The sequence below is a fragment of the Lactuca serriola genome, chromosome 8 (assembly GCF_051521515.1).
Source record: "Lactuca serriola cultivar US96UC23 chromosome 8, Lser_US96UC23_V15, whole genome shotgun sequence".
NCBI lineage: Eukaryota > Viridiplantae > Streptophyta > Magnoliopsida > Asterales > Asteraceae > Lactuca > Lactuca serriola.
The window spans coordinates 166,042,503-166,114,591 of record NC_136415.1 but is presented as its reverse complement, the minus strand read 5'-3'; the positions used below and the strand labels follow the sequence as shown (position 1 = coordinate 166,114,591).

Below are 72,089 nucleotides of genomic sequence, written 5' to 3'. Positions count from 1 at the left end.
ATTCGCATTCGTATTCATTATTTGTATTTGTATTCATATTCGTATACCTATTCCTATTCGTATTCGTATTCGCATTCGTATTCGTTTCCGTATTTGTATTTACATTCGTATTCGTTATTTGTATTCGTATTCGTATACCTATTCGTATTTGTATTCGCATTCGTATTCGTTTTCGTATTCGTATTCACATTCGTATTCGTATTCGTCTTCGTATTCGTGGGCGTATTTTATTAGTATTAATCTTAGTTTTTGATTAGTATGATTTCTTTTGCAAAATGTAACATAGTTTATAACACTTTTTAAAGAAATCATCATTTGGTCTAACAGTTTACTCTGCAATTCGAAACATTGGTTAACACGATTTTCGATATTAAAAGCATACATAAAATGAAACATTTGAGCTGAAAATAAGTTTAAGTACAAGATTTCCTTGTACTTTTGCTTGTATTCCCCCCTGAAAACATTTGAAAAACACTGAAAAATGGTAGGGGTATGAACTCACCGGTTGAGGAACGCGTCGTATTCGTATTCGTTATTCCTATTTGTATTTGTATTCGCATTCGTATTCGTTTTCGTATTTGTATTCGCATTCGTATTCGTTTTCGTATTCGTGTTCACATTTGTATTCGTATTCGTTATTCGTATTTGTATTCGTTATTTGTATTCGTATACCTATTCCTATTCGTATTCGTATTCGCATTCGTATCCGTATTCGTTATTTGTATTCGTATTCGTATTCGTATTCGTATACCTATTCCTATTCGTATTCGTATTCGCATTCGTATTCGTTTTCGTATTCGTATTTACATTCGTATTCGTTATTTGTATTCGTATTCGTATACCTATTCATATTCATATTCGTATTCGCATTCGTATTCGTATTCGTTTTCGTATCCGTATTCACATTCGTATTCGTATTCGTATTCATGGGCGTATTTTATTAATATTAATCTTAGTTTTTGATTAGTATGATTTCTTTTGCAAAATGTAACATAGTTTATAACACTTTTTAAAGAAATCAACATTTGGTCTAACAGTTTACTCTGCAATTCGAAACATTGGTTAACACGATTTTCGATATTAAAAGCATACATAAAATGAAACATTTGAGCTGAAAATAAGTTTAAGTACAAGATTTCCTTGTACTTTTGCTTGTATTCCCCCTGAAAACATTTGAAAAACACGGAAAAATGGTAGGGGTATGAACTCACCGGTTGAGGAACGCGTCGGTTTGGATCCTAAACGTCAGTTCGGGGCTTGCAAACGCACAAGATTCCTATGTATTATGAAAAGATACACATTTGTATCTAATTAGGCTTTGAATTATTAATTAGTTGAGGACATACACTTCTAGTCGCGAAAACACTTCATTACAAGTGTTTGGAGGGACACGGGTGACATCTATGGACACATATAGCTTGGATATGGAGTTTACTCTTCAAGAGTAAACTCACACAAGAGTTTTAGGCCCTAAAGACCTGCTCCCCATGAGTTTACGGCTGTAAACTCATGGTGGGGTGTTCTAGAGTGCTAAATGGCCTTGAATCGTTTGAGGGGTAATTCTAGGTTTGGTTTCAAGGCATCGGAAAGTAGTTTGAGCATCTTAGGGACCATTTGAGGAGTTTACGGCAGTAAACTATGTGTTTACGGCCGTAAGCTCTTGTATACATATTCAAAATGTGTTTTGGTGGTCCTTAGTTAATCACATATGATTTCAAGCTATTTTACAAGCCAAGGGGTGAAGTTTGGGCACCATTTGATCATGATTTAGGAGTTTACTGCCCAAGAACCCATCCTTGGGGGGTTTAAGGCCGTGAACTCCTTAGGGAGTTGTTTTCATCAAGTTTTAGGCTTCTAATTCGTTTGTGGTTGCTTCTAGATTTTAGTCCAAGGCTATCGGTGTGTTTAAGTGGCATTTAAACACTTGGAAATGAGTTTACTCTCCATGATAATGAGTTTACGGCCCAAGCATGTTCTTGGGCAGTAAACTCATGTTTACTCCTCTAATGATGAGTTTAAGGTGTTCTAAGTCCAATCCCATAAGTCTATAAGCCATATCTAAGCTCCAATGGTGTTTTGGAAGGGTTTTAAGGCTCAAAAACCCCACTTTTATGTGTTCACGGCCCAAGAATGTTCCAGGGCCGTAAACACATGTTTATGGTCCTATTCCATGATTTGAACTCGAAATTGAAGGCTAAAGATGTTATACTAGGAGCTAGGATAGTTACCTTGATGATTTGAAGCCTTAATTTGGTGATTTTGGACCTTAAGTTTGGATTGAGGAGAGAGGTTAGAAAGAGAGTAGTGAGAGAGTGCAAAAGCTTCAAAATGAAGCTTAATCAACTTTATATATGGTTCGGGTTTGGGGCACGGTGGAATTCTACCCGATACCGACGTTAAATGGGGCTTTTGGTCGCACCTGATTAAGTTGTCGTAACCCGGCGGGACCGATTCTAAAATTTTTCAAATAAATAATTTGGGCCATTTACATGAGTTTAAAAAGGGTTTATACACTCATGATATTATAACGAACATATAAATTTAAATAACTTAGCCCAAAAACGAAATCGGAACGAATTGCTAAAGACGGGTTTTACGGACGAATTGGGTTACGGCGATGGACAAACTTCAGTTTGTCACATTATCCCCCCGTTAGAGGAAATTTCGTCCCGAAATTCAAAGATTAAGATATAGATCATGAATTGAAAAGAGATATGGATGAATCTAATGTTTCGGGTCTTCACGCTCCCAAGTGGAATCGGGTCTCCGCTTGACATTCCAGCGAACCCTCACTATCGGGATGCGGCTTTGTTTTCATACGCTTGATCTCTTGATCCATGATCTCAATTTGTTCTTCCATGGGGGTTCAGTCTTTCGTTGATTTCGGTATCATCAAAGGGATTACTAGGGTTTCGTTGGGCAGGCGCTTCTAAAGATTCGAGACGTGGAAGACAAAATGGATACCACTAAGTCCTTGAGATAGTCAAAGTTTGTAGTTCACGGTTCCGATTCTGGCGGGAATTTCGAAAAAAATCCGATGTACCACGGGTGAAGTATTTCGTGCTTCTCAAAGCATATTATGCCTTTCTAGGATAAGGCCTTCAACAGGACACAAGCTCCAACAAGAAGGTACATCTTCATGTGGTAGAATAGCTAAGGGTCTGATGGTTCTAAAAGAAATTTCTGGGTGATTCTGCGATAATAGTCGACGGGACCCAAGAATTGATAGGTTTCTATGGATATCTCCGGTGCTGACTAATTTCTTATCGCCTTAGTTTTTGGAAAGGTCCGCGGGTATGATTGCTTTGTTTACTACATGACCAGGGAAAGTGGTTTGACCGAAGGGCGCCACTACTAACTCGTAGTGACCATATCGAGTCCTGACCGCTGTCTTGGACACATCATGCTCACGGAGGTTTGGCTACAAGGTAGTTCCGGGGATTAGGTCGATGCGAGACTTGACTAGACGTTCGGAAGGAATTCTCAGAAAATCTTCGGGAAAGACATCAGGGAAAGAGTTGCAGACTTCCCGTTTCCTGATGATCACACAGACGAGGAATGCATGGCACTCCCTTCAGGGAAACTTTTTATGCTTTGATGCACGAAGTAATGCAAAGGTTGGATTTAGGTTTGTTGCCGAAAATCATGAGAATTGGGTCAGAGGAAAGATTTAGACGGACGACCTTTTCGAAACCAAGAATAACAGCATGAATGAGACCCGGTCATTACATGCCCATGATAGCATCAAATCATTTCATGAAAAGTTTGCCATTTGATCGAATGGAAAATAATAATCGTCCGGATTAAGGATACAACCTATGGGTATGACGTTAGCGTTCTCTTTCTCACTGGTTAGCCATCTTGACGGTACATGTTTCGGTTACTAACGAAGGATTAAGTTTAGAAAGGTGTTTGAATGGATAGTTAGCAAATTTCTTTTAGCATTAGAATCGAAAAGGGATCACAGGCATAAAATTCATTGAAGGAAAATATACTTGTGGCAACGGTGGGGTCGGTGGCTGCCCTTTCTTGTCCCATAGTTAGGACTCTCCCAGTGTTGCCAGATTTTACTGCCTTAGGGCAGTTTCGCTTGTAATGTCTGACTTCCCCACAACTGTAACAGGTCTGACCAATACTCGCTCCGGAAGCTTGACTAGTTGATTGGGTTGGTGCTCTGCAGCTTCGCGCAAGGTGACCTTCTTGGCCACAGTTCTTACAAAACTTTGCATGACAAGGGCCAGGGATACGATGGTGGTAACTGCACCAGTTACACCACGGGAGGATACCGGCATATCCGGTGATAGGTGCTTGAGCTGAGGAACCGACAACAGAAACAGCAGCAGGGGTAGTGGCATTGTGGACTGCCACTATCTATTGTTTCTTCGAGGACTTCGGGGAAGACTGACTCTTCTTCTTCTTCTTCCAAAACTTTCTTTTCTCATCATTCTTCTCTGTCGACTCAGGAGTGGTGGCCGCTTCCTCTGGGTGATCGCTATGGTCGATCAAGGTTTGCGCTAGGCATTTGGCGCTGTCATAGGTATCCGGCTTCGCAGCCAAAACGTTCCCTTTGGTCGGCTGGGTCAATCCCCAGATGAACCTCTCAATCTTTTTACTCTCCGGGGTAACCAATCCCGGACAGAGAAGCGCTAAGTCATCAAACCTGGATGTGTAGGCGGCGATATCGGAACCTTTCATCTTCAGGTTCCAGAGTTCATTCTCCAGCTTCTGTATTTCACCCCGAGGGCAGTATTCTACGAACAGAAGTTCCTTCATAACTTCCCAACCCATAGCATTTGCTACAGGTAAAGTTAAGGATTTGACTCGGTCGTTCCACCAAGTCAGAGCTTTATCGGTGAATGTGCAGGCGGCGAATTTCACCTTGTCGGATTCTGAACATGCACAGATCTCGAAGATAGATTCGATTTTCTCTAACCACCGAGTTAGAGCAATGACACCCCCTGTGCCATCGAAGAATGTGGGTTTTTCGTTCATAAAGTCCTTATAGGAACACTCCTTTCGGTGGCCCTGATTACCTTCCTGGTTTTGGGTTTAGGGACCACCTCCTGAACCACCGGGGTTCATGTGAGACATGGCGGCTGCTACTGCGGCAGCAACAGCCGCTTCGAATACGACAGGATCAAATTGAGGAGGAGGTGGTGGTGGCAGAGGGTTGTTATTCTTTGAGCTGGGTCTTTTTCTTGGAGGCATCTTGATCTAATAAGATCAGGAAAGAGAGGATGGTAAGTCCTCTGAATTGAATCAAGAGATATCACATGTATATATTCCGAATAAGCGATAAAGCAGGAAAAGGGTTATCAAAGCAGATAAATTATCGCTAAAGGAATGATCAAGGAACAACGCGTGAATGAAGATTTCCACAAAGGATTAGCTCGAGAAATACTCCCATAGTATTTCATGGTTCGCTACGACACTCGCTCGATGTTTGTGGTATTTGGGTAAGTTTTAGGCATGTTGCATACCACAGTCACTCCCAAGCACATGTTGGCCGTGTCTCGAATGAATATAGTTGGCCAGGCTATATTGATCCTAGACGCGACTACATAACTGCCCAGGTTTAACCGCATCGTACAACACCCATTTACTTATGTTTTGTTCTACTTGTAGTTACGGATCTCGACGGTTGGATATACTTGTATACTTTTGAAAATACTTGTATTTTAAAGTATACTTTTAGTTCAGAGCACTTAGGCCCCTTAGTGTTTATAGTCTTATACCATGTAAGCTTTGGTATACTACTTCACTATAAACAAGGGCTCTGATACCAATCTGTCACACCCCGAAACCCAGGGCGGAAACGTTCCGGGGCGGAGGTGACTTCATATTGAATATCATAACCAATGTGCATAGTAACACAGTAAACACAAAACATTACATTACATAGAATTGTTTACATCTGTTTGAAAGTAAAGTTATACGATTGTTATACACATATATGGTGACAAACCAAAGTTTATTCCGTTACATTACCCCGTTACCGTTAACGGAATATTCCATTTTATGAAAGTTCCGTTAATTAGAGGTCGCCAAATAAATAAATGTTTTATTTATTTATATTTTTATGTCGTTATAGTCGTAATAAAGTAAATAAAAACACTTAAATTACATTTCCATAGTAATTTGGAAAAAGTTAAATTTTATTACGACCACTAAATCGGGTGCGACCAAAAAGCCCCGTTTAACGACAGTATTGGGTAGACTCCCACTGAGCCCCAACTCAAGCCCCTATATAAGGGGGAGTGGACTTCATTCCACTCTTTTCCCACTCCCATATCACCATCTCTCTACACTCTCTCTCATACAAGCCCGATTTCGCCTCAAATCCGCAACCAAACGCCTCCAAATCGTAAGTCCCCTTACCCTAGCTTGTTCTAAACATCATGGATTGTGGTTTAACCCTAAAAATCGGACTTGGAAGCTGTTGAAAAGGAGTTTACGGCCTAAGAGCCTCCTTAGGCCGTAAACCCCTAAAAAGAGGCCAAAATGACCCAAATTTGTCCCTAAAAGCTTGGAAACTAATTGGGGATTTATCCTAAGAGTGTTTGCACCTTAAAACAATCAATTTTGGGGCATAAAAGAGGGTTTACGGCCCAAGAACATGCTTAGGCCGTAAACACCCTCTAAACTTGTAAAATCAAGTTCCAAACACTCCCAAACCACCCTTAGGCTTTATACATAAATTAGGGGCTTGCTATTTCGGGTTTGGAACATTTAAACACATAGATTTGAGGGGTGAAATGGAGTTTATGGCCCAAGCATATACTTAGGCCGTAAACACCTCCAAACCATGTCAAATGGTAGGGCTTAAAACTTCAAGAAAATCAAGGTATAGGAGTTCACGGCCGTGAGCTCCCATAGGGTTGGTTCATGGGTCGTAAACTCCCATTTGGTCCCTTTAAATGACTTAAACCCATTCATACCTTCTAGATTTGGACCTAGCAAAATTCCACGATCAATATAAAGCCTTTAAACACCCTAGAACACCCTCACCATGAGTCTACGGCCATAAAATCATGGGGAGTTGTCCCAGGGCCGTAAACTAAGTGTATAGAGTTTACTCTTGAAGAGTAAACTCCATTCCTAAGTCATTCAAGCCCTTAAATGTCACCCGGGACACCCCAAACACTTAACCAAAGTGTTTTCCACTCTTTAGGGTGCGTATACTTGTTTAATTAGTATTATATATACTAATTGTATGTGAACATATGTTATCATATGTTAAATATGTCACTAAGTGTGTCCAAGTCTTTACTTGACACCGAGCACCCAACCGGCACCTTCGTCGGATCCACTTACACCAGGTGAGTTCATACCCCTAAATGAACCTTTTAAATGTTTTTACATGTTTTATAAGGGGGAATACAAGTTAAACATGCCAGTTATCATATCAATCACATGCGATTGATGACCCGCATGCACAAGGATTTACCACACTGTAAACTGTTTTACCGAGTAGGATACTATAAATGTTTTCTGAAATGTTTTCACTTGTTCAAAACTCTTACTTATACTGTTTTATCAAAGTTCATTTTAAACTGGTTTATGAAAAGTTTCCAAAGAATTTCTAAAAGTTTTCAAACTTATTTTACCAAAGAACCCCAAGTTGTGATTTTCTCAAGTATAAAGGTTTTCTTCCATGTTTTGATACTCCCTCTTAGTTTAAACTCCTACTTGATAACGCTTTCACTTCGTGATGCATTTATACTTGTTATTGCCTCTATTTCGCTTATACTTGTAGTCGCTTATGCCTATTAGACGCTCTTACTTCACTTGTTGTCGCTTCTACTTCGTGATACACTTATACCTGGTAACGCTTATACTTCACGATTCGGTTATTCACACTGTTCGTTTACACTTCACGATTCGGTTATTCACACTGTTCGGTTACACTTCACGATTTGGGTTATTCCACACGATTCGGTTATACATCACGATTTGGTTATTCCACACTGTACGCTTATACTTCACGATTCGGTTATTCCACACTGTACGCTTATACTTCACGATTTGGTTATACTTCACGATATGTCTCCACTTGTTACACACTCAAGCGTAGTTGGATGTATGCCTATGCTTGTATAGATGCATATAAATAATGGTTGAAGGACTTAGGAAGGTTTGTTCGCCCTATTTCCTTTTCTTCGTTGAGATGTGGTCTGGTGGGATCGGATGTCCGTCCGAAGGTCGTTTGATTCATTAGTTATATATTATGTATACGAGCATAGACATATAGGTTTGCACTAGTCAGTTCAGTTATGAGTCTCTACCTCTAGTTCAACACTTATATTGGAAACACACTACCCACTATTTGGGATGCATCTTCGGGACACGGCCTTCTCCGTCGTCTAGTTGGTAACCAGAGTCTCCTGTAGGGAGAGCGGACATTGTGTGTATAAATCTATACGGGATTGACACCCACGCACCCTGATTGCTAGCTACAGTCCACGACCTACCAAGCCAAGGGATGACAAATGTCACATTTTATAGATGCTTGTAGGGCGTCAGGTACTCTAGTGTCGGTTAGTATGGTTACGAGTATCCCAGGTTACCTTATAATTCATGGCCTTAAGGTAATGGTATTTCACCAGCAATTTACACTGTATGCTGGAAACCCACTCTCAGCGTCACACTGTTTTTAGACCTTACTAACTGTATCTTTCATTTGATACTGTTTGGGGTCTGTATTCGTTGTTTTAGACCTTGCTAGCTGTATCTTTCATTTGATACTGTCTGGGGTCTGTATTCTCTGTTTTTAGACATTGCTAGCTGTACCTTTCATTTGGTACCGTCTGGGGTCATTGTCTCCCTCTGTTAGACTAAGCCAGGCATGTCGTTGTTCGATACTCTCCTAGAGTCTATGATTCCTTTTTGCCTTAGTCAGCAGTCTTCACTGCTGAGGCAGATGTTATTCCCTGATTTCTCTTGCTTTCTTTAAATAATCAAATTCTGTATTTTGATAATGATAGCGATTAAGGGAAAACTAGTTTTTACCACATAACTCCATCCAGTCTTGGTAGAAGACTGCTATTATTAAAGAAAATATAGGAATTTATAGAAAGGACTCTAACTTAATGGATACTCTAGAACTACCACTTTTATTAAAGTTATTTGAATAAAATGACACTAAATACTTATGAACTCACCAGCATTTGTAAAAATGTTGATACTCGCTTTTCAAATAACTTGTATTCTCAGGTCAGCATTAGACAGGTACATTCCCAGAGCTATTGATGAAGATAGCTTAGTACCAAACTGCACTTATATTATTACCTGTATTACTTTGTTGTATTGTAATGTAAACCATGTAAAACTATTACTATTAATGCAATGTTTTGTTGTACTTTGATTACTATAATGCATGTGTTGTGATACTTGACATGACGTCATCCACCCCAGAACGTTTCCGCCGTTCCGGTTTTGGGGTGTGACATATATCATATGAACAAAAGCAAGACAAGTCTTTTAAACGCTCCGTCTTCTCCAAAAGATAGCGATGTACCTGTCTAATGCTGACCTAAGAATACAAGCAGTTTGAAAATCAGCATAAAATTGGTGAGTTCATAAGCGGTTTAGTTTTGAAAAGATCGAGTTTCCTTTGGTTTTTCTGAAAAAGCCGTTATCCAAGAAAATCCCATAGTTTCTTATGAAAACAGTATAGTTATCTTTCGATACACAATTTCATTTATGAGTAGATATGTTCTTCCAGGAAAATCCCATATTTTCCTATTAGTTTAGTTTTCCATTCGTTACACCATTTGTTTACGAGTTGTTATGTTATCCCAGAAAAATCCCATATTTTCCTAAATGTTGCGGTTAGTTCTTAGTTCGGGTTTCGATGTACTAATATCTACCATACTTATAGTATTAATTAGGTGTTCTGATAACTTAGTTACCCTACATTTGAATAACGGTTATCTACTATACTTAGTTGTATTTTCGAATATTTGGATACACTCAGAAACGTACATTAACTGTATATTCGAAGTTTTGGTGATTTCCAAAAGAGTACATTAGACGTATCTTCGAAACTTTGTCGACATCCAAAGGCGTATGTTTTCGAAACTCAGTCAATGTCCAGAGGCGTACTTTCGAAATTATTTTCGAAACTCTGGTGACACTCAAGGCGTACATTAGTTGTATATTCGAAGTCTTGGCATCATCCAAAGGCATGCTTTCGTATTCGTATTCGTATTCCTATTCCTATTCGCATTCGTATTCGTATTCGTTATTTGTATTCGTATTCGTATTCGTATACCTATTCCTATTTGTATTTGTATTTGCATTCGTATTCGTTTTCGTATTTGTATTCGCATTCGTATTCGTTTTCGTATTCGTGTTCACATTTGTATTCGTATTCGTTATTCGTATTTGTATTCGTTATTTGTATTCGTATACCTATTCCTATTCGTATTCGTATTCGCATTCGTATTCGTATTCGTTATTTGTATTCGTATTCGTATTCGTATACCTATTCCTATTCGTATTCGTATTCGCATTCGTATTCGTTTTCGTATTCGTATTTACATTCGTATTCGTTATTTGTATTCGTATTCGTATACCTATTCATATTCATATTCGTATTCGCATTCGTATTCGTTTTCGTATCCGTATTCACATTCGTATTCGTATTCGTATTCGTGGGCGTATTTTATTAATATTAATCTTAGTTTTTGATTAGTATGATTTCTTTTGCAAAATGTAACATAGTTTATAACACTTTTTAAAGAAATCAACATTTGGTCTAACAGTTTACTCTGCAATTCGAAACATTGGTTAACACGATTTTCGATATTAAAAGCATACATAAAATGAAACATTTGAGCTGAAAATAAGTTTAAGTACAAGATTTCCTTGTACTTTTGCTTGTATTCCCCCTGAAAACATTTGAAAAACACGGAAAAATGGTAAGGGTATGAACTCACCGGTTGAGGAACGCGTCGGTTTGGATCCTAAACGTCAGTTCGGGGCTTGCAAACGCACAAGATTCCTATGTATTATGAAAAGGTACACATTTGTATCTAATTAGGCTTTGAATTATTAATTAGTTGAGGACATACACTTCTAGTCGCGAAAACACTTCATTACAAGTGTTTGGAGGGACCCGGGTGACATCTATAGACACATATAGCTTGGATATGGAGTTTACTCTTCAAGAGTAAACTCACACAAGAGTTTTCGTCCCTAAAGACCTGCTCCCCATGAGTTTATGGCCGTAAACTCATGGTGGGGTGTTCTAGAGTGCTAAATGGCCTTGAATCATTTGAGGGGTAATTCTAGGTTTGGTTTCAAGGCATGGGAAAGTAGTTTGAGCATCTTAGGGACCATTTGAGGAGTTTACGGCCGTAAGCTCTTGTATACATATTCAAAATGTGTTTTGGTGGTCCTTAGTCAATCACATATGATTTCAAGCTATTTTACAAGCCAAGGGGTGAAGTTTGGGCACCATTTGATCATGATTTAGGAGTTTACTGCCCAAGAACCCATCCTTGGGGGGTTTAAGGCCGTGAACTCCTTAGGGAGTTGTTTTCATCAAGTTTTAGGCTTCTAATTCGTTTGTGGTTGCTTCTAGATTTTAGTCCAAGGCTATTGGTGTGTTTAAGTGGCATTTAAACACTCGGAAATGAGTTTACTCTCCATGATAATGAGTTTACGGCCCAAGCATGTTCTTGGACAGTAAACTCATGTTTACTCCTCTAATGATGAGTTTAAGGTGTTCTAAGTCCAATCCCATAAGTCTATAAGCCATATCTAAGCTCCAATGGTGTTTTGGAAGGGTTTTAAGGCTCAAAAAACCCACTTTTATGTGTTCACGGCCCTAGAATGTTCCAGGGCCGTAAACACATGTTTATGGTCCTATTCCATGATTTGAACTCGAAATTGAAGGCTAAAAATGTTACACTAGGAGCTAGGATAGTTACCTTGATGATTTGAAGCCTTAATTTCGGGGGCGGGGATGGGGGATGCACGCCCCGTCCTGTTTGCCCCCGTTGACATCCCTACTTTGGGATGATATTGAAAATAAGAGAAAAAAATCATTGGGTAAATTGGAGTTTGGTGGCTAGACCAAAATAACAAAGGTGGCCTTGGAGTGAGTTGTCTTAGAATTATGAACATTGCTCTTTTAGATAAATGGTGGTGCAAATTGAAGGTTGAAAAGAACACTCTTTGGTTTTCTTGTATAAAGGCGATACACGATATCCCTTGTGTTGATGGGAAGCCTTTTGCAAAGCATGGTATTAAAAGGATGTGGCTTTCTATTTATAAGATAAAAGAGGACTTTGGAGAGTTGGGAATTTCACTAAGAGAAACAAAAATGTTGTAATACAGCTTAAGAAAGTAGTTGCGACGTAAATTGCATTGTGCTCATCAACATGTAAGTTGCACAATATTGAATGAGAGAATGATAATCCCTTTCAAATGAGATACTGTGTATGATAAGACAGATGAAGGTTCTTTTTATGTTGACAAAAAAAATTAAATTTAAAGAACTACTTCAAAATTATTGTTATGTTAACTATATTAAAGTCATCAAGTTAATTAGCCAGTAGTGTACCAAACATGTTTTTTTTTCTTCCAAAAACAGTACTAACAATTGTTCCAATATTTCAAACACTTAAAAAAAAACACGATTAACTCCTCAAAGCTTTCCATATAGTAAACATAAACCACAAAACCAAATTTTAAATTTTGTTAATAGCTTCGGCCCCAATATGTCCATTTCTTGGCAGGTTTCCCAGATGCAAAGCACAAGGTACCTGTCACAAATATTAAGTTTTACATAAATGCCCTTATTTTCAGTGCAAAAGACGAAAATGCCCTTATTGGATGGTAGAAAATATTGCAATTTAAAATTTATAAAAATTATACCTTCGGGCAGTTCAGGCTGTTCAAATGGAGAGCAAAGTGTCTTAGCCGCTCCTGTCTCTCCTTTTGTCTTAGTTTTCACATCCTTCTCCACTTCCTGAAATATATTATTAAATTTAAAACTTATCCGAAAAAAATAAATTAATAATAAATGGATAATCCTTTAAAGTTATATTTTGCCTTTTACTACACATCACAATTAGTCTCAAATTTTGTAATACCATGAGTTGCCAAGGAACAACAATAACTACTTTAATAGTAAATTACATTTTTCATCCCTATTTATAGCTTCTTTTGCAAATCTAGTCCCAAAAAGCTTTCTCTTGCAACTTTGGTCCTTACTTGAGCTTCTTGTAATGTTTTTGGCCCTTGTTCTAAGTTAAATGAGTACTTTTGGGCCCTGAGTTTAGTTGACATTTGCAATTTTGGTCCTTGTTTAAGCTTCTTGTAATGTTTTTGGTCCTTGTTCCAAATTAAATGAGTACTTTTGGTCCCTGAGTTCAGTTGACTTTTGCAACTTTGATCCCCAAAAATAGTCATTTTACTTCCCAAAAAGATACAAAAACCTCAAATAAGGACCAAAATTGCAAGGGCCAAAACTGAAAAACTCAGCTATCCTCAAGGACTAAAAATGTAATTTACTCGTACTTTAATCTACCTTCTGTAAGTTTTGAACATGAATTATCTCTTTTGTAACTCTAAAAAGAAAAAGATAAACAACTTTTTGTAATTAATTATGTTAATTAAATCAAAAGTATTACCTCTTCATCACACCATGGAGCCAAAATCAATTTCTTTTGACCTAAAGCTTTAATAAACTCATCCCATGTTTTTGTCACTTCAACACATGCATCACGTTTTTGTTTAGCAACATTAAACATGCTTTGTTGAACATCATCCAACAACTCCTTCACTTTCACCAAATCCGCCATTGGAATATCAATTTTCTCTCCATTGTCACGCCTAACAACACGCACCTGAAAAACAAACAGCTTATTTTTTTCTAATTCCAATGGAATCACCGATTCCACAGAACCAACAATTCCAGGGAATCAGTGATTCCATGGAATCACCAACTCCGGTGAATCAGTGATTCCATGGAATCACCAATTCTATTCCAATCGAATTCCAATTCCATTACCTGTTTATTGGTGACATCTCTAGGTCCAATTTCAATCCTTAAAGGAACACCTTTCATTTCCCAATGAGAATACTTCCAACCAGGGGAATAGTTTTCTCTCAAATCAGCTTCAGCACGAATACCTAAATCACTTAAGGTTTTCACAGTGTCCAAACATGCATCTTTTATTTTTTCAGTGTCTGCATCTTTATAAGGCACATTGACTACAATAACTTGAACAGCTGCAACTTTAGGAGGCAACACCAGGCCTTTATCATCACCATGAACCATCACCATCACCCCTATCTGTAAACAATAGCAATCTACTTTCAATTTTTAAAAAATATAATGATATAATTGGATAATTTTTTTTAAAAAGTACAATGGGTTGATGAGAAATTAGTCTTATTTAATAAATACCGTGCGTGTACTGTAAGCCCATGAGTTTTGCCACACCATAGCTTTTTCCCCCTTTTCATCCTCAAAGTTAATCTCAAACATTTTTGCAAAATTTTGTCCTAAACAGTGGGAGGTTGCACCTTGTACACCACGTCCTGTGTTTGGAATGAATGCCTACAAAATAGGTTATACTTTATAAATACTTTATGAAGGGCAAAAATGTCATTTAACATTTCTTGGTTTATACTTTATATACTATCTTATATAAGTTATAAGTACCTCAACACTTGTGGTGTAAAGTCCACCAGCAAACTTCTCCATTTCACTTTTCTTCCCTTTCACAACAGGGACAGCTAAATACTCCTCATATAGGCGTCTGTATAGTTCAAGAATCTCAAGAACCTAAAATAAATCATAATTCAATGAGATTGAGCATCTTATATACAAAAAGGGTATTTGTTTTATTAAAAAAAAAAGATATCAATTTTTCATGTTTCTTTTAATCTTTAAGTTTATTATGTTATACCTCAGTGTCTGCTTCTTCCTTTGTTGCAAAAGCAGTGTGTCCTTCTTGCCAAAGAAACTCACGACTCCTAAAATAACAGAAAGTTCAAGATTTCATGAGATGATTTAAGTTTAAGACAAAAGTGATCATCATGAGTTGATTTAAGTTTAAGACATAAGAAGATGATGTGATGAATAAGCACCTGATAAAAGGAGTGGGATTACTAAACTCCCAACGAACTACATTACACCATTGATTAAGTTTCAGAGGTAAATCACGGTGTCCTCTTATCCATTTAGAAAAGTAGGGATACATCACAGTTTCACTAGTAGGGCGAATTGCAATTGGAACTTCTAATTCAGAGTCCCCAGATCTTGTCACCCATGCAACCTAAAAGATTAAAAGAAAAAGAAAGAATTTAAAAGTAGAATACATTCACAATTCACAAAAACATTATAGGCATTCATGTCTTTTGCACAAATCAGATGAAAGCAAGAATATCATGTTTGTTAATATACCTCAGGAGCAAACCCCTCTATGTGATCCTTCTCCTTTTGTAGAACGGTATTAGATACAAAAAGTGGAAAGTAGCAAGTTTTAATCTTCATCTTTTTAATTTCTGCATCAAAGTATGTCTGCATAAAGATGTTAAAAAACGGTTTAATTATTGCTTAATTGCATCAGAACAAAAAGTGGATTGAGCTTAATGGTTTCTTGCTTACTTGCATTATCTCCCAAATGGACATTGTCCATGGGCGGAGGATATAACAGCCAGAGATTTCATAGTATTCTATCATTTCACCATTTGTAACAACCTATAGGAACAGAAAAGAACCAAGTTAAAGCATAAGAAATACACAGAAAGCTGGAAAAAAATGGATATGTCTTATGTTATATACCTCAGAATACCATTCCCCAAAGTTTCCATCTTTGGTATTGGTAAGGCCTAGACCAGTCTCCTTCTTCCTTCCCTCTGCAATCGCAAGTTTTATGACAATATAAGATAGGGAATATAGATAGTTAGATACATGCAACTGCTTTTATATATAACTTTCAAAAAATCTGCTTTTATATATAAACAAAAATTCAGCTACTTATGGAATGTCTAATCTAAACAAAAATTCAGCTACCCCATCGTGACTATCAGTTTTTTACTTGAAATCGGATGCCTCAACATCAATATTGAAGTTTAAAACTAAATCATTTGTTTTGCATCAAACTGTAATTCGTAATTTTATAAAGAAGGATGAGAACTTTCACAAATTCTGAAGTTGAACATCAAAACATTTCTTTTCTCTTGACTAATCAAGGCAAACAAATTCATATCCATTATACCCCAAAGTAGCGAGTATGTGTACGTGATTAAGAAAATGAGCACAAAGAGAGAATTCGGTAAAAACACTCACTACTAGACTGCGCAGCTGCATTAGATTTGTTTGCATTAGATTTGTTGGCATTAGCAGGCTTGTCTCCCTTTCCTCCAGCCATATCTTTTGACTTTCTGCTTAAATGAAAAATTAGACATTAGAAATCTATAACCAAGAGTAAACAGAGAGAATGACAATCGAGATAATGATATGAACTGCGTAAGTAGATGCCTGATTTCTAGTCAATGCAGAAGAAGGTTGTTAAGTTCTTACTTGTGGCGAAAATCAAGAATGATCGAAAGCCGTTAACAAACAAGTAGAAGCAGGAACTCTCCCCCGTCCGAAATCTGGTAGCTGTTTTCCGGTCAACCGCCGGCGTCGCAGCAATTTGTATCGAGGGAAACGAAAGCTATAGAGGGAGGCTTTATGTCCAGACTGTTATCCAAACCCTAAAATTGCACCTCACGTTACGACCCTTTGACTTGCAAATTTACAGTTACACCCTTTACTTTTCATATCATGTTAAATTGCACTCAATGTTATTTCGAAAACATGTTATTTGGAAAACACGAAATGATAAAACCCTTATAACAAGTTTTTTAAAGTAAATTTTTTAAAATAACCATGAAATAAAATGAGTAAAAAACTATATTATAATCCATTTCTTAAAAATAAATGAAAAGGAAAAATTTTAATAACTATATTATCTCCATTGATTTCAAAACTTGTAAATAAAATAATAGTAAGAGTTTTTAAAATTGTTTATTTGAAGTGTTTATTTGATTTATTCCTTTGCCACCCATAATAAAGAATTTTATATTAAGAATTTTAATGTTTGGATAAAAAGATTTCACAAGCACTTATTCTGACTTAAATAAATAGTTATATGATTTTTTGTTATTAATTGTTGATATAAAACTTCTAAGAACTTAATATATTTATATAAATTTATAGTTATATGATTTTGTTTTTCTTTTTGTAGTATTTACGGTGTTCAATATATCTACGGTTTATCATATAATAATAAGTTACATGCAAAATTGTTAAACGTTGCGGACTCATTATGGCATGTAAAAATGAAGTTGAAATTCTATGTGTACAACACTTATGTTATTTAGAAACTTGATAAATTACATATATATTATTTTTTTTCATAACAAAACTTTTCCATAAAAATACCTTTTACTTGTAAAGTTATTTTGATTTTTACCTTTTTCAAGTTTGTAAGATTTAAAATTAGATCCTTGTTAAAAAAAAAAAACAATTCATTTTATTAAAAAAGTATATTACGGTAAACGTTCGTTTAATATTCCATTCACAAATTAATCCGTGTGTCTTTGACTCGGATAAACTTTTTAACGAAATCTTTATACCATCTTCTACAAATATATTTCTTTGAAGCATGGAGACGGGAGGCAAGATCCGATCTTTGAGATCTTTATGTCATATCTTTGAAACTTAAATTAATTTGTTATATATAATCTTGCAATATCAATGGAAAATTCAATTGCTAAGTTGAATTTTCCGTTTGCTAATTATCAAAACCAACAGGACTGGCAACTGTATATTGCAACAATTAACAATTGAGAAATAGCACAGAAGAATGTTTCTCAAGATTATGACCTCAAATAGACAAATGAAAGAAAAAAATTTAGGCTAAACGACTTAAAAGACATGTTCGTGGTATAAACCAAAAAAGCATGAGATATATTGCAAATAGGAAACAAGAAACTTGTTTAAACTTAAAAATTGATTCAGGTTTTAATGAAGTTAACTCAACAATAACAGAAATTAAGAAATGATTTTTAGTAGAAGCTTCAAAACTAGAAAGAACCACCTAAGGTCGAAAAAGTAGTCAAAATTTGTAACATTACATGTTCTACTTCTAGAGACTTGATTGGCTTTAAACCTCAAAAAAAAAAAATCGTGTGGTGTTTCTACCACACCACCCTGAATGAAAAATAAGTATGCCTGCAAAACACGAATTGCATGCAAAGTAAGAACTGCATGTACAATCCAATCTCAAATAAAATAAAATAAAAATATCTACAACTGTACTCACTTCATATATTTTGTGCAATAAAATTATGTCAAAATTACATAAATAGTTCTTAGGGTTGACAAAATTGACCAACTTTTCGTCCTTATGATGAAGTAATTACGTAGATGGTCCTTGTGGTTTCAAAATCTTATTGAAATGGTAACGATGTTAACTTCTTTTACTTAAGTCCTATGTGAAATGATATATTTGTCCTTCCTGCCACAGGGACCATTTATGTAATTTGTTTCTGCCATAAGGACTATTTATATAAAGTTCTCTATTATTTATTATTGTTTGTATTTAATTTATTTATATATTTTAGGATTTAGATTTTTTTTTACGTTTGGTTTAAACATATTGTTTATTGTTTTTTTTTACATTGTTTCTCAATCATTTTTTTAAGGTTTTGTAACGTCTTGTTTCCAGATCATTTTTAATTGAATGTTACAACGATAATTAATCTAGTAAAGGTTTTGGGTCTTTAAAGATTGACTTTGAAACTTAATGAATGATTTTCTTGGGCTTAAGGTTAACACTTTGGGCTTAGAGTGTGGGCTTAAATCGGAATCTGGGCATGCTTGCCTAGGCATGCCACGGCGTGGTAAACTATTGACCACGACATGGCACCCTAATTAAATGAAGTACGTGTTTTGATTGGTAACCACGACATGGTGGTATGACCACCACGGCCTGGTGACTGTTTCAGCCCAAACCCATGAAAATTAAGGCTTCTTTCGTGTTTAAAGGCTTAAACTCATGGATTAGGTCGTCGTTTTCAACCTCCAATCTCCTAACACAAAACCCTATCCTCCATGCATGATTAAGAGCTTGTTTGCTTGATTGAGAACTTGTTCTTTTGGTTTTGGTGAAGTGTGAGGAAGATGGAACTTCATTTTGGTGTAAGGAAGCAAAGAGCTAGCTTATGTCCTTCATCTTCTTCAGATTTATGAGTCGTTTGAGGTACAAAGTTATGGGTTTTCTAGATTACTTCTACTCGCTTGCGGAATTTCACATAACAATTATGTGCACATGCAATCCTAGAAATCTATGGGTTTTCTCCTAGTAATAACATACTTTGAACTTCTAAATAACCCTAGTTGAATCGAAAATCATAAAGGTTTAAATCACATACCTTATTGCTATTATCGTAAATAGAAATGTACTTGTAAGAACCCTTCTTGGACTGCTATCCCCAATAGTGTGGAAGCCTTTAATATGTCACACCCAAACCCAAGGATCAAAATAAGATAGGGGGAAAGGGATTTCAAAAATTCCTTGTGTTGTGTAGGGTTCTTAAACATTCTAGAGGTCCTTATTTATAGTTGTAGGAAGCCCTGATTTGAATTCAAAATAATAATATCATATTACAATTCAGATGACTTTCCTTATTAACCAAGGAGGCTTCTAGGAACTGTAACGTCCCAAAAATTAAGACCGAAAATTTCTATTTTTATATTAATAAAACCATTATCGATAAAAATATTATAAAACCATAGTGAAATCATAGTATATCAAATAACATCAAAAAAACATTAGAGTCATGTAAAATGCGAAACAATATGGTGTGTGTAGTGTAGTCATCCCGAGGTCTTCCCCTTCGAACCACAAGTACCTAAAACATAAACTAAAAACCATAAGCACAAAGCTTAAGGAGTTCCCAAAAATACCACATATCATACATATCAAACATATAATGGGCCCCGCTCGTCATCAGGTCTCGCATGACATCGGGCCCCGCTCAGCATCGAGCCCCGCTCAGAACAGATCTGTCAGTCATCAGGCCCTACCTGACATTGGGCCTTGCCTGGTAAACATATCAGAAAACATACATGTAGATTCACGCAGACAACTAGCATCCTAATCATAATAAACCGTGGGCCAGCATTGGTGCCTTCGACTCACTAAACACAATGAGGAAACTCACCTCAAACTGTTGAATCTCTCAAATAAAATATTGGTTTGTTGATCTAGAAAATCCACATGTTAACACCATCAAATAATATCCAATTAATAATTGGATATTGACTCATAATCAATAATCTAAATTACTTGTCCAACATCAAGGGTAAAAAAACCATTTTACCCTTTTCTTACTTAGCTCACAACCAAGGCCCAACCCATTTGCTCAAAAGGCCTAAATTCCTAAACGACATCCCGAGGCCCAATATGGCCCAACTTCCTAATTGGGCCCAAAAATCATCATGGACCTAATTCCAAGAAAGTCCATAGTCTAGTAATGACCCAAAGTCAGAAGTCCAATAGCCTAACAAGGCCCAAACCCTAAAAGTCCAAATATGGCCCAAACCCGTGAAAGTCAATCGAAGTCAAACCACTGAGTATGTTGGGCGACTCAGACTTATGCTTAAGCACTCAATTGGTTATGCCATCAAGATAACTCTCAGATCTGATCCTAAACGGTGACTTAACACGTAAAGTTGGCAACTTTACTCCCATGCATGACTTAATGGGACCCAAAACTAAAAAAGAAGCACATTAAGAATCCTAACACATGCATGGACTAATATAACTCATAAATGTTGCATTTTTATGGACAAGGGACCTCAAAGGGGCTAAGATCTAACATCCATGGCTTCTTGAGTAGACCATAATCTCAAATATGGCTTAAAGGACCCAAAAATGCACAAATAACACCCTAAGTTGGATCTAGCATAAGGAACTACCAAGATGAAAGCTTTTCACCTCAAATGGCTTGCTAAGATGAAGATGGCTCTAGATCTACAAGCTCAATCCATTCCCAAGCAACCTCCAAGTGTCATTCTTCTTCTATTTCACCAAAAACACCACCAAAACTCACCTCCAATATCAAATCTCACAAATGACAATTAGGGTTTCGATCTTAGGGTATAAAGAGATGGAGGTTGTTCATTAGGAGGTCCAAGGGTGTCATAAGTTGTTTAAATAGGGGCACAAACCCTAAAAATTAGGGTTTGCCCTAGCATTGCATACGCTCTGCATACTCCCACGTACACCCATCGTACGTGGGTGCATCTGCAATCCATTGATGAGCTAGTACGCTAAGCGTACTCATAAAGAACACCCCACATACTAGATAGGGAATAAAATGAGAGAAATTTAACATTAAGGGTTAGAGAGAAACATACCAATAATCTCGAATGTTACGATTCTCCCCCACTTGAATCAGACTTCGTCCTCAAAGTCCGCTGGCCCAAATAACTATGGGTAGTGCTCCCTCATCTTGTCTTCTGGCTCCCACGTCCATTCTGAACCCTTGTGGTGCTGCCAATAAACTTTCACCAACTCAACAACATTGTTCATCAAGGTTTTCGTCTTTCTGTCAAGACCGAAATCGGTCTCTCGATATAGTTAATGTGATCATCCCCCTGAGTATCATCCAATGGAACCACCGCGGAATCATCTAATAAACATTTCCGCAACTGAGAGACGTGAAATGTGTTATGGATCTGACTAAGCTCCTCGGGAAGATCCAAGCGATAAGCAACCCGGCCTACGTAGGCCAAAACCTTGAAAGGACCGATGTACTTGGGCCCCAACTTGTCACTCTTCTTGAATCTGATGACACCTTTCAAAGGTAAAACCTTCATGAGAACCATATCCCCAACATGGAACTTTAGATCTAATCGGCACTTGTTGGCATAGCTCTTCTGCCGACTATGAGTTGTCTGGAGTCTACCCCGAACCTGCTTAATCATGTGTGTATTACTTATTACTGGTTGATTAAAACAATTATGAATTTTAATAACCAGTTAACTAGAATGATCTAATAACAATTAAAGTAGCCAACAAAAATTGAATCAAAATCAAACATTCATTAAAAAACAAAAGTGATCATAGAAATCACAACCAAAAATCAAGCTTAATGATTACTTTCACAAAATGTTGAGTCGGCGTGAAACTCATATGTAGGGTTTTTAGCTTGACATGCCTAAAACTGAATTACAAACACTAAAAAAATAAAGTCTAAACTATAAATCTTACTAAACTAGATGAATAAGTCAAACTACAATCTTCAGATCTGGAAAATCGCCAAAAAACTTCGGAGATTTGCCAAAAATTCGCCTGCAGCAGTCTAAGGTCCTACTGAGAAGATATCTCCTATTTTATAGAGCATACTTGATAGTAGATTACGGTTCTGAACCTAAGTATGACCCATTCTAGGGAAGCACGACCTATATTTAGAGGTGGGTCACGTCCAGGCATAATTAAATGAAGTACATTTCCAAAACAAGATTTTTTAGAGGTATGAGCATGTAGCATGTCACGTGCTTGACTAACCAGGTCATGTCCTTCATATGTTAAACAACATTCTCTTTTAAATCTTGAAAAATTAGGAAATTTGTCGTCGGGGAGTAAGCACGGCTTGTGCTTGGGAAGCACGACCCCCGCCTGGCCATTGCAGTAAGCATTCGTAAAATATCACTCATAATTTTGCCAACTCAAGTTCATGAAGGAAGCATGACTCCTGCCTGATGAGCACGACCCCTGATTTATGTCATTTTTTGCATTCCAGGGTCAGAACTTCAATACAAGTTGCTTTCTTCCATTCTCTAGCATTCTCAGGTACGTTTAGGTTTGTTTAAGCTCCAGTGCTCCACTTTCACATCCAAAGTCCAACTCCGCATCAAAGTCCCTGAAAAATACATTAAAATTTAAGCAGTATGGGCATTCTTATGGAAAACAGACATTGTTCAAATTATACTAAAAATGTGGCTATAAATGCCGTGATACATAATGAATTTAAATGTAACCAAAATGATGCATAAAATGCATCTAACACATAAATAATTAATTGTGATAAAGATAAATATTCGGTTATGTGACAATAGTCAAATTCGGGTCAAGTCTAAGTCGGACAAGGTCAACGAGTCAAACCGGTCAACTCAATTAAACCTTGTATAATAGGGTTTGTATTATGTAATTTCTGTATAACTCACTATCTTAATGAGAAAACATCACTTGGAAAGTTCGTGTGTTTAAATTTCTTTAACCTTAGTGCTAAACAATGAACAAGAACAATAAAACAATGTTGTATACTCATAGGGAGTGTGTAAGATCCTAAAACATGGCATAACGGGGTTTACAGACCTTGCATTGCGAAGCCGGACACTCACATTCGTCACACACGAAACCGCTCTCAATCGTTTTCACTCTATCTCTTCTTATCGAGAATCTCTCCCAAATCTCTCTAAGTATGTGAAATCTCTCCCTAATCTCTCTAAGTATGTGAAATCTCTCCCAAATATCTCTCTGTATGTGAAACCTCTCCAAGTATGTCAAATCTCTCCCAAATCTCTCTAAGAATATGAAATCTCTCCCAAATATCTCTTTGTATGTGAAATCTCTCCAAGAATGTCAAATCTCTCCCAAATCTCTCTAAGAATATGAAATCTCTCCCAAATATCTCTCTGTATGTGAAATCTCTCCAAGAATGTCAAATCTCTCCCAAATCTCTCTAAGAAAGTGAAATCTCTCCCAAATATCTCTCTGTATGTGAAATCTCTCCAAGTATGTCAAATCTCTCCCAAATCTCTCTAAGAATATGAAATCTCTCCCAAATATCTCTTTGTATGTGAAATCTCTCCAAGAATGTCAAATCTCTCCCAAATCTCTCTAAGAAAGTGAAATCTCTCCCAAATATCTCTCTGTATGTGAAATCTCTCCAAGTATGTCAAATCTCTCCCAAATCTCTCTAAGAATATGAAATATCTCCCAAATATCTCTTTGTATGTGAAATCTCTCCCAAATATCTCTTTGTATGTGAAATCTCTCCAAGTATGTCAAATCTCTCCCAAAACTCTCTAAGTATGTGAAATCTCTCCCAAATATCTCTCTGTATGTGAAATCTCTCCAAGTATGTCAAATCTCTCCCAAATCTCTCTAAGAATATGAAATCTCTCCCAAATATCTCTTTGTATGTGAAATCTCTCCAAGAATGTCAAATCTCTCCCAAATCTCTCTAAGAATATGAAATCTCTCCCAAATATCTCTCTGTATGTGAAATCTCTCCCAAATCTCTCTAAGAATATGAAATCTCTCCCAAATATCTCTCTGTATGTGAAATCTCCCCAAGAATGTCAAATCTCTCCCAAATCTCTCTAAGAATATGAAATCTCTCCCAAATATCTCTTTGTATGTGAAATCTCTCCAAGAATGTCAAATCTCTCCCAAATCTCTCTAAGAATATGAAATCTCTCCCAAATATCTCTCTGTATGTGAAATCTCTCCCAAATCTCTCTAAGAATATGAAATCTCTCCCAAATATCTCTCTGTATGTGAAATCTCCCCAAGAATGTCAAATCTCTCCCAAATCTCTCTAAGAATATGAAATCTCTCCCAAATATCTCTTTGTATGTGAAATCTCTCCAAGAATGTCAAATCTCTCCCAAATCTCTCTAAGAATATGAGATCTCTCCCAAATATCTCTCTGTATGTGAAATCTCTCCAAGAATGTCAAATCTCTCCCAAATCTCTCTAAGTATGTGGAATCTCTCTCAAATCTCTCTCAAAATCTCTCTCAACTTTCTATAATCACTCGGGGCATCCCGACCCTCGAATTTGGCGAAAACAGCCCAAAAAAGGAAGTCTATGCGAAAAACGGACTTAAGGAGCCGAAACCCCTCTTAGGAACCGAAACCCCTCTTAGGAACCGAACCCTTCTGAGTCGAAGGTTGCTGAACCGAACCCGAAAGGTCCTCTCGGGCCCGAACTTTGCATGCCTCAACCGAACCCGAACGTTCGGCACGTTTCGGATCTGACCTCTTCTCTTCTAATGGCTACCGAACCTTCCCTTCTGACCACCTTCGCTTCTGACCCTCGCTTCTGAGCTTCGGACCGAACCCTCGGCCTAGGACCCTTCGCATCTCGCCTCTGGTTCGCAACCCACTTCCGACTCGGCACCAGCAAGGACCGAACCTCGGCCTAGGACCGAGAGGTCTCGCTGGGAATGCTTTTTCTCCCGGTTTTCGACTAAATTCGCATTTTAGGCCCGTTTTTAATTGTTTTAACATGGGATTTTCACCCAAAACTTTATTTTAACATATAAGGACCCTTAACTATTAATTAATCACATTTTTAAGGATAAAACCTTATCCAAAAGAGAGTGGGTGAAGTACAAAGGTAGAGTGTTGACTTTACTTATGTCTATGACACAAGCAACCACTCCCATACCCACTCCATGTCACTATTCACCACCAGCCCATCCCTAGTCACTCCATAGGTCCTTTCTCACTATTTACAACTATTCCCACGTTCTTAGGGCTGAAACATCCATCCTCTCTCCTCACACTTTAATCATTCTCTCATTTTTACCAAGAATCACACTCCAAACTCTCTCATCTTTTTCTCTCTAATTCAAGAATTTCAAGGCATACTCCAAGACTCTTCTCCTACAATTAGTAAGTATCATCATCTTTCTTATGATTATTACACATCCTCCTACCCAAAATCAAAGATTTCTTATACAAACATCATCACATTCTTGTTAGATCTTCGAATCTTCAAGTGATTCTTCAAGTGTTCTTGGGTTGAACACTTCTCTTCTTCAACACTTACCTACTTAAATCACTCAAGGTGAGTTCATACCCCTACATTTTTATGTTTTCTTAAGTTTTTAGGGGGGGGGGGGGGGAATACAAGTTAAAACACCAAGAACATAACTAAATTTTTCTAACAACTTTCATCAGAAAAGTTGGACTCCATTCACGGACTGTTTTGGACAACTTAAACATTTTAGTTTTCAAAACTGTTTTAGGTGTAAGTAGTTCCAGTTCTTAGCTTTAAAATGACTACTTGCACATCTCCATACGATTTTTCTACAATTTATGGTGATTTTTACAAAACTGCCTATCATTTCAAACACCAATCCGGACCAGTCTGTGATTATGGACTTTTTCACCCAAGTTGGAGGTCATTAAAAATCATGATAAAAATTATGAGTAAACTAGACACATTTTGGGAACTCTCAGAATTTACGGATTTAGTTTTCAACTTCATATGATTTTTCTATGACTTTTCAAAAACAGTGTAGAAAGGTTGAAATTTTGTTAACAACTTATAACTTTCATAACACCTTGTATTATGTTGAGCAAAGTGTACAACGATAAGTTCTAAATATTGAATGTGTTTCCTTGTTAGTTTATCATCATAAACTGAAATATAGTCATTCATGATAAGATTAATCATTCATTTAGAACACGTATATTAAGCTATAATGAGCATAGTTTATGGATTCATAGCATTAAAGCATTCATAAAAGAATTCTTATACATTACAAACGTTTTGGATAAACTATAATAGGTATAGTTTATGTATCATTTACTTCTCAAACTTATTTACCAAAGGTTTTCAGTTTAGTTCACGTAAATCTGTTAATGAATAAATTTGTGAGTCATTCCCTTCGGGTTACTTCCAAAGTAACAAAGTCGACAAGTCCTGTAAATTGTAACCAGAGTCTCTTGTAGGGAAAACGTGATAGTTGTGTATAGATCTATATTGGGTTTGACAAACCCACACCAGAGCTGCTTGCAACAGCTAGACCGGCAGGTCTGTGGTGACAAGTGTCATTTAACGGCGACGCCTGAAGAACGTCGCATTACGAGGCCGTCTATGTCAAGTATGGTTATAATAACTCACAGAAAGTATTAACAAACTTAAGAATTTACGAGAATTTCACTAATATCATACGCGTTTATATTGAAATAAACTCACGTTATTTTTGTAAATAAGGAAGATTACTCATATGTTTCAGTCTTTGGATACAAGACTACAGTATTCATTTTAAGGAAAATATCGGATTTTTCTGGAATAACTATACAATTACGAGACAAACTTTTTTTTTTTTTCATAATTATATACAAAAACTTATGAACTCACCAACCATTGTGTTGACACTTTTTCAAACTACTTGTATTCTCAGGAAATCGCTAAACAAGTAACAAAGTACTTTTGAGGATGGGGCGTTGAGGCGTCAAACTTATCATATTTTGACAACATATTGTAATTGATTTTGAAACATGTAATTCATACAATGATGTAACTCTTTCAATTATATATATGTTGGTTGTGTTTACTTTCATCACTATTGCCATTGTTGTTATGATACTACACATGAAGTCCTCCACCCCCGGACGTTTTCGCCATCCTTGGTTTGGGGGTGTGACAGGTTACATATGGATTAAAACAACCATCAATAGGTCTATTATTTCCCATTTTGGTGGAGGGGGAACATGATGCACATTTTGGTATGTAGTGCCAAATAATCAACCCGATAATATATTTGAACAATATGGTCATATTCTGTGATGTTTGAATTACATGATACCACAATAACATGACTACATGTTATACCGAGACTACACCATTTCCCATATGAACATGTGTGCGATTTAGATCTACAATACACATTGTTTTAAATTTAAAAAACTTGAAAAATGACGGACATGAATGAAGACGGGATCTTTGTTTCCTATTATCAAACCGGATTTTGCATCCTCCTGTGAAGCATCATCTTTTCATACGAGGTGAGTACGCTAGTCAACCTCCCTAAAGAACATTATGATTTATGGTATTTTTACAACTAAATAACAATTTAATATTTTATAGCATTTTACCTTCCATGAGACTATGTTGAACAAAAATCCGTTGAATGTAATGAATTACCTCAATAAGTATTATTATCGGTACATTGCATTCATAAATCGATAAGACCAATAGGAATTATGGAATATCAATGTTGAGTACATTCTAACACATGTTAGGGTAATATGGTCTTGATCATTTCGCATGACCGATGTTGGCAAGAACCTCATGTGTGTCATGGTTTAACTGACAAATTGTGTGTTGAAAATAAGACATAGTATACGATTTGCATGTATGCCAGAACAAAGGTTCCAATATTCTGTTTCCACCAACTCTTGTGTGCATATACATTGATATACTCTTGCAATAATACCCATGATAGGAATCTGGGAATACCTAATCTATGCAAGAAGTAATTGCATCGCCCATATTGGTTATGAAGGATACTTCCCTAGCCTCCGTGAGACCTTCCATCAACCTCATCAGGAATTAAGTAAAAGAGTCGACATTATTTGCCATGCACAAACAAAATGCTATAGGGAGGGTCTAGTTGTTCCTATCCATAACAACGGCTACAAACATTGTATTTAGGTAGTTCCCTCTTAGACAAACACTACCTATAAAGATGACATGAAACAAGTAACCTATGAATGCATAGAGTTGTATTTTTTAGGAAAACAAAACAATTAGTTGTAAAAACGTTATAAGTTTTAAATAAACAATTTATATATGGAACAAAATTATTTTACTACACTTCTAACATCAACAAAACAAAGTTAGAAACGATCCATAACATCAATTTTGATGTTCGTGTAACTATGAGGGTTCGTATACCGAAGGTTGTGTAGGTAAATAGGCAGGTTGGCAAAGCATTCTTCATGCTAACTATCAAAGAAGCTCATCTTCAAGCAGTTATAATAGAGAATTATGGATGATATGAAGTAACTAACTAAAAAAATGGGATACCATTTTATATAGGTACGAAATATCTAAGTTTTTAGGGTTAGAAATGTGTGTCTGTGACTCCGTAATGTCAATTCTATGTATGGTATTGACTATCGTACTCCTGGAATATACTTTGTTAGTCCGGAATGTACGAAGTCAGATTCTGGACACGATACTAACAGATGTATTTTCACTTAACTTATGATTGATATTATTCATGTGTATATATAACAGATTACAAGATATGTGAAACTAACTAAGCTAATAAACAAGAGTTTAAATCCTATACAACAGTTATCTATCAGGATCATGGTTATCTTTAGTATCTAGAATATCACCAATACCCCCTCCCCCCGGCAAGCTGAACGGTGGTGGTCCAACGCGAAGCTTGGCACGAAACTGTTCAAACAATGGTCTTGGCAAGCTCTTGGTAAATATATTTGCAAGTTGGAGATGAGTGGGAATATATTTGGTTTGAAGCTTGCCAGACGAGACGAGTTCCCATACAAAATGATAATCAATGTCAATGTGCTTAGCACGTTTATGTGAAATAGGATTTTGGCTGAGGAATAATGCGCTTTTGTTGTCACAAAGTAAGGTTGGCACAGAAGGCGGAAGAGCATGAAGTTCACGAAGGAGATGTGTTACCTAAATGATCTTAGAAGTCGTGTTAGCCATTATCCGATACTCAGACTCACAACTTGAACGAGAGACTGTTGGTTGCTTTTTGGCACTCCACGACACCAAATTACCACCTAAAAAGATCGAATAACCATAGGTAGAACGAGGTCGAGTGAAATGTAACCCAAATGAGAGTGTGCCCTTAACATATCTTAAAATGCGTTCGACAGCTTGATAATGATCAATGGTAGGTGCTTGAAGAAACTAGCTAACTTGGTTTACCGCATAAGACAAATTAGGACGAGTGATGGTAAGGTATTGGAGTGCCCCAACAAGCGATCGGTACAAGGTAGGATCAGAGAACTGGGCCCCATCACTGAGCAACTGATCAGTGGCATGAAGTGGAGTGGACACTGGTTTGGATTCGAGAAGACCTGCACGTGTAAGAATATCATGGGCATACTTTGCTTGAGTGAGAAACAAGCCATTGTCAGTGCAAGATGCTTCTAGACCAAGAAAATAACTTAGCTGACCAAGGTCTTTAATAGCGAATTCGCCATTAATCTATTGATAAAGCTGCGAATAAGAGATGAGTTGTTGCCTGTAAGAATAATATTGTCCACGTAAATAAGTAAGTAAAGCAGTATGGAGCCTTGTTTGAAGACAAAAAGGGACGTATCGGCCCTGCTGCAATAGAAACCAAGTGAAACAAGGAAGACACTCAATCGTTGAAACCATGCTCTTGGAGCTTGTTTAAGGCCATAGAGAGCCTTCTTCAACCGACATACATGAAGAGGAAATTTTTCATCAAGAAAACCAGGTGGTTGTTCCATAAAAACTATATCCGAGAGACACCTATTCAAGAAAGAATTTTTGACATCTAATTGATGTAAAGGCCAACTTTTCATGACAATTATGGTCAAAACGATGCATATTGTTGATGCTTTTATAACAGGGCTGAATGTATGAGAATAATCAATTCCATGTACTTGAGTGAATCCCTGTGCCACAAGACGAGCCTTGTACCTCTCTATCGAGCCATCAGAACGAAACTTAGTTCGAAATATCCATTTGGAACCGACAACATTTGAATTTGAGGGTCGAGGAACCAAATCCCATATGTTGTTGGAACGTAATGCAACCATTTCTTCTTCCATTGCCATAAGCCACTGAGGATTTTTAGCTGCTGATTTGAACCCCTTTGGGACAGTTGTAGAGAACAAGGAGGTGATGAGCGGTGTGCTAGCCAATGAGGCCAAGTCAGCAAAAAGTTTTCGTTTAACAATACCATCTTTAAGACGAGTAACCATTGGGTGAACAGAGCTGATATGTTGCGGTATAGAAGAATCATGATGGGCAGGTGATCGTTTTGGAGGTGTTTCATCAGTAGCTGATTCGGCAGATGGCGAAGGTGATGACAATGTTATTGATGATGGTGTAGGAGAGGGTGAAGGTGAGGCGTGTATGATTGGTAGATTAGGGGTTGATGGTTGCTGAAGTGGCAGACAGAAAACACATGTTTGTGGTATCGAACTGGGTTGAAGAGGCTGTGGCAACAGTGGAAAGGGAACATCAGCCACTGTTGGTTGTGTTGGTTCATCAAATGTCGAAAAAACGGTTTGTGCAAGATTAGTAGCGGATAACACACCAGAAAATGGTAGAGTATTTTCGTCAAACTGGGCATGCCGAGATATGTAGACTCGTTTGATGTTTGGATCTAGACACTTGTAGCCTTTATATTGAGTACATTAACCAATGAAGATACATGGAGTGCTTCGTGGGGCAAGCTTATGAGGTGCATAATCCCTTAGATAAGGGAAAATGCGACAACCAAATACCTTGAAAACTTCATAATTTGTACTTGATGAAAAAGTACCTCAAATGGACTTTTATGGGAGAGAACTTTGGTAGGCAACCGATTAATGATGTAAACCGCAGAACTGAACGAGTCGAACCATAGAGAGGCAAGAGCATGGGCATTAAATAACATAGCTAGGCCAGTTTCTATGATGTGTCTATGTTTTCTTTCAGCACGTGCATTCTGTTAAGGTGTATATGGACACGAAATACGATGATGAGTGTTATTAGTGTCAAAGATATGGTGAACACGATTATTAATGAACTCAATTCCTCCATCACTTTGAAATTCTTTGATCTTGCAGTTAAATTGAGTTTGAACAAAAGTGATGAAGATAGGTAGTATGGCTGAGAAATTTGATTTCTTCTTGAGTGGATAGAACCAGGTGAAACGTGAGTGGTCATCAATAAAAATAACATAATAGAGATAGCCATTTGTAGATGGAATGGGTGCAGGACCCCATAGATCACAGTGAATAAGTTTTAAAACATGCGCGACTCGTTTCAAGTTGTCATTAAAAGGTAATCGATAGCTTTTGGATAATTGACACGAAGTACATAAACCAGGTTTAGGCAAGATAGATGAAACAGACAAAGAACCAACTTTGTGTAATAAAGAAACAATGTCAAAAGCTACATGCCCTAATCTACTATGCCAAAGTTCAAAAGATGCAATAATGCATTTAGTTTTTAAAGCTACAACGAAAGCCTTGGTTCCTTGCTCAAGCACATAGAGTCCATCCTCACATTTACCCTTGCTATTATGTCCTTGGTGCTGTGATTCTGAATAGCAAAAGATTTATTAGAGAACAATATGTCAACTAGTGAGTCATCGGTTAGTTTGCTAATGGAGAGAAGGTTCTTAGTAAGGTGAGGAACCACAAGAACATCCAACAGCTTAAGATTATCTGAAATAGTAGTGGTACCAATTCTAGAGATATTTAAACATTTACCATTTCCAAAAGTAACTTGGTGTTTACCCGAATAAGGAACGGAGCTGTCAAGAGTACTGGTGGAATTGGTCATGTGGGCTGATGCTCCAGAGTCAACATACCAATCCGGGCGGGATTGAGTTAAGGCGCATTGATTCTGAAAGGACTGAGCAAGGTTAGCATCAATTGGAGACTCATGTTTGGCATATGTAGACAGGTTTGGACACTCCGAGGCGTAGTGCCCATTGGTTCTGCAGAGTTGACAGTGTGGGGGGCTCTTGCCACGTTCCCGTCCTCCTGATAAATTTCCCCCGCCACGTCCTCCTAAAAAATTCCCTCGATTGGAGGTTCAGCCACGGGAATTGGATTGAGGAGCACGGTATTGTTGTACCTGGAAAGCAACAACAGGTGGTGTAGAATTGTTGTGGATTGAGTTTAAAAATAACTCATGACTTTTAGCTACTGAGGGAAGAGTGCGAAAGGCAGGAGCTGGCTTTAGAGCACGATGAGTGGTGGAAAAGGACTCATAGCCAGAACCCAATCCGCACAAAAACTAGTGGTTTTTGTCCAGGTCATCAATATGTTGCCCAATAGCCGCCAGTTGGTCACAGATGCCTTTAAACTTGCGACTGTATTCAGAAACAGTGGAAGTACCTTTGTGTAATTGTCGCAGGGAGTCACAAAAAGTATGCATTCGTTCCATTGAGTCATGGCTGTATGCAGCTTCAAGAGTATTCTATATAGCTTGAGCGGATTTGAGGCCTATGGTCTCTGCCATAGCTTCTTCAGAGAGAGATGATTGAATAATGAGAAAGGCTTGTTGATCGGCCTTGTGCCACGGTGGATACAGAGGGTTTTGTTGAGGTGGTTTGCCTTCAACCTCAACAGTGGTAGCGGGTGGAGGATCCGTCCCATTAATATGTCCCAAGAGATCCTGATAGGACAATAAGGGTGTGATTTGATTTTTCCACAGAAGGTAGTTTGTGGAAGAGAGTTTGATGGTGAGAAGATGTAAGATGGTGTTGAGAGAGATGGGAGTTTCGGATGTAGACATTGGAAAGGAATCGAGAAAAGAGAAGAAACAAAGGGGAGGTTGGCTAGGGTTAATGTCGTGCCCGCTCTGATACCATAACATACCATAACAGATGTATTTTCACTTAACTTATGATTGATATTATTCATGTGTATATATAACAGAGTACAAGATATGTGAAACTAACTAAGCTAATAAACAGGAGTTTAAATCCTATACAACAGTTATCTATCAGGATCATGGTTATCTTTAGTATCTAGAACTTTAGTATCTAGAATATCGCCAATAGATACCTACCAACCACCACTAACTCCGAAATGAACATAATTATTTTGGAATCAATATTCCAGAATACACTTTTTCTGTCCGGAGCGTACGAGTTTCAGATTCCAGAAACAATACCTACCGACCACCACCCACTCAGGAATGAACCCACTTACTCCAGAATACGATATTCATGAGTAAGTGATCATTTAAAAAAAAAAAATTATAAAAATTGGTTATTGCTATCAGATTGTTCATTTATAAGGGTTAGATTACTCAATTTCCCTAAAATGAAATAACCATGTATACATATTGTTATAATTACATTAGGTTGTACATACTCATTCATGGTTCTCTTAGGTATTTATTAAACACAAGGTAGATGAAAAAAATTTCCAAGTTAGTATGAGTAGCTATAAAAAAAGATGTTATTTTATATGAACAAAAGCAATATTTGTTTATCTTTTTTCGTAGTAAAACATTGTACTTCAAAAGAAAGTACGTTGCCTATATTAGTAGTGAGAGTAAAGTACATTATTGTTCTTTACAATTTTCCCATTATTAAATTTTGAAAGGGTAATATCATCGTTCCATTGATAATGCTTAGTCTTTTATATACCAAAAACATAAATGCATTGATATTATTGGTGGAAAAGAGAAATACATTGCTATTATAGGCTAAAAAGAGAAATATGTTGCTAAGTTTGATTCTTAAAATTTACCTTCTCACAAAGTATGATGCTATTTTTGAGTAGCTTAAATGATGTAAAAGTTAGTTACCTGATATTTTTTAGTATCTTAAATAACGTAAAATTTAACTACCTTATGCTTAAAATTACCAAATGATTTTTGGTCTGATATGTTATTTTTGTTAATTTAGTACCTAAAATTAAGCATTTAGCAAATGCTTATTTGCTTTAAAAGTACCTGATGCTTAATCTAGCTGCAACCATAATAAAACAAACAAACATAATATAAGAAAAAAGTTGCATTTAAACTTGCCCCGTCTACATTTTTAAGTACATAATGATTAATATAGTTTCAAGGGCGTTCCGGAAATCCGGGATCCTTTCTTCTTTCTCATGGATGTTGGTTACTAAAAGAACGCATGAACTCAAATATGAATGAACTGCAACCATTTGTACAAGTTCCTTAAAAGAATCAGAAATACCATCATGTTTCCACTTGTTAATAAGAAAAAGTAATTAAAAGTAGAATCCCATAACAAATATTTAAAGTAGGATGCTAAATTAAAAAAATAGCAGTACAATCTAATGACAGAGTCAGAAAGTACATTGGTATTTCTGTCCAAAAAATACCTAACTACTATGTCTAAAGCTGTTTGGAAGCTATATTACTATTTCTTTATTGATGTTTAAAGTATGTTTCAAAATATGGTGCCTTAATAAGCACAAAAAAAAGTAAAATGCTATAATGAAATAATTTTTTCAAAGTAACTAAACTGCTTTCTGGAAAAACCATGTTCAATTGTTAAATTCTGTGACTGTAGACCATTATGAATTTGGGACACAATCCTCCAAATCTAGTCAATTCCATTCCTCCATATCATACCAAAGAATCCACCATTACAGAATCCCTCATATGTCCCATCAATTCCTGTCCATGACAATTCGGACAGTCACCAATCGTGTAACCAATCTTATAAAGCCTCTTTCTTTCTTTATACATTCTTCTTCTTCTTCTTCTTCTTCTTCTTCACCTTCACCATTAATGAGACAAACTTCTTCATCGGTGCGTGTAACTAGTCATCAACCATCACTAAATGTATAAAGAAATGTTGGAATCCCTATGCTTCAACCATTAAAACAATTGCAGGAATAAAAAATGTCGATTTACAAGATACACTTAGGAAGTTTGTTTTGTATTTATATATTTAAGTTGTATTGTTGTATAATTCAATATGCAAATCACTATGTACTTTTCAATGCTTTATTATGCAACATCCCACAAACAGATTAAACAGTTAAATGGTGCACAAAACCATAAAGATTTCATTCAATTTGAAAAAATATGAAAAAAATGACACTTCATCATTCAACACTGCTGCACATACCTAGATTGAATCCATAGAATGCATTTGACACAACACCAACAATAGAGTTAGCCAATCTGAGTTGTGAGCATGAGACATGAAAAGAAAACATTTTAAATTGACATGGTTCAAATAAACAAAATTTTATGTGCAGTAATATTGCATTGACATTTCAAACAAAACATAAAACCATATGTAATTCTAGTTAAGTAAATGAAAATATTGTCTTCTACTTATTCCTTCTTTTCCTTTCTTTTTTCTTCGTGAGGGAGATCTTTTAAGAATGAAGCAAAGAGCCGAAGCCAATTTATCTGTACATTTTTCCGACATATGCATGTCAATGCCTAGAAAGTTATTAGACAGAGAAAACGCGCGTATACGAAAATTTTATCAGAAGAGAGAGAGAGAGAGAGAGAGAGAGAGAGAGAGAGAGAGAGAAGCGTAGGATATCCGATTCAAATATGGAAAAGATTGGGTTTCTGATTTCTTGCAATTAACTTCCTCATTTATTGAAGATTTATTGCCGATTTTATGTGATGCCTCCTAATCAGAAACAAAGAAATCGTAACAGTAAAACAATTGAGTTGCTATATATCCTATGATGCGTGTTCTCCAAGCATCCAAGCCTGTATATTTTCATAACTCACATTAATATCCATTGAGTCTTCTATAAGCCTGCGTCCTTCGTTTCAGTTCCTTTTGTTTTTAACTTTCTTCTACGTTTTTATTAGCTCGTGAAACGCACTGCATTCTTTTTCAGTTGACATCTTTAACCAGTGATCTAATGCTTCATGATTGAACTTTGACATTGACATCTGGCAGTGTTGACAGAGCCCCCATAGATAACAGAGGTAACATGTAGACTCCCATCTTAAGAAATTATTACCTTGAATTCACGAATCTTGACAAAAAGATATTACCCCATTGAGTTTTAACAATGAAACTTTAAATTGTGTACAATTTACTGGGTTTTCCTGCTCTTGCCATTGGTAGAGATCTAGTAATGATATGGCCGAAAGCTTTCTATGCTTTTTAACTAAATTGAAAACGTGTTGTAATATTTACCCGGTATAATTGTAAATTTGTAACTTTCTTTTCTTTTCCTTTCATCTTCTAACTTTTTCTTTCTTTTATTAAATTCGTGATCACATAGTTAGAATCTTGCATCATGATCATATAGGATAAAACAAGGTGTCCGAAAAGGTGTTCTTCTAAGGGTTTAGGGGTTTAAACCTTGTCGTTGGCAAACGAAGTAGTTTAGGAGTAGAATTCGGGGTGTGTATAGGGTTGTTCGGTTTGTTTTTTTTTTTTTGTCAAAACTGAACCATAACCATTATAAATGGTTAATGCATTTTAGTAGCCAGTGGGTATTGGTTAACGGTTTTTCTTGGTTAATACTTATGGTTAATAGTTAATATTGGTTAACCATAATGGTAGAAAATAGATAAAAATAAAAAATATTTTTCTATAAAAAGTGAAAAACATAAAGTACATTGTTATAAAAAGCGAATGATTCAGTGTTTATAACTATTAATGTGATTATAAGATTAGGTATCCTATTTAGTTCCAAATAATTACCTGTGAAAATTTCAAAATTCCTAATATAATTACATAAAATATATTTAATATTATACTATATTAAAAAAATTTAATAATATTATTGATTTGGTTCGGTTTTTAATGGTTCTACTTTGCCTTTTGAATGAAAACCCATAAGCGAACCATATGTATTTGGTTAATCAAAAATAGTATCTCACCACCTTTTTTTTAGTAATGGTTCAGTTAAAATTGTTCGGTTATTTCGGTTATTTTCATTTTGGTTCGGTTTTTCGGTTAATATACTCACCACTAAGTAGAATTTAGAGGGTGTTTTTATCAGCCGTCCAAAAAAAAAAGTTCAAAGTAATTAACTTTCACAAAATGGTAAATATTCCTAACGGCTAATATGAATGCTATGAAATTAGACAAACGTGAGCAGGCATAGTAAACTCATTGCCCTCTTTCATGCACAGGTGAAATCCCATATGAGAATTCTTTGCTAAGACAAGTCTCTAGTCTCTTGAGGAGATTACCAGCTATTGAATCTGAGAAATTTCAGGATGATTTCTTAATGGTAAAAACTCTTTCTACAAGTTTATTATTTTTCAATTATATTTCATTAAATGAAATGTCATTAAATATTTAGTAAGTGGTCAATTAAAAAAGTCAATAATCTTGTTTTATGAATTGTTTATGTGATTTGGAAGATTGAATATATGCAAAATAGTTTGAAGGAATTACTTATGTAATGATTAATTTGTACATTATTTTGTAGGAATATAATGACACACTATTGATTAGTTATCTGGCAATGTTCACGGATTGCTCAAGGTATGATGCTTGTTTAAGCTTTTAGTTAATTTGCATTAAAAGTAATATTATTATTATATATTAAATTGACATTATTATTATTATTATTATTATTATTATATGTTTAATATGTTTGTTGCAGCACAATGAATGATGTGGTTGATAAAATCAACATTGCATATGATAGGCATAGTCGAAGGGGAGGACGTACTGCATTCATCTGAATACACTTTTGAGTTTTTTTTTTTGTTAAAAAAAAAAGAGTTAAAATCGTATTGATTGCTTTTGTGAAAATTAAGAATCGTGGATCACAACCCTTCAAAAAGTGCATGCCATTGTTATTTTAGGTTTAATTTTGTTATTGCGTTTGGTTGTAAAATTGCATGGAATTGGATTCCATCAAAATGCAAAGAAAGAAAGAAATACACTCTTTGATGGATTTCAAAAATCATTCTTAATTACTATCTTTTTTTCACTCATTAAAATTAGACCTTAAAACAATCATTAACCTTAGACTTTCAATTTTTTATTATTAAGAAGTTAAGTAATTTGTTGTATGTAGACGAATTTTATTTATGATTCATTTGTTTTTATGGTTAATGCCACAATGGTTTCCTGTAGATTAATGAATGTCTAGGGATGGGAAGGTTACGCGTGTTAGTAGACTATTTGTTTTTTTTTTTAGAAAACCACACGTCAAACGACACAGGCATCTTCTAGACAAAGATAAATAAATAAATATAGAGAAATTAAATATCCTCCTACTTTTTCTTCTTACAAATCTTCCTACCCAATTAAATGATGACATGTGTCACATTTAATGCTCATTTAATGGTATTTTAGCATACTAAAATGACATATGTAATCATTTAATTGGGTAGGATGATTTGTAGGAATAAAAGTAGGAGGATATTTAATTTCTCATAAATATATAACTTGAAAAATTTTAGGTTGTGTTTTTCTGAAAAAAAAAAACTATTATATTTATATTTTTTGTTTGCTAAGTAAAAAATAAATAAAATTTTGGTAAAAGAATTTTATCGAAAATAAAATTTTCTTTTTTCATATAGGCCGTAATACTTTTAAAATTATGATCATCTTACAATGTTTTGTTCGAACCTCTATAGTAATGGCGAGTTGGGAAGATGGAGCACCAGCAATAGGCATCGACTTGGGCACGACATACTCTTGTGTTGCTGTATGGAAACATAATCGAATTGAGATCATAACCAATGATCAAGGCAATCGAACAACACCATCTTGTGTTGCTTTCACTGATTCTCAACGCCTCATTGGTGATGGTGCCAAGAATCAAATTGCAAGGAACCCTGCTAATACTATATTCAGTCAGTTTCTACTTTCTCTATATGATTTAATAAATTTATGTTTTTCACACACTTTTATTGCATGGCTGATATGCTTAAGTTATGAAATTCTAGATGCAAAGAGGTTGATCGGCAGGAGGTTCAGTGAAGTCATGCGGTGCAGGAAGACATAAAACTAATGCCATTTAGGGTCATAGAAGGGCCTAGCTACATGCCAAAAGTTGTTGTTACGCACAAGGGTCATGAACAACAATTTTCTATGGAGGAAATTTCATCAATGGTTCTTACCAAGATGAAGGAGATTGCAGAGGCTTATGTAGGTCAGACTGTGAAAAATGCTGTCATCACAGTCCCAGCTTATTTCAATGATTCTCAATGTCAAGCAACCAAGGATGCTGCTACTATTGCTGGCCTAAACGTGCTACGCATTATCAATGAGCCAACAGCAGCTGCAATTGCTTATGGTGTAGACAATAGATTCTGTGGAAAGAAGAATGTACTTATCTTTGATCTTGGTGGTGGCACCTTTGATGTCTCTCTTCTCACCATTGATGGAGAGGGTAAGTTTGAGGTGAAGGCTGTTGCTGGTGACACTCATTTGGGAGGTGAGGATTTTGACAACCGAATGGTAAATTATTGTGTTGAGGATTTTAAGAAGAAATGGAACAAGGATATGAGAAGAAATCAAAGAGCACTAGGAAGGTTGAAAGTTGCTTGTGAGAAAGCAAAGAGAATTCTTTCATATGATACTCAAACTTCAGTTGAACTAGATGCGCTGCTGGATGGTATTGACTTTTCTTTGAAGATTACTCGTGCCAAATTTGAGGAGCTTAATAAGAGTTTCTTTACAAAGTGTATCAAGCAACTAGAGACATGTTTAGTAGATGCTCATATGTACAAAGGAGATGTAGATGAGGTGATTCTTGTTGGTGGTTCAACTAGGATACAAAAAGTCCAATCTATGTTACAAGAGTTCTTTGATGGGAAGGAGCTATGCAAGAACATAAACCCTGATGAAGCTGTAGCTTATGGGGGGCAGTTAAGGCTTCCAAGTTATGTGGTGAAACTACCAAAATGGTAAAGGAATTGGTGCTATTTGATGTCACTCCCTTGTCACTTGGTACAGAGATAAAAGGGGAAAGAATGCATGTTGTGATCCCAAGGAACACTTCCATACCTACCAAGAAGACCATGACTTTTACTACTGATAAAAACAACCAAACTTGTATGGTTGTCATGGTGTATCAAGGTGAACGAACTAGATCTAGTGATAACTTCTTGTTGGGATCGTTTACAATATCAGGAATTCCACCTGCTCCTCAAGGAGTCTCAGTAGTAGAGGATTGCTTTGAAATAGATGTTAATGGTATCCTTACAGTTACATCTAAGGTAGTATCCACTGGTATGACCAAAAGCCTTACTGTTACCAATCTTAGTGGAAGATTGTCAAAGCGACAGATTAAGAAAATGGTGAAAGCTGCTGAGAAGTTCAAGCTTGAGGACCAAGAGTTCAAGAGGAAAGCTGAAGCATGCAATGCCTTGGAGGATTACATATATGACTTAAAGAATAAGATTAAGAGAAATGATATTCCCCCAAAAGACTTGAAGAGCCTACGTAATGCAATTTCTGATACAAAGGAATGGCTTTCTACTGGTAAAGTTGCAGATGTTGATGAAATTGAACGTAAGAAGGGGATCCTGGAGTTCATATCCCTGCTTGCATTTTCTAACTAATACCATACAAGACTAAATGTGTTGAGCACTAGCCAAGTATATATGGCTGTTTTCTTTTGACTTTTTTTTTTTTGTAATGCAAGGTTTAAATGGTCATTTAATTTTATTTGGACGGTTTATTGAATCTAGAAAAGAAACAAATATTATGCATACCTGACTTCACATCATTATCCTTCAGCCACTTTATTACCATTACTCGACTTGATGGGGTTATAACAAAAAAAAAACAGCCCCATACTTGGATGTGGTGAATTTTGGGATCAGAAGTCTGTTAGAGCGGATGTTTTTCCACTTCTTGCATTTTAGTTAAAACCCAAAGTAAACTGGATTATCTCAAGAAAAGATTTAAAAACAAAATGCTCAAACAAAGCTCTTAAACTGGTTGCTAAGCTTTGCCACAATCGATTGCCTTGAATTAAACTGAAGTTAGTATTAACTATTAACCTAGCTAGTCTGAGACAAATTTTAAAGTCCATATTACGAGGCCTACAATTAAATATGGTTTTGTTGTAGTGCATTATTGGTTACAAAAAATGTCCTACAGTGAGTTAATTGGTAATGACAAAGTGAAATAAGTGCTTAGCAGCTATAAATACACAGTAAAGACTTAAAGATACAGTGGAAGGAAATGTAAAACTTGAGAGAAATGCTAAAGTGTTACTCTACTAAATATTGAAAAACGGTTACAACTTGGATTTTTTACAAAGAGGGAAGAACCACACCTTAAATAGCTTTAGTTTTCTAATATTAAAATGCTAAAGTACACTACACCTAATCATACTATTATTATTTAAGTACAAAATATCTAGACAAGCTGGAAATATGGAAGATTTGTTGGATGTCGATCATCAAGAATTGGACATTATTTTAATAAAAAGATAAAATTTCATTCTTCATGTCCTTCTAAACTATATATATTACTTCAATATCTTTATAAACTTTAAGATTACATTATATCCATCTAAAACTATAAAAATTATATTTATATCAAAATATAAATTTTTTAATTAGTAGTATATCAATTTCATATTAAAAAATTATATAAACTTCGAAATGTTATATCCATCTAAAACTATAAAAATTATATTTATATCAAAAATCATTTTTTAATTAGTAGTATATCAATTTCATATTAAAAAATTATATAAACTTCGAAACTACATATAAGTTTACAAAAATACCCTTTTTCAAATTAAACGTGAATCCCCGAAATGGATTGAATAATTAAGTAATATAGGTTGAAATTTGTTCTTCTTTACTCCAATATCTATTACCTTCTACCTCATCTTCTTTTGGGTACTTTAAGCAACGTTTTATCATTGAAGGAAACATGAGTTTGAACTAGGGATGGAAATAGGGCGGGTTTGACCATCCATGTCTTCATTCCCGAGTATCTAACTTTGTCCGCATCCCCATCCACATCCTCGAAGGATGCGGAGAATCAAATCCCCTCCCCTTTGTATTTTGGGCTTTTCCCCAGCCCATCCCCCGCCCATCCACAAACTCATCCCCAATCTATCAACATTATAAACTCAACTTAAAAAAAACCAAGTTTAATAAATGATCAAAACCATGTCATAATTAGATTATGTTTACATCAATCGTAATGTTTAACAAGTATCAAAACGAATAGTGACGATTTGGTATACAGATCATCAAACAAAGTGACGATTGATGAACTCTTGGAATTGTAAACATAATTTGGTATATGGAATCTATCTCTGATGGTCTAATATAGATCAATTCATTTTAGTTGACTTAATTCAAATGCAATAAATGATCGATATACTAATATATATATATATATATATATATATATATATATATATAGTCATCAAAGCGGAGGCAAGGCGGGTTGTGGATTGTTATACCCAGCCCCGACCCCATCCCCGTTTTAGCATAATGGGGATCCACAGCCCCGTACCCGGTACCCGTTTTGGCGGGGAATACACGTCCTTGATTGGGGCGGGTCTACTGGGTTCCCCACTAGGTCGGGTGAAATTTCCATCCCTAGTTTAAACACCTTTTCATAATGTAACACCGTAAATTTCAAAATAATTTTTCATTTTTAAAACCGCATAATGTATCACATCACAAATCAAAATCCATAATCAATTCTGTTTTCAAAAACAAATCCCAAGATCTCTACACATAAAAATCTCCATCAGTGTGTGTGTACGTGTCAAGCCGTCGCCTTCCCACGGTCCTCGCTGGTACCTGAGACATCAAACATAACAACTGTGAGCATAAATGCTTAGTGAGTTCCCCAAAATACCACATACCACAAATACGCCACTCGAGGCTAACCCGACCCTTTGGTCAAGATGTCTCAGCGGGATCCTCCAGTCCCGCAGCTCGTCGGACCCTCTGGTCCAGTCATAGCTCATTGGGCCCTCTGGCCCGTTCTGATTCGTTGGACCCTCCGGTCCGGTCTATATAGTCATACAACATACAAATAACACATAGCATACAATCTCATAAATAGCACATAATCTCATACATAGCACATAAGACCCTCTGGTCAACTCATAATGCCACTCAAGGTAACGTATAGAGAGAAGACTCACCTCGCGTGTCTCGGTAACTCGTAAAGCTCTCAACCACTAGTGCTCGATGTCCCGAGCTATCGTCCTCCTACAACACAAGTGTATTTCTACTTAATACTACTTGACTCTAGCTGACTAATACCACGAAGTCAAACCAGTCAACACTGGTCAACGGTCAACGGTCAACGGTCAACGGTCAACCCGACTCGCCGAGTCTGGCGTGGACTCGCCGAGTTCCTACGGGAACCCGATCCCTCTGAATCTCTTCCGACTCACCGAGTCACTCACCCGACTCGGTTACTCAACCCCTGGTTTGTAATCGACGAACAACTCGCACCAACTCGCCGAGTCTGGGAAATGGACTCGGCGAGTGCATTCCATGCACATCCCCAAACGACCTTCTGAGGTCAGATCCGTTTCACTAACTCCTAGATCCAGTCTCCTAAAGCTTATTGACCACGTAAAGTCCAAGTCTTGATGCTCATCAAGCATTGAATAGCTCATGAATGGTGTTTTAGCCTCAAATACATTGATCCCAAGCCAAAACCTCCATGGATGCATATAAAGCTTTGGCAATGAGGTGCTCTGGACCTCTATGGGTCCAGATCCAGGACCTTAACTCGCTATGGGACCATGAGGACACTAGATCTAGCCACAAATGGGTCCCAAAGCCCTAAATCTACATGAACGTCACAACAACAGAGAATGATTCGAGATTGTACCTCAGATGTGATGTTCTGGACCTCAAATCTTCAAGAATCCACCCCTCTCTTGCTTCCTCTTGGATAGATCTCATCTTTCCTTGCTAAACAACAACTCCAAGATCAATAATGGCTCCTTCCCTCACTTGAATCACTCAAACGATCTAGGGTTTCACTCTGGGGACTGATGAGTGCAAATGACGGCCATAAGACCCTTTAAATACGCCTCAAACATGAGAAATTAGGGTTTTATTAAATAGCATGGACTCGCCGAGTCCACTCTTGGACTCGTCGAGTCCGGATGCGAACCCGCGTCCAAATCCGCGAACATACTCGGCGAGTCTAGGCTCCAACTCGCCGAGTCCCTTCACCAATTACCAAAATAAATAAATAAGTAATACCTGGGAATCTGGGCTGTTACAATTCTCCACCACTAGAACTAGACTTCGCCCTCGAAGTCTCGCTCTGCAAATAACTCCGGATGCTGCTCACGCATCTCACGCTCTGGTTCCCAAGTCATCTCGGACCCCTTCCGATGTTGCCACTGAACCAAAACCAAGGGCACCTCCTTGTTCCGTAGAACCTTGATCTTTCGATCCACAATCGCAACTGGTCTCTCTGCGTAGTTCAGGCTCGCATCCACCTGAATGTCCTCTAACGGCACTACCGCCGACTCGTCGGCTATACACTTCCTCAATTGAGACACATGTAAGGTATTATGAATCTGCTCCAATTCCACGGGTAGCTCCAAGCGATATGCTACCCTACCCACCCTCTCGGTCACCCGAAACGGTCCAATATACCGGGGTCCTAGCTTGCCCCTCTTCCTGAATCGGATCACTCCTTTCCAAGGAGATACCTTCAGGAGAACATAATCACCGACCTGGAACTCGAGCTCGGTTCGACGTCTATCTGCATAACTCTTCTGGCGACTCTAAGCGGTTAACAACCTCTGCCTGACCTGCTGGACCTGCTCAGTCGTCTGAAGCACTATCTCCGTACTACCCATCACGCGTTGCCCTACCTCACCCTAGTAAATAGGGGTACGACATCTCCTCCCATACAACAGCTCAAAAGGTGGCATACCGATGCTCGAATGATGGCTGTTGTTGTACGAAAACTCTGCCAAGGGTAGATAGGTGTCCCAACTCCCTCCAAAATCCAAAACACATGCTCGGAGCATATCCTCAAGCGTCTGAATCGTCCGCTCGCTCTGTCCGTCCGTCTGCGGGTGGTATGCGGTACTGAAATGCAGCCTCGTACCTAACTCCTCATGGAACTTCTTCCAAAATCTGGAAGTAAATCGCACGTCTCGATCCGAAACGATCGACAACGGAACCCCATGCCGCGATACCACCTCCCTCACATACAACTCTGCCAACCTCTCAGCAGAAGAGCTCTCACTGATAGCAAGAAAATGAGCGCTCTTCGTCAACCTGTCCACAATCACCCAAATTGCATCGACTCCTCTCGCAGTCCTTGGCAATTTGGTGATGAAATCCATGGTAATCTGTTCCCACTTCCACTCGGGAATCTCCAACGGCTGCAGCTTACCATGCGGACGCTGGTGCTCGACCTTAACTTGGCGACAAGTTAGGCACCTCTCGACGAACCAAGCAACATACATCTTCATACAGAGCCACCAATACTCCTTCTTTAGGTCCAAATACATCTTGGTAGCCTCGGGATGGATCGAGAACTTCGATCGATGCGCCTCCTCCATCAAAATGGTACGCGTCTGTCACAACTAGCATTTTTAGCTAGGAAATTCTCTTCTCACATAAACATTATCCATTGTAAAAGCATATACTCTAAGTGAATACTATACTCTATTCTCATTCAAATATATCTCATATGCTCAAATAAGGGTTGGAAACCCTAGAAGTTCTTGATTAGGTCCATTTTGGACTAGGACTTCCTTATTGGACTCTATGGACCAATAAGCTTCCAATTTGACTATCATGGGCTTAGAACCCTTAAATGGGCTCTAATTGGACCCACATTAATTTATTTCAACATTATGGTCCATATTGGGCCTAGAATGAAATAAATTAAGAGTTTTGAAACATGAATAACCTAAACTAGTCCAACAAAGGGTAAAAATCATATTATACTTCTTTTAGGTTAAAACTCATCCAACCTAACTTCTACATGGGCTAGAGGGCATAAAAGCCCAAATTTTTCCTTTTCCTTCCAAATTCTCGGCCCATGGCCCAAATCCAAGAAGAAATGAAGAAGGTTTGACTTTCAATGCCACCTCCTTATTCTCTCATGGATCTCCATGCACAAACACATGTTTCCATGCACATGTCACTTCACTCACTTCTCATTTCTCTCTTTCCCTTCCCTTGGCCGAGAGTTTACACACACACACACACACATCTCACAAAAATCTCTCTAAATCACTCAAGACTTCTCTCTTCCTCTCCATTCAAAGTCTCGAAATTTTTCTTGTGTTTCAAGAGGATTCTTCAAGGTTATCATCATCCTTTGGTAAGTTTTTCCATGCCTAAGCTTCAAAACTCCCCTCTCACATGAGATCTCTTATTCTAAACAAGTTTCTTTGGTGATCATACTCCTAGAAAACTCCATAAACTCGAGATCTTCATCAAGGGGTGCTAGGGCCGAAAATCACCAAGTTTTCTTCCATCTTTTCTTCAAGAACCGAAACTACCCCCTAAGGTGAGCTTCATACCCCCTATTTTCTGTTTTTATGAGTTTTGGGGGGGGGGGGGGGAATACAAGTGAAAGTGTAGATCCATATATGTTTTGTATGCCTTGTATGATTTCTATGCTTATATGTGTGTTTTTGTGTGTTATAATGTTGGATCTAGCCTTAAAACCCCTAAAAACCGAGATATACTTTATGATTAATGATACTAGCATCAAGTATATTTCTACATACAAAGTGTTCCAAGAAAAATAGCTAAATGGCTTAATAACATTTTATTTGGGCTAAAAACTCAATTTTTGGACTTAAAATGTTAAAAATATAAAGTTAAAGGGCCCAAATTGAAATATTTCGAAATCTGATGAGGGAGATGAGTCAAAACAGTTTCCATAATGTATTTTATGAAAATATACTTGTTGGAGGACTAAAAACACAAATTTCAAGCTTAATGGGCTAAAAGTGACATTTTCGGCCCAATAAGGCCCATTATGCGAAATTTTCTGATTTGGAGGGCCAAAACTGTATTTTTCTGTAAAACAGTGGACTACTAGTGTTCCAAGTACTTTTCAAAGGTTTAAAATGCTTTTTAAATTTAAAAAGGACCAAAGTTGCAAAATTTCACAATTTGGGCCAAAATTGTCAAAACTGCGAAAAAGAGGGGTTATAACCGAGAAAACTGCATTTTCAGGGACCTAAACTGTTTTCAATGAAAAGTATGCTGAAAAATATTAATTTCAATAATTTTTGGTGTTAAAATGTCAAGCAAAATGATTTAAGGATCAAACCGGAAAGTTATTTATTTAAAGGGTTGAAAAAGTAAATCTTACAAACAATGAGGGGCTGAAAACAGAAAACTTTCAAGGCTAATTCAATACGCCCAATTTGATCAAATAATGGCACCGCGACTATCGACGAAATACAATAATACAATACCCAAAAGTCGTTGTTAAACGAATTGGTTCGGTCTCGAACCAATAAAAACCCGAAACTACTAACACGACGATAACTCGATTCATACACGAAAACATTTGGTAATTCAATATACACGTGAGAGTGCACAGACGTCTACGCACTATCTTTGGGCCCCAAAAGTGTAAAATCTTGTTCGTTGGGCCTAGCTAGCCCAATGACCTGATCTTAAGGCCCGAAGACTTCTATCTTACGAGGTGTTGGGTCTTACATGATCTAACACAGCGTAAAAGGACTTTCAATGGCTTGTATACTATCGGTCCCCAAGGGTCCTTTGGTATTGCTAGTAAAGTCGGTATTTCATGCGAGGCGGGTCAGGGACCCCTCGTACCTTTTTTTTTTATCCCCAACCGGTTAATGGAGTCATCGGGGTCTTCGTGTCCTCTTTCTCTTCGGATGTGGGGAAGACAGGGCGGTTGGATAACGTGATTAGTACGGACGACGCCTACGGGATCGTTAGTATAGTTATAAACTGGTCGTTTGTGTAACGGGTGTTTATAGCAATTAATCATGCTCAAAAATAATCCGACGTCGCCTGGGATTGATAACTTCACGCGTTGCAATGGTTTCATTTTAACTTCACGGAATTCAAAGAATTAGGAAAACATCGGGTTTTCCTAGGGTTTTTCAATACATGCGGATTCGAAATGTATACAAGTTGAATGAACAATTCTTTTTGCAAGTATGGAAACAAACAAGCATAACTATGGATCTTCGCAAACGTTTTCAAAAGCTTTTCTTTTCAGAAAATATCGGATTTTCTGGTGGTTTTCAAAACGATACAAAACATTGTTTTTCAAATACCGCTTATGAACTCACCAACATTTCGCATGTTGACGTTTTTCAAAATACTTGTATTCTCAGGGAACCAGTGAATCAAAGGAAAACGTACTCAGTGATGGCTTGCAGTTTACTTATTAACGAATCGAACAATTTATTTTTGGGAATGTAATGTTTAAACAATGTACTTCATGTAAACTTTATTGGTTGTACTATATTAATGCATGGTGACGAATGTTGTTACGTTTCATATATATTCAATGTTATGGTATTCAATTGAGTAACGACAGCCCCCGGACGTTTCCGCCGTCTGGTTCGGGGGTGTGACAGCGTCCCTCCCACAAACGGTACCCAAATCCGTCCCTGGAAGGTCATAAGCCCATGGCTATCGGTAACAAACTCCGACACCTGCCCGATAACTCGCTCTCTCTTACGGTTCTCCGGTCTCACCGCCTCGGCCTGGGCCCCTCGGATGGCATCCAATACCGGAGTCATCACCGTCAACCTCATACATATATCTCGCATCGGGGCACCCTCTGCCCTACGACTCAGGGTGCCAGCTACCACATTAGCCTTGCCCGGGTGGTACAGGATCTCGCAATCATAATCCTTTACCACGTCCAGCCATCTCCTCTGCCGCATGTTCAGGTTGGGCTGATCCATCAAGTACTTCAAACTCTTGTGGTCCGTGTATATCGTACACCGAACCCCATACAGATAGTGACGCCAAATCTTGAGGGCGAACACCACAGCCCCCAACTCCAGATCGTGGGTGGGATATCTCATCTCATGAGGCTTCAACTGCCTCGATGCATACGTGATCACATGCCCTCTCTGCATCAACACCGCTCCCAACCCCGATATCGATGCGTCACAATACACCACGAAATCCTCCATCCCTTCCGGTAGTGCGAGCACAGGGGCTTCACACAATCTCTGGCGAAGGGTCTCAAACGAGGTCTGCTGCTCTGGACCCCATGAGAAAGTAACACCCTTTCGGGTCAACTTGGTAAGTGGCACGGCGATCTTGGAGAAATCTCTGATAAATCTCCGATAGTAGCCTGCCAACCCTAAGAAGCTCCTGATCTCCGTAGGTGACCTCGGCACCTCCCAACTCATCACATCCTCAATCTTGGCCGGGTCAACCAAAATCCCATCCTGGTTAACGAGATGCCCTAGGAACTGGACCTCCCGTAACCAAAAATCGCACTTGGAGAATTTGGCGAAAAGCCTCTCCACTCTCAGAACTCCGAGGAGCTCCCTCAAATGCTCCTCATGCTGCTCTGTGGTCCTCGAATACACCAGAATGTCATCAATGAATACAATGACTGAACGATCCAACATCGGCCTACACACCCTGTTCATGAGATCCATGAATGCCGTTGGTGCATTGGTGAGCCCAAATGGCATCACCACGAACTCGTAATGCCCGTAACGAGTCCTAAACGCCGTCTTCTGGATATCCTCATCCTGAACTCTCATCTGATGATATCCCGATCTCAAGTCAATCTTGGAGAACCAAGACGCCCCCTGCAACTGATCGAATAGATCGTCGATCCTCGGTAACGGATAACGGTTCTTGACCGTCAACTTGTTCAACTCCCGGTAATCAATGCACATACGGTGTGAACCATCCTTTTTCTTGACAAAAAGGATCGGCGCTCCCCAGGGAGAGCTACTGGGATGGATGAACCCTTTCCCCAACAGCTCTTGCAGCTGTGAGGATAACTCCTGCATCTCTGGCGGTGCTAGCCGATACGACGCCTTGGCAATAGGCGCAGCCCCGGGAACCAAATCGATACGAAACTCCACCTGCCTCTCGGGAGGCACACCCGGCAACTCCTCGGGAAACACGTCCGGGAACTCACGCACTATCGGCACCTCATCCACTGAACTTGGCCTCCCAGCGGCCTCTCACACATCTGTCACATAGGCTACGAACCCCTTGCAGCCCTGCTGCAAACTCCGCCTCGCTCTAGCGGCCGAACAGAAAACCGAACCACCACGAGTCCCCTCGCCGTAAACCGTCAGCGCTCCCCCACTAGGATCTCAGATCATCACCAATTGATGCTCGCAATCTATGACAGCCCCAAAACGGCTCAATCAATCCATCCCTACTATGACACAAACATCCCCCATAGCGATCGGAATCAAATCGATCGGGAACCCCACCCCGAAGATCTCCAGCATGCATCCACGTATCACCTCGGTAGCACATACCTCACGCTCATCTGCTATGAAAACCCGCAAAGGTCGACTCAACGTCTCCCTCGGAATACTAATGTGCCGACTAAAAGCCAAAGATATGAATGACCGACTAGCACCCGAGTCGAATAAAACCAATGCAGGTACAGAACTCACAAGAAAAGTACCTACGCATAACATATATCAATTACAATAGCATAAACTCAACATAAAATAGATAAAGATTACATACCCGCCACGACGTCAGGTACTGCGCGGACCTCCTCCGCAGTCAGCTGGAAGGCTCTCCCCCTAACCTTCGGTGCTTCGGCCTTCACTGGCTGGGTCTCGGCAGCTCGAACCACAGGTGCAGATCCTTGCGCTGATCTCTGAAGCTGGGGGCACTCGGCCTTCCGATGGCCGGTCTGGTTGCAATGGAAGCAAACCGAGAACCCCTTCGGACAGTCCCTCGCAAAATGTCCTTCCTTCCCGCATTTGTAGCATACCCCAGTCTTGCACGGCCCGTCATGGCTCTTGCCGTACTTACCACAAGTGCGGCCCCTCGAACTGCCTGTCCTCGAATCAGCGGGCTTTGCCCGCTTGGCGGCCGGCTGCGACTGCGCCGGTCGCCGATCACCCCTCTGCAACTCAGTCTCCTCCCTCGCCTGTGTCTCAAGCTCGATCTCCCTTTTCCTAGCATTTGCCTGGAGCTCGGCAAATGTATGATAAGTCGAGTTCACCACGAACTCACGAATGTCCCTCCTCAAGATACTCAGATAACGGCTCATGCGAGCCTGCTCAGTGGACACCAACTCTGGGCAAAACAGCGCCCGCTCATGAAACATCCTCGTAACCACTGTCACCGACTCGGTCCCCTGCTCGAGGGTCAGAAACTCCTAAGCTAAACGTTCCCTCTCCACCTGGGGAACATACTCGTCACGAAACATCGCAGTAAACCTCTCCCAGGTCACTGCAGTCAGCTCAACTGTAGAATAGCTCGCGGTCATGAATTTCCACCAGTCCTTCGCCCCCAAGCGAAGCTGGTTGAGTGCGAATCGCACCCTCAAGTGCTCCGGACACGAGCACGTATAGAAACACCCCTCCATGTCTGAGATCCACCTCATAGCGGCGATCGGATCCTGTGTACCATCGAACTCCGGTGGTTTCGTGTTGCTGAACTCTCGGTACAGCAACGAATCACCACCCTGGGGTCTCGCAGCAGCAACAGCAACATCAGTCAAAGCATCGTAACACTCGTCAAGTGTCTCGATCAGTGTGGTCTTAATAGACCCAAACATCTCCGGAATCTCGGCTCTGATGGCAGCAGCCACCTCCTCATGGATGATTCGACGGATCTCCTCATCGCTCACCCCACTGCTCTCGGGGTTATGGCGTGTCCCGACCATGATCAACCTGTGAAATACAACATAAGAAATATCAAGAATACTCTCGAGTATACTCACACTCGATAACTCAAACGTCCTCTCTCCTGGTACCCCCCAAGGATTCTTACTTGGACTGCGCACCAATCCGGTGTCTTCAATAGTACGGGCCCAATACTATCGTCCACACCGAATCGATATACAACCCAAGTCCTCCTCCTAGGATCCCAAATCGCAAACACTCTACTCTCGCTATGCACTGGCTACCCTCAATAGCCCTCTCCTGAGCTCCTCACTGCTACCTACTCACTCTCAAAGTATCTCATAGCAGCAGCGATCTCCTAAGCTAAGGCATCACAAATCAGGCTCACTCTAGTCCTAATAGGAATACATAGCCTCTCTAACATGTACAACATAATATCTCATAACTCATATAATGTAAGGGTATTTTGGGGATTCACCGTTCGGGCGCTGGCTGACCGTACACACCTTCCACTCTGCTCGTTTCCCAAAACCTCTTTTTCTTTTTAGAAAATTTTTGTTTTATTTGAAAATTTCTCAAATCCTCGGTTTGAGTTCAAATACGCCCGAAGGTGCATCCGAATCCCTCAAACCTGGGCTCTGATACCAACTTGTAACACCGTAAATTTCAAAATAATTTTTCATTTTTAAAACCGCATAATGTATCACATCACAAATCAAAATCCATAATCAATTCTGTTTTCAAAAACAAATCTCAAGATCTCTACACATAAAAATCTCCATCAGTGTGTGTGTATGTGTCAAGCCGTCGCCTTCCCACGGTCCTCGCTGGTACTTGAGACATCAAACATAACAATTGTAAGCATAAATGCTTAGTGAGTTCCCCAAAATACCACATACCACAAATACGCCACTCGTGGCTAACCCGACCCTTTGGTCAAGATGTCTCAGTGGGACCCTCCAGTCTCGCAGCTCGTTGGACCCTCTGGTCCAGTCATAGCTCATTGGGCCCTCTGGCCCGTTCTGATTCGTTGGACCCTCCGGTCCGGTCTATATAGTCATACAACATACAAATAACACATGGCATACAATCTCATAAATAACACATAATCTCATACAAAGCACATAAGACCCTCTGGTCAACTCATAATGCCACTCAAGGTAACGTATAGAGAGAAGACTCACCTCGCATGTCTCGGTAACTCGTAAAGCTCTCAACCACTAGTGCTCGATCTCCCGAGCTATCGTCCTCCTACAACACAAGTGTATTTCTACTTAATACTACTTGACTCTGGCTGACTAATACCACGAAGTCAAACCAGTCAACACTGGTCAACGGTCAACGGTCAACGGTCAACCCAACTCGCCGAGTCTGGCATGGACTCGCCGAGTTCCTACGGGAACCCGATCCCTCTGAATCTCTTCCAACTCACTGAGTCACTCACCCGACTCGGTTACTCAACCCCTGGTTCGTAATCGACGAACAACTCGCACCAACTCGCCGAGTCTGGGAAATGGACTCGGCGAGTGCATTCCATGCACATCCCCAAACGACCTTCTGAGGTCAGATCCGTTTCACTAACTCCTAGATCCAGTCTCCTAAAGCTTATTGACCACGTAAAGTCCAAGTCTTGATGCTCATCAAGCATTGAATAGCTCATGAATGGTGTTTTAGCCTCAAATACATTGATCCCAAGCCAAAACCTCCATGGATGCATATAAAGCTTTGGCAATGAGGTGCTCTGGACCTCTATGGGTCCAGATCCAGGACCTTAACTCGCTATGGGACCATGAGGACACTAGATCTAGCCACAAATGGGTCCCAAAGCCCTAAATCTACATGAACGTCACAACAACAGAGAATGATTCGAGATTGTACCTCAGATGTGATGTTATGGACCTCAAATCTTCAAGAATCCACCCCTCTCTTGCTTCCTTTTGGATAGATCTCCTCTTTCCTTGCTAGACAACAACTCCAAGATCAATAATGGCTCCTTCCCTCACTTGAATCACTCAAACGATCTAGGGTTTCACTCTGGGGACTGATGAGTGCAAATGACGGCCATAAGGCCCTTTAAATACGCCTCAAACCCGAGAAATTAGGGTTTTATTAAACAGCATGGACTCGCCGAGTCCACTCTTGGACTCGTCGAGTCCGGACGCAAACCCGCGTCCAAATCTGCGAACATACTCGACGAGTCTAGGCTCCAACTCGCCGAGTCCCCTCACCAATTACCAAAATAAATAAATAAATAATACCTGGGAATCCGGGCTGTTACACATAAACTTATATTCGTTCAACAATTTATCTTTTAACAACTTTCTATCATCGATTTGAAAGACCATAACTCACTCATTTTTTTTGCCAAACTATGTGATGTTTTTTTTCTTGATATTAGAATTTTGAGTTAGCTTTCTGACCCATTTGATCTCACTGTAAAATTCAAGGATTTGTACTTCAAAAAAGTGGTTAGAAGACAGGTACATCAGTAGCCATGGCTGTTGTGATTGTTGGTCTTATAAAAATTATTTTGAGGGAGTTAGACTTCTCCAAAAATCATGAAATTTTGTCAAAAATCTATTAACTCAATATATTAAGAGTGGTTAAAATCTCTTGACCAGAAAACTTTTTTAACATATTTAAAAAAATGTTATGTTTTAAAGTGGGTGCAAAGTGGGTGCAATTTTAGGACAACAACCTTTAAAAAAACTGTTATGGGAAACCTTGAGCAAAGTTCCTATTTAAAAATATTTCTGCAAGCTTATTTTAAGTTTGGGAAAATGCTACTGTAGCACAAGCATGTTTTTCGTTTGGTCCGATTTGATCAACTATATTAATTTTTTGCACAATTGACATTAACATTTTACTATAGATGTCAATTACACCATTGTGACCCCTTTTAGAAGGTTACCCGGTTTCTTATCCTACCTGTCATCCGACATGTACGGTAAACTAATGGGAAGCTACCACGTTTTTTCCACGTTGACTCTACGTCAACTCCCACCTTATACAAAAAACATAACACCCGTATATGGAACACCCCTACCTTCTTTCTTTCCATTATCATGTAAGCTTCTCTCGACCAAAGAACCAAGCAATGTCTTGATCATCGATCTCTTCTTCCAGAAACCCTCCCATCCAGATTGGTAACTTTAGGGAGTTAGATTAGTTGAAGACTTGTGGGTGTGAGAAGCCGGCGAAGGAACGGACGAGTTGGAAACATCACAACCCAGGAAGGCGGTTCTGGAACTATAGCAACAGTTTGGTAAGTTCTCATGGTCGCAATTTCTAGTCATGTTCAAAATCATACGAATTGTAGCATTTATGATGTTTAGATAAGCATAAGAAAACCCTAATCATGTAATGTCGTTGATTATTGTGAAAATGTTGAAAGTAATGATTTGTTTGTGGGATGTCATACGATTTGAAAATGGTGTATATTTTCGTGTATATCCCAGACATCATTTAAAAGCTGTGATTACTTCTTGTGGAAAGATGATGAGCTGCCTGAGGGGTACTAAAAGAACCTTATCAGGACATTAAATCAACAGGTAGATTCAAAAGAGAACTCTGTTGAACTGATCAGCCTTAGGAAGAAGGTTGTGGAGTTGGAGTTTCTGCTTTCAAAGGAAAAGTCAGTTGTTGACAAGCTTGAGAAGAAGGTAACAAAGGAGAAACAAGTTATGATGATGCTTAACAACAAATTGGAAGCTTCCATGCATCAAAATTTCATGTTCAAAGTTCTGGTTGTGATGATTCTGTTGGTTGTTGCACTTTGGTGCTTTAAGTAGAAATGAATATTGTAGGATGTTTTGGTATATGTAGTTGTCTTTTGGTGTTTATGTACTACTTTTGGAAACTGCATAGACCCATGTTCGTTGTAGATCCCGACATTTAGCAGCTTATTTTGGAAACTGCAAGACCCATATGTATGGGTAATTTTGTAATTGTTACCTAATCTAACGACAACTTCATTAGTGGATAAAGTATTTGTTTTTTTATGTGTGGACCACTATCTTTTGTCAACTTAGGACCATATTGATCATTAAAGTATACATAGTCTATTTTGGAAAATGTTTATATCAAACACATTGTCTACTTTAGTCATTAAAGTATATACATATAGAACCATATTGGTTATTATCAGCCATGCAACATATAGCTTGACATTTTTCAAAAAATAGCAATAAGCTTTCATATTTTGTAATAGTGCATAAAATACTTCCATTAAATACCAAAAATGCCCATAGTAATAGGCGGTTTTGTAATTGTATGTTACTGCATAGATTGTACTAGTGGAAAACATAACAACTTCATAACATCAAATTATCACAACATAACACAAATAAAAACATAAAACATATTGTAACGCCCATAGATCCGGGCTAGTCAATTTACAGGCAATAAGTGTCGAAAATGACTTTTTGGCAAAATATTATTTAGAATAAATACTCTTAACCAAGTTGTAGTATATGTTACAAGGTTTCCGTACATATAAAGACCGCCGAAATCCGAGTTATAACGAATAAGTTATGACTCGTCGAAGTTTCGCGACGGAACCGACACAATACCGGGAAACATAAATAGTGAATTTACGATAGAGCGAGATTTAGCCTTAGCGATCTAAACGAAAGTCGTAGAATATGTTAAACCGAAAGTGTCCATAAAAAGAACGCCCAAATCTGACTTTGTATGAGGAAGTTATGATTTTTCGAAGTTTCGGATTAATAGTGTACAGCCCGAAATTCGAATATTAGATCAAGCGGTTTTCAGCCGACACAACCTAAACGAGAATCGAGGATCTCGTTATTAGTAGCATAACGATAAAAAGACAGACGAAAATGGACATCGGATGAAGAAGTTATGAGATTTTAACGGAGCAATCCTGTCCCGGCCTGTTAAAAATATAACTTTAAAAATAAAGTCAAAATTAGCCGACGAAGTCTAAACGAAAGTTGTAAAGTATGTCTCCACCTACGCGTGTATATAAATAACGTCAAAAATGGAGTTCGTATGAACGAGTTACAAATTATAATAGCATATCTACGTATTAAAATAAAGTATAAATCATATATACGTACACATATATATACATATGTATATATCATTAGAAAGGTATCGACGATGCGGTCATTATAAGACTAATGTTGAGTTCTTTCAACATTAGTTTAGTACAAATATCGTTAAATATATTTAAACTAGTATTATAAATGGGTGTTTAGTTGTTTATATGACTAAAAGGTCATTAAGTAATTATGGAGGGTAGTTTTTGAAAATTTAATTAGTATAAATAAGAGCCTTGGGCTCTCATATTTCTTGCACCATTCTCTTGATTCAAGAGTCTTTCTCTCCTTATCCCCCGAGCATTTCGGTCCCTCGTGATTCTACTTCTCTTTCTGTAGTTTTAGTATAGTAAGGTGAGCGATGAAGCGCTGGACGAATCCTTCTTAGAAAGATTCAGCGACGAAGTTCTGCCCCTACAGAGTCCGACTCCTAGCTAAAATCCCCTTGTAAGTTTCGTCGAAGGAAATTATTTTAAAGTAAATGAAGCGCTGTCCGAGTACCGAGTCACCACCTTCTCAGGTGAGTGCATAGTTACTTTCATCTTACACATAGATATGAAGTATTTTATATAAACTACGTGCTATGTGTGCATATTATTTGAATACTTGCTGTCTATGCTGGATGAACGTTTTTTTATACATGTTTTAAATGATTTGAACTGTATACGTATTTTAAATATACAAGTATGTTGGGTATGAGATGGGTAGATGAATTATGAGAGATAAAAGATGATGTGAGTAAACATTGGCAGCTATAGACTTAGTACCTAACAAATAACATCGGCAGCTATGGACTTAGTGCCTATTGGACAAACACTGGTAGCTATGGACTTAGTACCTGTTAGGAATTGGTAGCTATGGACTTAGTACCTATTAGATAAACACTGGTAGCTATGGATTTAGTACCCAACAACTATGGAATTAGTGCTTTACGAACGAGCATTGGCAGCTATGGATTTAGTGCCAGTCCTATAACTCTGGAAGCAAAGGACTTCAGAATGAACGAATGCGGGATAGATGACTCTTAGGATAGATCCTTAAGAGTAAAGAAGATAATGGGGATGGGTAATTGGGTTGATTGTTTGATTGTTTAAACATAATAATTATATTATTGTGCGTTGAAAACCCTATGTACTCACCAGGTTTCCTAACCTGACCCATTCAGTTTATTTATATTACAGGTGTTGAGATGAAGTCACATTACACTGAGAGATTAAAGAGATGTAGATCATTAGTGTAAATAAATGTAAGTTCTGTTTACGCTTATGTTTTTGTATTGACGATGACATCCCAAATGTTTTAAAACGAATTAAAAATAATTTTCTTCGGAAATGCTTTGATAACGTATTTATCATGTTTTACTGGGAACAAATTCCGCAACATTTTTATTAAAAGAGATACTCTGATTTTTATAAAGCATAAACAAAATCGGTCTTTTCTGGCCGTGAAAATGGGGATGTCACACATATTATTCCTAATCTATAGGAAGTGGTTTCTCCTTTGAATTTCCTAGAGCATTATCATCCCCAACTCACTTGCCTAATTTAACATTTATGATTCTTTATGATTTTCTTTTCCTTGTCCCCTTCAATATTTCAGAAATTGGCTTCACACAGATCCTCATTTTCACTTGAACTTGGGCACTATCACCAGCTTCATCAACTTGACCATTAACAACACCATCTTGAGTTGAAGTAACTTGCACATCAATTGGAGTGAGCTACACCTCCTTCTGTTCCTGACCTACTGAGCCACCTTCATTAACCTATAAATAATGTTTCATTAAACTGAAATTAACATTGTTTCATTAACAATTAACATTAACATTATACCAGTCCTCTTGTTTCATTGACATTTACTCCATTATTTCCATTATTGCTACATTCACTAACCGTCTATTTTTTTCTTCCTTGTGTTAACATCATTAGGTCCTTTTGTAGGCCAAGTGGCCTTGTTATGACCAGGCGCCTTGCAGATGCTACACCTGATTTTTTTTCCAACCTTAGATACCTTATGGCTAGTAAGTTTTTCAAGAGCACCCTTCTTCCTTTTAGTCACTGGCCTGCCAGGAATTCTTCTGCTAATAAGTGGCAAAGGTGGGATATAATTTGTTTGTGGCCACATGTCATTCCCATTCATGACTACTATTCTATATTTGTAACTTTTCATGTATGTGATGGTACTAAACATCACATCCACATATGCTTCCACATCCCAATTTAGGTATGAGATACATGTTGTAGAATGCACACATCCGTACCCATTCAATTTCCATAACCTACAAGAACATGTCCTTCTATCAAGGTCAACCTCAAATGCCTCAGTTGTTCCCCTTACTTCAAATTGGTTTAAGCCACTTGCTAACACCTCAAAATGTCTCATGTGCTTTTTAAGCTCATTTATCCTTTCCCTTATTTCTGGACAAATCTGATTACCCCATTGTTGTCCTCTCACCTTCATATTGTACAATCTTTCCATCATGTACAATCTCAATTCTTCTAACATTGTTATAATTGGCTTATTTATTGCATCTATAATTACAACATTAAAGCTCTTACACATGTCATTCTCAACTGAGTCATAACATCTACCTGGTTGGTAGTATGCCCTTGACCAAGTTTTTGGATCCTTGTCCATCAGGTACTTATGTGTCTCTGGGTTTAAAAGTTCCAATTTATTCATTGTAGCTTTAAATGTATTCTTAGTTGATTCTTTGGATGCTCTCTACAATAGTGTCTCATAGTAGGCCCTACTATATCTCTTAAGTAAATTCTGACAAATGTGTCTAGCACATTGTCTGTACTCTAAAAAGGCATCATCTTCTTCACAACTTCAATCAACCCTTGTAAAAAAAGAATTTTTTTTCTTGATGTTATAATATGAAATATAATGAATTAAACAATCAAATAATAAAAACACATACCTTATGTTGATCTGACATTAAAGAGTATCCATTACCTAAGTTCAAATGAAGATCATCAATAAGAAGATCTAAAAACCACTTCCAATTCTTATTGTTCTCAATAGACGTCACTGCCCATGCAATTGGAAAGATTTTGTCATTTTCATCCCTACCTATAGCACAAAGCAACCCCCCCCCCCCCATTACAAATCCCTTTCAAGAAACACCCATCAAATCCAATTATTTTTTTATATCCTTCCATCCAACCTTTTTTCATACCATCAAAACACACATAGAACTTGCTGAAATAGCTCTTCCTATCAGGCATATGATCCACCTCAAGTTCAATAGTGGAAACTAGATTTGTTCTCAGAATCTCTTGGCTATATGCCCAAAGTTTTGCATAGTGATCCTTAAGATTACCCTCTACTAGTTCTATTGCATATTTTTTTGGTCTTCTGCATTGCCCTATGCTAACAATCACACCAAACTTTTTGATCACTGCCAGTCTAAGTTTCCTCACACTCATTTTTTGCCTATGTAGAATTTTTATAGTATAATGGATCTCAATCCATGAATAACTAACCAATGAGCCTAACTTAAAATTCATAGCACAGTTATGCTCATCCTTCAAAGACTTAATTTGGAAACTAGCTTCACCACTCATCCAAAATGCCCATAGTCTAAATGTGCATGCACCTTTACAACACCTAACAAGAAGTCTCTGTCTGTCATTCTTTTCAAACCATAATTGGTACCCATTAGCCACTACGTAATTGCACAACATGCTTTTCAGTTGTTTTGGATCCTTAAATTTCATTCCAATTATGGGTTTTTGTTTTTTCTAGTGTAAACTCTCATTGAAATTGGAATGTATCTGTAGGTAATCATGCATTTCCATCCCATTATCATCATCTACAAAGTCATTTTCCTCATCATATAAACCCCATTCAACACATAATTGACTCAAGAAAGGATCATGGCCTGTTTTGTTCATACTGATAGCATCTTCATCATTTTCAACCTCCACATCCCTAAGATTATCTCCATTTTCAACACCATCAACACAAGAGTCATTATCATCACTTTCATTTTTTTCTTCATCAAACCACCCCCCAAGTTCATCACCATCATGGTCAACATAGACAGAAATTATGCCATTTGTGGCATATGCATCAAAAATAAAAGCAACATAATCTACATCATCTAAAATTGGTCGAATGCCATCACATAAAGCTTTTTCTAGTTCATAGTAGTAAAGTTTTTTAATCTCCTCATGCATGAAATGTTCCAGGAAAGTGACACAATCAGAATAAGTCATAGAAGAAAAATCAACATTATTAAATGAGCTTTTCACTCCCCCAAGTAAGACAAAGGATTATGAGTAACTACACCTTGGAAATTAAGCTCCACCATCGCAAACAATCCAACATCAGGATTAGGTTGTCCCATTTATGCTACTAGCTTCATTTACAACTCAATCGGCAACACTTATACCTCGATCGGACATAACTGTGAAAACCCTAACTGTTGACTCACCGTTTACTTCTACAGATGAAATTGAGGTTGATGGGAAGGAGACGAGTGCAGTGAGGGTTTGTGTTAATATCTTTCATTAAAATGATGTGGACCAAATATACACATCGTTAACAATTTTAAGTTAAAATAAATGACATGTAGGATGAGAGACCGGGTAGCCTTCTAAAAGCAGTCACAATGGTGTAATTGACATCTACAATAAAATGTTAATGGTCAATTGTGCAAAAAAATAATATAGTTGGTCAAATCAGACCAAATGAAAAACATGCTTGTGCTAGAGTAGCATTTTCCCTTTTAAGTTTTACCCAAACAGTTGGAAGATACGAGATTACCTGCACTGCACTGAGTAAGAAGATGCGAATTGATAGATAGAGACGAGATAAATATGAAGAAGAGGATATACGTACATTGAAGGTGCGTAACTGATTGTAGGGATATAACGACCCAATTTTCTTTTAAATATAAAACATAGTAAAGCGAGTCATTACCCTTTTAAAAATATAATCGAGGTTTTCAAAGACAAACATCCAATAATACTTCAAAATAAACATTAGCGGAAGCAAAACACATCACAGGTTCAAAAACATAACATTTATTTTTATAAAATTCTTCAAGAGAATGTCGTCTGCAGTCACACCGGTCTATTTCACTTATTAGTACTTGATGATCCTAAAAAATGTTAAATAACAACGGGTAAGCATAACACTTAGCGAACATACAGATTCCTCTACCATTATATAGATTAAGAAAACACATAACATAATCATAAAAGTTCCTAATACGTATTGTTGGCACCAACCATAAACTTGTTCATCCTTTCGAGAACTAATCCCCATACTCTCTAATAGGGAATAAGAGATAGAAGTGTAGCTTGCCTCAATAGAGGATAAACCATATTCTGCCTTACCTTGTTCACTCTACCTGATTAGGGTATCCGTGAACAAATACATGAAACAACTAACTCCTACATAATAGGAGAGTTAGTGTAGCTCACCACCTTGCACTTGGAACATAACTAACGGGAGCTTGATGGATCCTTTCCTAGTTCCCTTCCAAGAACCTACACAATTATTATAACATTATTTATTTTCTGCTTTGATGTATTACTCTTATAAAACTCATGTACATATTCCTTTATCTTCTTTATGATTTTTATGTTCTGTTCGGCACCTGTTTTTCTACCTTTCCACCCATTATTAAATTCTGATAAATTATATGATGAAATTTGTGACAGCACAAACCAGTCGGAGAAGATTGACCATTCTACCCCTCAAGGAGTTTATATCTACAAAAGTGATTCAAAGTTTGAAGAAACTAGACACACTAAGTTTTCCAGAAAACTAAGCCTCATGATTTTTAAGTACTCTGATTACCCTATACGAATTATAGAAGTTGAAGGGAAAAATTGGAAAGATTATCACAATAGCTTTTTATTCACTTTTGGTGTTCCATTAACGAGTTAATGCTTAGGCTTCAAGATTAACATTTTTAATATAACTATTGGTCACTCATTAGGCTATTGATATGGATAATTCAACTTAACCTAATGGTCTTAATACTTGGCTTAATAGGAATTTGAAGTTATGTACATTACATAAAATGTTACCTTTTCCACATTTAAGAGTTAGGTTGGAAGGGTATTTTGGTAAACTCATATGTAATTTCAAATTTTAGATAATTTTTTTGATATTAAATTGATGTAATCCTAATTAAAAATGATTTTAGATATAAATGTAATTTTTATAGTTTTAGATCGATATACACATAAATTTAAAATTTATAATGATATTGAAGTAATATTTAATAGTTTAGAAGGATATAAATGAACTTGTATGTGCTATCTATCATTTCCATCAAACATCTTCTATCCATCGCCTTAGCCACGATAAATACCAATTCATAAGATGACAATGTCACGGTACTTTGTACTTTCCATGTGATAAAGTTTTCCTCAAGATAGCAAAACTTTCCACTTATGTTTTTAAACAACATGATATCACCGTGTAACTCACTATCCGACCAAATGACAAGTGCTTTGTCTTCATATTTCTCAAGTTTAAGTTTTGGATTCATAGGATAAATTGTCTACATATAAACCTGCATATTGAACTACCCCAAAATGTTCTTAGCAAGAACCATTTTTTATACTCATCATTCTTATTTCATAGCACTCAGTTATGCCCTTAAGCATAAAAACGTGATAGTTATGTTGGGGTTTAAGCACTATAACACTCCTATGGTGCACATGCAACCCTAAATGCTTTGGATATATGTTTTTCTCTAATTATACATGCATTTTCAATTTTCCAAAGCATACATCCTAACTAGCATACAATAGAGGATATACAATGTAAAACTCATAGTTTGATGAATACCTCGTATGTAGTTTGAAGTTCTTGGCCTTAGAAAGCTTTAGCACCTCAAGTGTGATGCCTCAAATTGTTCAAAAACACCATGAACAAAGGAGGACTTTGAGAGAGAGTATGGAGCACACAAAATCGGTTATATGAACTCTTAGAACACTTGTGTCAACCGATTTTGGTTAAGGGGTAACATTTATATAGTGTAGGATTCCAAGAGTCATGGGTAAACCCTATTCCATACACTTGGGTTATTATCCATATCTCATGTGGGCTAAATCTTATGGATACTTACATAAAATTAGCCCATCATGGATCAATAGCCTACATAATATATATGTCTCTAATCTACATAATCAGTCCCTATTAATTTAATTAGTATCTTTTGCTCACTAAATTAATTCTAAATTAATTCTTGATCAATACTAGTTAAATAATATGATTTCACAATTAATATATTATACTAGTAATATATTAAGAAATCATATATAACCTCTTTCTCAAATATCCATCCAATCAGATTATTCTGGTGAAGGCAACCCAAATAGACCATGCTACTCTCGGGTCAAGTACATACCAATTATAGTTATGGGCTTAGACACCTAATCCAACAGTCTCCCACTTGAATAAGTCTAATAACTATTATCGCAAGTATAACTCCAAAATCTCGACTAGCAATCGTAGCTCTTAAAAGCCGCTGTCGAACTCTGACCTAGTCAAATAACACATCCATTAGATAAGGGATCATATATTCCTCCATGATAGATATCGTATGAACTGAGACATAGATTATAATCATTATATCTGTTCATGTGTTGTTTCCCGATTTCCGATTTATGACGTCCGACTAATTGAACAAATCAGATCAGTCCAGGCTTAGCCAAGCACTTAGGGTGTCATCACTAAATCATCGAGGGGCTCACAAATATCACTTTTATCCCACATTGGGTAAAAGCAATGGATAAACTTCGACTCAAATGGTTGCTTGTACTTACTCATCAACACACACACAACAATATGTTTTATAACACCAAGTTACTGGTGCGTTTACATATGTAAATGTGCAACCAACTTGTAAAGTACAACTCACATGTCTTGGTTTCAAGAATATAAGATATTATCGTCTCACAATCACTCGTGATAAAATCCATGAAGTGATTCAGATGAGCGTGGGTTTAATCCAATACTCGAATCTTATTCCAGAAGTACTCATGAACACTGCAACAAAATTGTGTTATGTCTAAAGCACTTTAGACAATCTACTATGGATTCATGACAGTCTTGCCTGAATACCTACTCCCAAAGTATGATAGACTGTGGATAATTTGAATAACCTAGTTACTCGGGAAGTCAAAACATGCAAAGTGAAACACAAGAATAATCAAATCCAATATGGTCTTAAAATTAAACTTTTGAATATAAATAAAACACCTTTTATTTAATCACCATATTGATTACATATTATTCATTGTATAATGTTTCGATTTATCAACTAAATACTTGAATTAAAATAATAGTTATCCCATGCTCCAAGCATGCACACTATGTTTATCTATGGTCCTTACTATGTGAAATAAATCATTTGTAAATATTTCCAATGACACTCATTTCACAATTCCAAATCCTTATCGTAAGTGTAAGAATACCAAGTCCTTGCCACTTACTGTAATCTGTTAGATTCTAAGCTTATATGTAGTGATCCTTTTGTAATGACTATGCACACCAGTCACAGTGACTTTTCCAATTACAAAACTTTCCATTGGATATTGTTAGAAAACAATTCCATAGATACGAAGTCTCATATTCAAAGTACATTCCTTTGAACATCCTTCTTGCATAAAAGTTTCTAACTTACTCATTGATTCTTGATATCCAACTCCCATTATGGAAACTTTTCCATAATTGCCATATGACTATCTATTCTTAATAGAATCCTATCTATTCAGAATTACATCAATATAATTAATAAGGAACTTAACAAGTTCCATTCCTCTTAACTTCTAACTTCTAACTTCTAACTTCCAACTATCATCTTTTCTCCTGAAGTACAACCTAGGATATTTGGCATTAAAAAGATATACGTAAGATAAAATATCTCATGAGCTACATGAGTTTTAGACCATAAAACATTTTCAATCATTTACATGAAAAGTTATTTCATACATAACGTAACATATCATATCAAAAGTATCATTTCTTATCTAGTTATTTCATTAGATACTTTTCCATTTTCATTTCATTTCCATTTCCATTTTTCGTTTCAAAGTCAAAGGTGGAAAGAACAAATCAATCCACCAATGTATCAAGCTTCCAGGATATCTACTTTGCAAAGGGGAGGTGCCGCCCAATTGATTCCTCTACACCTCTTATGAGGCATCATGGTCTAGAAAATTTTCAATTCATCTTTACTTCTTTTCTTTATATCATTGACATATAACTTTAACCACTTCTATAACTTGTTGTCTTCTCCAAGCATCCAGGCATGTATATTTTCATAACTCGCATTAATATCCATTGAGTCTTCTATACGCCTGCGTCCTTCGCTGCACAACGTTTTAGGTGTTTCCTTTTGTTTTCAACTTTCTTCTACATTTTTATTAGTTGTGAAACGCACTGCAATCTAATCATGCGATCTTGTGATCTTTTCAGGTGTTTCCTTTTGTTTTTAACTAGTGATATAATTCTGTGATCTAATGCTTCAGGATTGAACGTTGACATTGACATCTTATAGTGTTGACAGAGCCCGCATACATAACAGAGGTTAAATGTAGAATCCCTTCTTAAGAATTTATTACCTTGAAAACACGAATCTTGAAAAAAAGATATTACCCTATTGAGTTTTGACAATGAAACTTTAAATTGTGTACTTTAATGGTTTCCTACTCTTGCTATCGGTAGAGATTTAGTAATGATATGGCCGAAAGCTTTCTATGCTTTTTAAGTAAACTGAAAACGTGTTGTTACCGGGTATAATTGTAAATTTTTAACTTTCTTTTCTTTTCCTTTCATCTTCTAACTTTTCTTTCCTTTATTAAACTTGGGAACACATAGTTAGAGTCATATAGGATAAAACAAGGTGTCTGAAAAGGTGTTCCTCTAAGGGTTTGGGGGTTTAAACCTTGTCATTGGCAAACAGAGCGCTTTAGAAGTAGAATTAGGGGTGTGTATGAAGTTGTTTGGTTCAGTTTTTTGCCAAACTGAACTATAACCATTATAAGTGGTTAATGAATTTTAGTAGCCATTGAGTATTGGTTAACGGTTTTTGTCAGTTAATACTTATAATTAATAGTTAATATTGGTTAACCACAATGATAGAAAATAAATAAAAATAAAAAAATATTTTTCTATAAAAGTGAAAAACATAAAGTACATTGTTATAAAAACGAATGACTCAGCGTTTGTAAATATCTTAATGTGATTATAAGATTAGGTATCCCATTTAATTCCAAATAATTACCCATTAAATTTTCAAAATTCCTAATAAAATTACATACCATATATTTAATATTATACTTTATTAAAAATATTTAATAATATTATTGGTTTGGTGCGGTTTTTTAATGGTTCAGTTTTGCTATTCTGGATGAAATCTCATAACTAAACCATGTGTATTTGGTTAATCAAAAATTGCGGTAATGGTTAGTTGGGAAGGTGGAGCACCAGCAATCGTCGGCATCGACTTGGGCACGACATACTCTTGTGTTGCAGTATGGAAACATGATCGAATCGAGATCATTTCCAATGACCAAGGCAACCGAACAACACCATCTTGTGTTGCTTTCACTGATTCTCAACGTCTCATTGGAGATGGTGCCAAGAATCAAATTGCAAGGAACCCTACTAATACTATATTCAGTAAGTTTCAATTTTCTATATCTAATTTAATAAGTCTATGTTTTTTCACACACTTTTATGGCATGGTTGATAATGTTAAGTTATGGAATTTCAGATACAAAGTGGTTGATCGGAAGGAGGTTTAGTGTTATCATGGTGCAAGAATATAGAAAGCTATTGCCATTTAGAGCCATAGAAGGGCTTAGAGACATGCCAAAAGTTGTTGTTACTCACAAGGGTCGTGAACAACAATACTATGCGGAGGAAATTTCATCAATGGTACCAGCCAAGATGAAAGAGATTACAGAGGCATATACCGATAGGCGGTAGCACTGTGAAAAATGTTGCCATCACTGTCCCGACATATTTCAATGATTCTCAGCATCAAGCAACCAAGGATGTTGCTTCTATTATTGGCCAAAATGTCACACTCATTATCAACGAGCCAATAGCAGCTGCAATTTCTTATGGTGTAGACAATAGGTTTTATGGAAAGAAAAATTTACTTATCTTTGATCTTCGTGGTGACACTTTTGATGTCTCTCTTCTCACCATTGATGAGGTGAAGGCTGTTGCGGGTGATGCACATTTGGGAGGTGAGGATTTTGATAACTGAATAGTAAATTATTGTGTCGATGATTTTAAGAAGAAATGGAATAAGGATTTGAACGTTGCTTGTGAGAAAGTAAAGAGAATTCTTTCATACGATACTCAAGTTTCAATAGAATTAGAAGTGTTGCGGGATGGTATTGACTTTTTTTATGAAAATTACTCTTGCCAAATTTGAGGACCTTAAGATGAGTTTCTTAACACAGTGTATCCTTCCTTTAATATTCTAGCTTTTGTATGGAATAAAAATGAATTTGAAAACACGTTATATTTTCAGGGCCAATTCCATAAAACTCCCTTATATTTTATCTATCTATTTTAAAATACAAAAAAAAATCAATTAAATTCTAACACTAAAGTTACCTTCAAAAAGTAATACTTTAAAATTCATTCATACGGTGATATAGTTATTGTCAATCATTATTAACACCATATTATAATAGTAATCTCACTTAACTTTAATAGTAAATTACACGAATGGTCTTGTGGTTTTGGATAACATATATGTTTGATCTCTAATTCTTTTTTCTTTTTAACTCGGTCAGTCACCATATCTTTAATTCTTTTTTCTTTTTAACTCGGACAGTCACCATTTATGTTTTTATTGCATCTTTGATTAATATCATACTTAAAAAATATTATTTTACCTTTAATAATTTCTTTTTACATTTTCTATTATTTTTTATCATTTTTAAAATTTTAAAAAACCTAATCTATACCCTGCACCCTCCTCTTTTCTCTTTCCCCCTTCTCTCTTTAATTTAATTTTTTTTGTGTGCGACCCCTCCTCCCTAGAACACCACCGATGGTCTCCTCAGCCACTAACCCATCGTGTCACGCTCGTAGATCCGGGCTAGTCAATTTAGAGATGATAAGCATAAAAAATGAATTTTTGATGGAAGATTATTTAGAAGGATTAATCTTAACTAAGTTATAATATATGTTACAAGGATTCAGTACATATAAATAACGCTAAAATCCGAGTTATAACGAAGAAGTTATGACCTGTCGAAGTTTCGCGACAGAACCACCACGACACAGCGCGGCGTAAATATTGAATTTACGTTAGAGCGATATTTGGCCTTAGTGATCTAAATGAAAGTCGTAGAATATGTTAAACCGAGAGCGTGCATAAAAATAACGTCTAAATCTGACTTCGTATGAAGATGTTATGATTTTTTGAAATTTCAGCATTAGCAGTATGCAGCCCGAAATTTGAATATGAGATCGAACAATATTTAGCCGAAACAATCTAAACAAGAATTGAAGATCTCGTCGATTATAGTTCAACGGTGAAAAGACAGATGAAAACGGACGGCATATGAAGAAGTTACGAGTTTATAACGGAGTTTTCCTGTCTCAGCCTACTAAAAATAATATATAAATAATATAATAAAAATAGATTCAAAATTAGCCGACGAAATCTAAATGAAAGTTGTAGATCTTGTTTTTACCTACGTATCGATATAAAGAACGTCGAAGACGGAGTTCGTATGCGAAAGTTATGAATTTCTGAGGTTCGGGGCGTGAAACCCCAAAACTGTCAGAGTTCACGACGTGAATACAGTGTTCACGACGTGAACTCAGTATTTATGACTTCGGGAGCATGACAGACGCAAGCTGCAATGACACACCTGATGACTATTGAACTCACGACGTGAATCCAGAAAAATGGCCCTATAAATAGAATTCAAGGGGCAGCCGAGTTTGGTTGCTCAATCTCTTCTCTCCCACTCCCGATACCCTCTCTAAGCCCTATTTTAACCCCCCGAAGCCCTGGTATCATCCCGAGACCCGAAGCAAGTCCCGAAGCCCGAAGATCCCTAGAAGAAAAGAATTTCCGAGCCGAAGCTCTGCCTGCGAGAAGCTCGGTGTGTGAAGATCTTCCAGATCTACCGAAGAATACTACTTTTACAAGCCGTAGTGCTGTCCAAGAATCGTCTAATCAAGTGAGTGTATAGTCCCTTTCATAACACGATTTTAATATAAGTATTGTTTGAACGTATTAAGTATATGTTTTGTGTGAGTGTGTAGTTACTTTCTTCTACCACATAGATATGAAGTATTTGCTATGAAATATGTGCTATGTGTTTATACTTTGTTTGTTTACTTGAGATGGTTGTTGAATGAATGTTTTATACATATTTTTAAATGATTTAAACTATATATGTAATTTATATCTACAAATATGTTGGGTAGAACATGTGTAGATGAAATAGTTGGTGTGTGAGGAAAGATTAGTTTGAGGATGAGACGAAAGATGATATAGATCATGAGATGAGTGTGATAGGTGAAAAATGAGTGAAACCTTTACCCAAACGATGGCTCCTGTTATTCAGCAGAGTAGGGATGACAACCACGGACTATTCTAGACAGTCATGTGGTACACTAGCAGGATTGCAACTTGTAGGTGTTGTAGACTTGATGTTCACCGGTGTACTCTAAAAACCTAGTGATATGTATTTCTAGAGGATGTCTCGGAACCAATACTGTCAATAAACAAGATAAACCCTGACGACTATGGAGTTAGCGCCAGTTAAGTGAACCTTGGTGACTATGGAGTTAGCGCATGTTACATAAACCTTGGTGACTATGGAGTTAGCGCCTGATAGTTATGGATTTAGTACCTGGTAGATAAACTTTAACAACAATGGTATCGTGCCAATTCCTTAGGTAAATCCTTAGAAATGAATGAAGGAAGGATAGTCGATTCTTAGGGTAAAACCTTAAGAAATAAAGAAGATAATGGGGATGAGTAATTGGGTTGATTGTTTGATGATTGAATATAATAACTATATTATTGTGGGTTGAAAACCCTATATGCTCACTAGGCTCCCAAGCCTGACCCACTCGCGTTTCTTTGCATTACAGGTAATGGCACAAGAGTATAAGTTGGTGGAATTGACGAGAGATTTTGGATTATAGATCAGTAGTTAAAATAACTGTTGTAAGTTCTATTTTATACTGTTTATGCTTTTGGTCTGTATCGGAACATGACATCCCGAGATTTTTTTATTTAATGAAAATACATTTCTTTAAAGAAATGTTTTGATAAATGGTTATCATATTTTTTTTGGACAAATTCCGCAACAGTTTTCTTTAAATGATTACTCTGATTATAAAAACAATGCATAAAAAAATCGATCTTTTCTGGCCATGAAATTGGGGATGTCACGGTTGGTATCAGAGCATTAGTTTCAGTGAACTAAGAATTTATAGGATTTCTAGACTTAAACCTAAAATGCTAAGCGATGACTGTGAGATGAGTGTCTACCATATTTTAGACACGAGCACTAGTATATTTTAGGAAAGATGCCTAAAATGCTTTTATGTGCTAAATGTTATATGTTTGCCTTATATGCTATTATTTGTTTGGATATATGGTCTGTTTTTGACTGGATCTAGAAATTTTATCTACTCAGGGTTCTAAATGTTTAATTACGATATTAGAACTGGCATGTAATTTTTCTGAGTAATAAGGAGGATTACACGTCTAAACCTTCCTCTATCTATATTCTCGTCTCGATACACCGAACGTCTGCTTTGGTGTATAGAACATTATG

General features: G+C 37.3%; 2 protein-coding genes and 2 pseudogenes across 2 annotated transcripts; 2 read left to right on the top strand and 2 right to left on the bottom strand.

Moving 5' to 3' along the window:
• Positions 1-12,566: 12,566 nt before the first annotated feature.
• On the bottom strand, positions 12,567-16,722 carry LOC145066233 (proline--tRNA ligase, cytoplasmic-like). Its single transcript, XM_079013446.1, has 13 exons — positions 16,547-16,722; positions 16,313-16,407; positions 15,806-15,879; positions 15,629-15,721; positions 15,425-15,541; positions 15,109-15,296; positions 14,928-14,994; positions 14,681-14,803; positions 14,423-14,575; positions 14,024-14,308; positions 13,644-13,859; positions 12,886-12,979; positions 12,567-12,773 (listed from the first exon to the last, which is right to left on the bottom strand). The coding sequence occupies exons 2-13, from the start codon at positions 16,392-16,394 to the stop codon at positions 12,709-12,711; spliced, it is 1,557 nt and encodes a 518-aa protein (XP_078869572.1). The 5' UTR covers positions 16,395-16,407; positions 16,547-16,722; the 3' UTR covers positions 12,567-12,708.
• A 22,351-nt stretch (positions 16,723-39,073) lies between these two features.
• Positions 39,074-41,003, top strand: LOC145067585 (heat shock cognate 70 kDa protein-like; annotated as a pseudogene).
• An 18,061-nt stretch (positions 41,004-59,064) lies between these two features.
• On the bottom strand, positions 59,065-60,713 carry LOC145067584 (uncharacterized). Its single transcript, XM_079014693.1, has 4 exons — positions 60,464-60,713; positions 60,206-60,357; positions 59,175-59,736; positions 59,065-59,069 (listed from the first exon to the last, which is right to left on the bottom strand). Exons 1-4 carry the CDS (start codon positions 60,711-60,713, stop codon positions 59,065-59,067), a joined length of 969 nt encoding a protein of 322 aa, XP_078870819.1.
• Positions 60,714-67,718: 7,005 nt separating this feature from the next.
• Positions 67,719-68,756, top strand: LOC145067583 (heat shock cognate 70 kDa protein 1-like; annotated as a pseudogene).
• The last annotated feature ends 3,333 nt before the right edge of the window (positions 68,757-72,089 follow it).

What these genes read in the sequence shown, in the direction of transcription:
- LOC145067584 (XM_079014693.1), bottom strand. Translation starts at nt 60,713, where the DNA reads ATGAGTGTGAGGAAACTTAGACTGGCAGTGATCAAAAAGTTTGGTGTG. An exon ending in GTTCTATGTGTGTTTTGATG is followed by an intron (nt 60,358 to 60,463) that starts GTATGAAAAAAG and finishes TTTGTGCTATAG; the next exon opens with GTAGGGATGAAAATGACAAA. An exon ending in TAATGTCAGATCAACATAAG is followed by an intron (nt 59,737 to 60,205) that starts GTATGTGTTTTT and finishes TACAATATGAAG; the next exon opens with GTGAGAGGACAACAATGGGG.
- LOC145066233 (XM_079013446.1), bottom strand. Translation starts at nt 16,394, where the DNA reads ATGGCTGGAGGAAAGGGAGACAAGCCTGCTAATGCCAACAAATCTAAT. An exon ending in TGCAGCTGCGCAGTCTAGTA is followed by an intron (nt 15,880 to 16,312) that starts GTGAGTGTTTTT and finishes TTGCGATTGCAG; the next exon opens with AGGGAAGGAAGAAGGAGACT. An exon ending in AATCCCACTCCTTTTATCAG is followed by an intron (nt 14,995 to 15,108) that starts GTGCTTATTCAT and finishes CTGTTATTTTAG; the next exon opens with GAGTCGTGAGTTTCTTTGGC.